Source organism: Onychostoma macrolepis, chromosome 04 (genome assembly GCF_012432095.1).
Source record: "Onychostoma macrolepis isolate SWU-2019 chromosome 04, ASM1243209v1, whole genome shotgun sequence".
Lineage (NCBI taxonomy): Eukaryota > Metazoa > Chordata > Actinopteri > Cypriniformes > Cyprinidae > Onychostoma > Onychostoma macrolepis.
In genome coordinates, this window is record NC_081158.1 from 9,869,162 (window position 1) to 9,941,250 (window position 72,089).

General features: G+C 36.7%; 4 protein-coding genes across 7 annotated transcripts in view; 2 read left to right on the top strand and 2 right to left on the bottom strand.

The window, feature by feature from the left end:
• Positions 1-4,494: 4,494 nt before the first annotated feature.
• LOC131538742 (zinc finger protein 501-like) lies at positions 4,495-14,241 on the bottom strand. The gene is made up of 2 exons (XM_058772817.1): positions 11,316-14,241; positions 4,495-6,834 (listed from the first exon to the last, which is right to left on the bottom strand). The coding sequence occupies exons 1-2, from the start codon at positions 11,497-11,499 to the stop codon at positions 5,738-5,740; spliced, it is 1,281 nt and encodes a 426-aa protein (XP_058628800.1). The 5' UTR covers positions 11,500-14,241; the 3' UTR covers positions 4,495-5,737.
• Positions 14,242-16,831: 2,590 nt separating this feature from the next.
• LOC131538726 (gastrula zinc finger protein XlCGF57.1-like) lies at positions 16,832-26,832 on the top strand. Of its 3 annotated transcripts, XR_009270653.1 has the most exons (5): positions 16,832-17,628; positions 21,514-24,872; positions 25,443-25,507; positions 25,815-25,918; positions 26,042-26,829. XR_009270653.1 is itself a non-coding variant. In XM_058772791.1 (2 exons), the coding sequence occupies exons 1-2, from the start codon at positions 17,070-17,072 to the stop codon at positions 22,569-22,571; spliced, it is 1,617 nt and encodes a 538-aa protein (XP_058628774.1). In that variant the 5' UTR covers positions 16,832-17,069; the 3' UTR covers positions 22,572-25,586. The 3 variants fall into 3 exon arrangements, 1 of the variants encoding a protein (XP_058628774.1); XR_009270652.1 differs by having other exon boundaries at positions 21,514-25,507; positions 26,042-26,832; XM_058772791.1 differs by lacking the exons at positions 25,815-25,918; positions 26,042-26,829 and having other exon boundaries at positions 21,514-25,586.
• A 17,132-nt stretch (positions 26,833-43,964) lies between these two features.
• Positions 43,965-54,904, top strand: LOC131538724 (zinc finger protein ZFP2-like). The gene is made up of 2 exons (XM_058772790.1): positions 43,965-44,589; positions 53,038-54,904. Exons 1-2 carry the CDS (start codon positions 44,217-44,219, stop codon positions 54,339-54,341), a joined length of 1,677 nt encoding a protein of 558 aa, XP_058628773.1. The 5' UTR covers positions 43,965-44,216; the 3' UTR covers positions 54,342-54,904.
• A 14,512-nt stretch (positions 54,905-69,416) lies between these two features.
• Positions 69,417-72,089, bottom strand: part of LOC131538812 (membrane-spanning 4-domains subfamily A member 4A-like) — a 15,474-nt gene continuing 12,801 nt past the window's right edge. For both annotated transcript variants that reach the window (XM_058772949.1, XM_058772950.1), the window contains exons 7-8: positions 71,022-71,102; positions 69,417-70,827 (exon numbers count right to left, since the gene is read on the bottom strand). In XM_058772949.1, coding sequence (XP_058628932.1) covers positions 70,753-70,827; positions 71,022-71,102 — 156 coding nt within the window. In that variant the 3' untranslated portion in view covers positions 69,417-70,752. The remainder of the gene's footprint in view (positions 70,828-71,021; positions 71,103-72,089) is intronic.

Consider the following 72,089-nt stretch of genomic DNA (forward strand, 5'->3'; position numbering starts at 1 on the left):
AATAGAAACAGGGAGAGTCATGAAAATGAACAAAATCTCAAAAAGTCACGAAAATGAATAAAAGCAGGGAAAGTCATGAAGATGAACAAAATCTCAAAAAGTCACGAAAATGAATAGAAACAGGGAGAGTCATGAAAATGAACAAAATCTCAAAAAGTCACGAAAATGAATAAAAGCAGGGAAAGTCATGAAAATGAACAAAATCTCAAAAAGTCATAGACATGAACAAAATCTCAAAAAGCCGCGAAAATGAATAAAAACAGGGAGAGCCATGAAAATGAACAAAATCTCAAAAAGTCATAGACATGAACAAAATCTCAAAAAGCCACGAAAATGAATAAAAACAGGGAGAGCCATGAAAATGAACAAAATCTCAAAAAGTCATAGACATGAACAAAATCTCAAAAAGCCACGAAAATGAATAAAAACAGGGAGAGCCATGAAAATGAACAAAATCTCAAAAAGTCATAGACATGAACAAAATCTCAAAAAGCCACGAAAATGAATAAAAACAGGGAAAGTCATGAAAATGAACAAAATCTCAAGCGCTCTGGGTCCGGTCTAAATGCCGAGCTCGGACCCCTCTCCCCGGACAGCACGCCAAATACGCATAACTTTTACTCTGTTTATTATATGCAAGTGTGAACTCGTGAAACAGGGAGAGTCATGAAAATGAACAAAATCTCAAGACATGAACAAAATCTCAAAAAGCCACGAAAATGAATAAAAACAGGGAGAGCCATGAAAATGAACAAAATCTCAAAAAGTCACGAAAATGAATAAAAGCAGGGAAAGTCATGAAAATGAACAAAATCTCAAAAAGTCATGAACATGAGCAAAATCTCAAAAAGCCACGAAAATGAATAGAAACAGGGAGAGTCATGAAAATGAACAAAATCTCAAAAAGTCACGAAAATGAATAAAAGCAGGGAAAGTCATGAAGATGAACAAAATCTCAAAAAGTCACGAAAATGAATAAAAGCAGGGAAAGTCATGAAAATGAACAAAATCTCAAAAAGTCATGAACATGAGCAAAATCTCAAAAAGTCACGAAAATGAATAGAAACAGGGAGAGCCATGAAAATGAACAAAATCTCAAAAAGCCACGAAAATGAATAGAAACAGGGAGAGCCATGAAAATGAACAAAATCTCAAAAAGTCATAGACATGAACAAAATCTCAAAAAGCCGCGAAAATGAATAAAAACAGGGAGAGCCATGAAAATGAACAAAATCTCAAAAAGTCATAGACATGAACAAAATCTCAAAAAGCCACGAAAATGAATAAAAACAGGGAAAGTCATGAAAATGAACAAAATCTCAAGCGCTCTGGGTCCGGTCTAAATGCCGAGCTCGGAGCCCTCTCCCCGGACAGCACGCCAAATACGCATAACTTTTACTCTGTTTATTATATGCAAGTGTGAACTCGTGAAACAGGGAGAGTCATGAAAATGAACAAAATCTCAAGACATGAACAAAATCTCAAAAAGCCACGAAAATGAATAAAAACAGGAGAGCTATGAAAATGAACAAAATCTCAAAAAGTCATAGACATGAACAAAATCTCAAAAAGCCACGAAAATGAATAAAAACAGGGAAAGTCATGAAAATTAACAAAATCTCAAAAAGCCACGAAAATGAATAAAAACAGGAGAGCCATGAAAATGAACAAAATCTCAAAAAGTCAAAGACATGAACAAAATCTCAAAAAGCCACGAAAATGAATAAAATCTCAAAAAGTCACGAAAATGAATAAAAGCAGGAAAGTCATGAAAATGAACAAAATCTCAAAAAGTCACGAACATGAGCAAAATCTCAAAAAGTCACGAAAATGTATAGAAACAGGGAGAGTCATGAAAATGAACAAAATCTCAAAAAGTCATCAAAATGCCGCTGAGTTTAGATTCGCTTTCGCTTTGCTTTCACCGGGAGCGCGGTTCCGGCATAAGGCAGCTCGCCGCACATCCACCACAGTACGACGCATCGCTGCGGAAATTAACGATGTGGTGAAGGCTGTTTCCCGCAACTATACTTCCCAGATAGCACACGTACGTCTGCAAGATGTCTGTTTAAGATCTCTTGATCTGGAAAGCATCTGCTGTCTATAAACGTCTGACAGACGTCTGTAAGATGTCAGTTTTACATACATTCTAAATCATAAACATCTTAAAGACATCTAATAGACATCTATTTGACATCTAAAAGGAGACGTCCTATAGACGTATTGCAGATGAGCAAACAACCTAAAAAATACGTCTTGCAGATGTAAATGCAGACGTCAAATAGACATCTCCTAGATGTACGTGTGCTATCAGGGTTTGACACAGATCCGTGGTTTGATCCACGTGCGTTCAAACGTAGAGCTGCCAGGATGACGTTCCTCTGCGGGTGGAGTAATAACTTCTGCTTTAGGTTTGCATTGACACTGAAAAGCCGTTTACTGAGACACAGCTCCCAGAGAGCAAGCAACCACTGAAACAATGTGAAGTCGCCGTGTCAACGCTAACTGCATTGAATTAATGTGACAAAGTCATGCTGGTTCCATATCACTTTGGCACCCGCGATTAATGCTGCAACAAAGTTGAGATTTCAACAGAAAATCATGAAAATGTAATTGAATCAACATTACGAAGTGATGATGATGATTAATCACCATTTCCAAGTTTGGGGGGGGGGGGACCCTTTTAAAATGAAAAAGACATATTTTCAACAGTAGAGTCAGTTTAATTCTCTCTGTTTGAATCCAGTTGCAGAAAATGCTAAAAGCAGTAAAGGGCCTGTTAAAGCTGTGAAGTACACGTATCCTTTTCTCCGCCAGAGTCCAGTGAAGAGCCCGCTAAAGCTGTGAGGTATACTCACTACTTCCCTCTTTGGATCCTGTTGAAGAGAACGTTGAAGCCACTATAGTAATCGTTTTAAAGAGATGTTTTAAAGTGAATAAAGATATTTTTTTATATTTACCTTTGTTGTCCCGCCTGCTGTGTCCTGTGGTGCAGCTCCTCACGGTGGTGTGCAAGTTAGGGGAGACGGCTGGTCATTTTTGTGTCCACCCTGACCTGTGACACGAGCACCGATCAGAATAACAAGTTTTCCTCATTATGTTGCAATAATTAATTCTCTCATTGAATCTTGGCTTAAAATATAATTTATTTCTGTAATGCAAAGTTGCTTTTTCATCACTCTTGTTTTCAGTGTTACATGATCCTTCAGAAATAATTTTAATATGGTGATTTATTGTCAGTGTTTGGGAACATTTGTGTTGCTTAATATTTTTTTGGAACCTGTGATTGTCACGGTGCACACAGCAGGGATGAATGAGGAGACGAGGATAACTCAAAATACAGTCTTTAATGAATCCAAAACAGGCAAGGCAAGGCAGACACACAGGAACACCGGGAATAACGAGTAGACCAGACGAAAACTAACTGAACAGGCAGGAACGAAATACACGACAATCACGGATAATAACACACACCTGAACTGAATAACAGACAATCACACTCAACAAGGACAGGAAGCAAACCAAATAAGGAAACAAGAGGCGGAACACATGACACACACGACAGAGGACTGAGAGTGATCCTTTTAACTATAAATTTTAAGGGTAGCTTGAATGTAAAACATTGTCATGAATTCATTGTATTCCCATTTGTAAAATTAATTGTTGTAGTCTAACCTGATCTCATGAAAGTGCGTGTAGCACGATTTTCTCTTTCTATTTCATGTAATGTTTATAAGCAGAAATTGACTTTGGCATGCAAAAGACTGATACATTCATTGTTGAGGGCATGGCTGGACAGTCGACAGAAATACAGGACACACGGGCCTAATTTACTGCTGAAATGTTTGCGGGGGAAATCTCAGGTCAGTCTGAGCGCTCATGGTACGCACAGTGCGTACAGCCGTACACCTGCAGGCGCCACTGATCTTGCAAATGCATTTCCTAAATACATCTTACATGGAAGAATAACTCAATCATTTTAAAAACAACAGTGAAGAACAAATTAAAAATAAATCTCTTTAAAATTGTTGAACAAGAACAGTCTAAAAGTAAGCAAGCGTCTAAAAGTAAGCAAACTAAAAGTGATACATATGCATTATAAGACAATTGAACATAATATGAAGCTCATAAGAAAACACAATTATATCATTTATATCATGAAACAAACTGATATAGAAGAATAAAACTTTTTAACATTGTTCTTTGGGGAGGAACTCTATCTTTGAGTTGATTGAATCTCACAGTTGAATCTGCTGGTTTTGAAGATGAAGATGAACTTCATTCACTGTGAAAACTTTAGATAACGTTTCTTTGTCAAGTTTCAAATTTATTCCAGGAATACATGGCCTCTCGGCCCATAGTTCCACAAAATCATAATGACATGGCAGATAATCTTTTCTTCATTCCATGATATATATATATATATATATACACACACACACACACATACATATATACACACACACACACATATACATACAATGCCAATCTCCATGCATACCCCGAATCACAAACACTTGACACATCAATACAAACATCACCAATGTTTCTTTGTCATGTCACTTGTAATGTCTGGTTAGAACAGATTTATCCAGATGATATTTTACAGCTTGATGCATTATTGTGTCGTATTTGATGAGGAGACAGCATCAGATCTGAAAATGCTGGATCTGAAGATGAAGGGCTCATCCACACGAAGCCAGTTTTCCCTATCCAATCTTTTATTTTCTTGCTCTTCCGTAAACACAGCGTTGTCTCAAGAAATAGAACACACAAAACCACTGAAACCGACTCAAAATGATGTTGCATTCATAACAGACCAGTATGTGGTGCTGTAATTCTGCCACAGAGATAAAAACAGAGAAGATGACTTGGAGCATGCGCATAAACCTTGAACGCTGTATACAAACCAAACACAACAAAAAGAAAAGCTAATAAAATTAATAAAGCTAATAGGCTCAGTAGTGTGGTGGCTTCCGCCATTGCTGTGACAAATCACTCTCAAAGTCTTGGGGTTTTGATGCCAGAAGAGAGACTTTATTATCAGAGACAATAAGGCCGAGAGACCCTGCAGGGAATCTCCCGAGTTTGTGTCTGCAAACTCTTTTATACAGTTTTTCCTTTAAGGCGTGCTCCATACATTTCCTACATCATAGTCATTATTTACCTTCTTTTAGCTGCTTCTTTATCTGCTTCCTGGAACAGACAATAGGCCTCATTTTATGTTACGTGAAAGGAAACCATACGTCTACACATTCCATTCTTCTGCAGGCCTCGCCACACACAGAAAGATACATTATTATAATAGTAGAATAACTTGATAAATAACTGGTCATATTCACTTTGATTATACTTGATTAATTCATATTCTGATTAATAAAACTATCCTACAGTATCTTCTGCAGAAAGAACAAGCATGTAGACCGCCTTTGTTGTTGCTTTTACGTGACGTAGCGTTGGTGTCTGACTGGGGTAAAGACATGGGGTGATGACATCATCGTTTCACAAAATATACAGATTGGCTGTACACACCAATCACAAAGGTGTCGTTTTCAGATTTATCCACTCTGAGACCCGGTTTAAAAAAATAGCGGTTTCAGGCTGCCAAAACGCCAGATCCGTCTGGACGAAACGCCAATACGATACAATTTTTTTTAACATAAACAGCTAAATGTGTCTCTGTGTGTACGGGGCCTCACTGTGATTGTTTTTTGTATGACTGTGTAGTGCAGAAGATTTAATTAAAACGCTTCCCACGTGCAGTGCAATGATACGGTTTCTCTCCACTGTGAATCTTCTCGTGTCTTTTCAAATTTGATGAATGACTGAATCTCTTGTCACAGTGTGAACACTTATACGGTTTCTCTCCAGTGTGGATCCTCTCATGTGTTTTCAGATGTGATGAATGATTGAATCTCTTGCCACAGTGTGAACAATGATAAGGTTTCTCTCCAATATGGATCCTCTTATGTGTTTTCAGGTCTCCTGACCTATTGAATATCTTGTCACAGCGTGAACACTTATGAGGTTTCTCTCCAGTGTGGATCCTATTGTGTCTTTTCAGATGTACTAACTGACTGAATCTCTTGTCACAGTGTGAACACTTATAAGGTTTCACTCCAGTGTGGATCCTCTCATGTCTTTTTAGGTCTCCTGAATCACCAAATCTCTTATTGCATTGTGGACACTTATAAGGTTTCTCTCCAGTGTGGATCCTCTCATGTATTTTCAGATGTGTTGACCGACTAAACCTCTTGTCACAGCGTGAACACTTATAAGGTTTTTCTCCAGTGTGGATCCTCTCATGCAGTTTTGTACACGTCACTGAAGTAAAAGTCTTTTCACACTCGAAGCACATGTACTCTTCCACAGCAGTGTGCATTTTCTGACCTACTTTCAAATTTTGTAAATGCACAAAACTCTTACCACACAAATGACATGAATGTGGCTTCTCCTTTGCATGAACTTTCAAGTGTTTCTTCAGAACTGAAGCCCATAAAAACATTTTACCGCATTGATCACATGCATGCTGCTTCTCTTCAGTGTGGATGTTCATGTGATACTTAAGGTGTGCTGATTGTGTGAAACTCTTCCCGCACTGCTCACAAGTGAATGGTTTCTCTCCAGTATGAATTCTCATGTGACGCCCAAGACTTGTTTTGCATGTGAAGCTCTTTCCACACTGAGTGCAAGTGAAAGATTTCTTGGCTCTTCTTTTCTTTAAATCTTTCAGTTTGGTTTGATGGCAACTTAAAGGTTTTTCTTCAGTTTTGACATGATTTTTCTCCTCAACTTCACTTGATTCTTGATTCTTCTCTTTTTCTTCAATCAATTCTGAAATAAAAGTAAAAATGGTGAAATGTGAACATAAAAGTGAACTCTGAAACAGTACAGGGGTCCAGTCTAACATTTAAGAGCAGCACCACTAAGTTCTACGGATGGTGGTGCCAGAAGCAGGTTTGGTAGCGCTGGGGGGCTGGTGTGTGGGGTATCAAATATAAAGATAATTTAATCATAAAATTACTAAGGCTTCGCGTTAATAAGTGCAGTTACTAATAATATTACAGTCTTGGTAATACACATTTGACAGAAAAGCACTGAGCTTGAGTTGGGAAGCATACAAAATATACTTTTAGTAACATGCAAAATCTAATTTTCATATAGAAAATTAATATATTCTCCTCTTACTTAATGTACCATTATTCTTCTATAGATCTTTATATCTTATATAAAACTGACCAACAACTTCAGTGATTTTAATTGATGTGCAATTCAGATGCAAAGTGAAGAAAAGTGATTTGAAAGTTCTTATTACATACACAAAAATAGTGCAAAACTTTGACAGAATTAGATTTCTTGATGATCTGATGTTTTATAATAGTTATTTTATCATTTCAAAATATAAAGCAAGTAAAAATGAATGACTAATAAGCAAATAAGTGCTCCTGTGCTGCCATCTACTGGTTATTGTGGTAATTTGATGTATTTTTAAAGTGCTTTTTAACCACAAAACTATATTTTGATATGCATTGTGTTTTGTCCAATTGGCTAATTTCTAGAGTTTTAAAGTGCTGGAAACAGCTGTGTGGAATACTTGAAAGTCATTAAAAAGTTCTTGAATTTCTCTCTCAAAAGGCTGTACAAACCCTGAAATTGTGTGAAATTGATGTAATAACATTGGACTATTTCTGCCACAACACCATGGTTACAGTTAGCGTTACTGCTTCGGGGTTTCTGTGTCAGTGCTGTTTGATCTGTTCATAACAGAATTCTGTGAAGAATTTGAATGCTTCTCACTAGCAGCTACTCGCAGCAACCTTCTTCTGTCTGTGGCTAGTTCAAATGCTTCTCACTGGATCTTAAAGCGCTGTGCAGTAACCATATCGCGAGATCAAGATTGGTTCCCACGTAACCTGTTCTGATCTCGTTTGCTGACCAGTTTGCTTTCGCTGCTCTCTATTATCGGTAAGTCCCCCTTGCTCATTCGGACAAACAAACAGAGTTGCTAACTGCCTTAATGTCTCAGTGTGAAAACCTTGTCCCAAGATGTTTTTTATAAATTTTGGACACAGAGGGACCATCATTTAACTGTGGGATTTAAATATGCCATGGAGGGATTTATAAAAGATTTTAAAATAAATATGTAAAAATACAGATCACAATGCAAACGGGAGAAGCCTCATGTTACGGTCGTCATGATCGCAATGACAACATGCCGGATTAACACTGTTCATGTATCGCAATTAATTTACATTTAACCAGTTTAATATGGAGAGGCACTGAAATGCAACGATAGACCTTCTAAGTGTTTTTGACCTACACTGTACATGATGTAAGAATAGTTAGGTTAGTATGTTAGCATAGACTCACTAACTTTAACGTTTTAGCTCTAGTTTTAGCCAGAGATACCTTGCTGAAGCTCAAGATGGCATTAATGTACTGCTTGAACAGATGAAAATGGTAACTTAATGAGAGTATGACAACCAGAAAATGAACGCTTTTCGTTTGGGGATTGGGGCTGAATAAATTTAATTGCAAATACTCTAAGGATACCTGGAATCTGTGTTACAAGTGCCCTGGGCACATAGTTTTTCCATTTTTGTAGCATAAACACCATCAAACCGATGAAAGCTTCAGATCTTCCAATGTTTCTCTTAGGGCTGGGAAAACAAATCAATGCATCGCGAATCGAGAAATGATTCAGCATCAATTCTGAGATTTTCCGAATGCATCGCGATTCCTCTGGAATCGATTCTGAGCTTAGTTTTGAAACGCTGAAACCTAAACATGTCCGAGTTCCGGTCCCCTTGCAACTGATACTGAACTGCCATTGGCTCATCTGCGTTTGAGGGGAGGGGCTTAGCAATAGGTCAATTATTGGTCCGAGCTGCGAAATTGTCCATGCTGCGCAGAGTAGTGCGGTTTAAGTAAATCTCCATCACATGCTTTCAGATGGAGCAGCATTTACTACACAGAGACGTAGTTCACTGACACTGATATTATGAAATCGCGCTGCGATAATAAAGTTGTTTGCGTAGCTTCTCAGTGAACTACGGCTCTGTATCTGAAAGCATGTGAAATTCCACATTTAATTAGGGCTGCCACTAACGACTATTTTTATTTAGATTAATCTATCGACTAATTTATCGATTAATCTAAACTATTAATTTCCCACACACAAAAAAATAATCAACAGAAATGTGATTTCAAGTTAAAAGAAGTTCACTCCCATCTTCTGGCATTTTGTCCTATTCTACTGCCCACGTCGCATCTCTGTCAACACAAAAACGCGTTCTGTGTGAATGGCGCCCGCACTGAGGATCTATAATAGAGAACGACGCCTATGAGCGCGTCGCGTCACACGTCAGCGGTTAATCACGTGCGATGACATGCGATTGGATCATTCATTTCTCTTTACTATGTTATCATTGGCATATTGCCAAAGTGTCTAATTCTACAGCCTGGTAATATTTCTATTCAAAATCGCAATTCCTCGATTTATAAAAAATAAAATCGTGGCAAAACATTAAATTCGAATTAATCGATAAAATCAGAAAAATCACCCAGCCCTATGTTGTTGTAGCCGTGTGTTTATTAGTCACGTTGAATCAATGAAAGCAGTAAAATCTTCTGTTTATTACAACGATAGGGATTTCCTGAATTTCTTCTGTGGGGCGTATTTGGAGTTTTTCGGATGGAGCTTTACTACAGATCACAGAACCGTGCTTCAATGACAAGATGCGCACATAAATATCGCAGCTTTTGCCTAATATCGATTGTGATTTATCGCAATTTATCGTGCAGCCCTAATGGAGATTTAATGGACTTGTAAATATTAAAATGCATTTCTATAGCTCCGATTGATTTTAAAATGTAATTTTGTCAGCCCCTGAAATGGGTCATATTGACATTCCTGAGCGTCTTAAGTTACGCTCTTTCAGAGACATTTGCATTTACTGCTTGGACGGAGCAAGAACACCTTCTAAAATGCATGTGCAGATTCAGTCAAGTGATAAAGTTTATCCTCTTGTGTTGAACTTAATTTATAAAGCAAAGTATTTGCTAAAATAACCATAACATTAACAGCAACGCTGAAATACAAGCGCCCGGTTCTGTCAGTCAGATGCGCATGAAAGTTGCATGTGTTACTATAACAAACACTGCGTGTTTTCTTTCAGAATCATCATTGGCTGGTAGAAATAATAATAATAAAAAAAATAGGTTATATAAAAATTTTAGCTTAAAAATTAAGATTAGGTATATGTGAAAATAAAGCCCTAGGAGAACTGTTGTGATCAACATTCAGCAGTGTTTCTTTACTGAATGAATCCACGTTTTTAAACTAACCAATTCAGCCAATGATTCAGTGAGCCATTTAAAAAGCCAGTCACTAACTTCGTTTCTGAATGAATCAGCCCTTTGAACGAATCGATTAAATAAAAGACTGAATGTCTTAAGACAGTGATTTGCCACCACCAAGTGGCACTTTTCGTTTTATATTTAGAGCATCGTTTAATTTTTTTAATCATTTCATATTTCAGTATTTATCTGTATTGTTGTGTTGAATTAAAATTTCTTTCTAAAGGTACTTTTTTGTAATGTCTATTCAGTGATATTCTAATTTAACACAAATATGACAACTTTAAATTACCTGTAACACACCATGTGCCGATTATTTAAAGATAAAGTTATTAAGTAATGTCATTAATTTGAGGTTAATTTGATGAATAACTTTATGTAATTAATTAATTAAAAAAATAAATCGCTTGCTAGCCCTATTTAAAAAATGTAAATACACAATTAACCCCCTTCCCCCTCCTACTTAATTTTTCTCGTTATTTACTCACTCACTCACATGTTGTCCCAAACCTGTATTAATATCATTCTTGTGCTGAACACAAAAGAAGATATTTTAAAAATGTGGGTAACCAAACAGTAGCTGGTCCACATTTGTTAGTAGGAAAAAATACTATGGAAGTCTGTTCAACTGTTTGATTACACACATTCTTCAAAATAACATTTATCATAACATCATAATATTGTTTTCTGTGAATGAGTGAGCAGAATGATTTTCACATCATTTTTGTGGCATTAACTCTAGTCTACCACATCCAGTTCTCAAAGGTCTTGTGAACAAATGCTCTGTGTGTGTATCATGGCCTTATTTCAGTAACTTTCAAAAACACAAACATATAGGGTACATTCATGCTGCTCATGTATTATTGTTGCACAGTTTGTGCTGAATACAGTGTAATCACACTTAAGACATTTTTTTTTTTTTTTTTTTTAAATATGAATGAAAAATAAACACCAACCTCCTGGTTCCTCCTGTTTTATTCTGCAGGGTTCTGGTTCCTCCTGTTTTATTCTGCAGGGTTCTGGTTCCTCGTGTTTTATTCTGCAGGGTTCTGGTTCCTCGTGTTTTATTCTCAAGATTTCTGGTTCCTCGAGTTTTATTCTACAGGTTTCTGGTTCACTCTCCTCTTTAACAAACACCATCTTCACAGCTGATACTCCTCCAGATATTCCCTGCTTGCTTCAAAACTTACGATTGTGAGGATGAGAATATTACAGGTATTTACTGAGCTGATTAAAAAAATGTATTTTTATATTTACAGAAACAACATTTCTAACAGATTGTACTAAAACAGCATCACAAAACAACAGAGAGCGCGTGAAACTGAACTTCTTCCTCTGAGGTTTAATGGTGTTTGGCAAACAATCGTGTGTGTTTTAGCGCCACCCGCTGGACTGGAGTGAAGCGGCGCGAGGAGAGAGATAATACGGGAATATACTTAGTGCGTGTATAAGGTGATCTGTTTTTTGTTTTCTTTACAAAAACCCGATCTGCACAAATAAACGATAAGTAATTCAAATTAGTCTCACATGGTATTTGATCAGCATCAACAGTCTTCATGAGTGAGGATTAGAGGAGAGAAATTAGGGAATTATTAGTCAAATATTTAATTGAAAATCACACAACGTTGCAGCATGTAAATATGGAAATTAAGATAAATAAAAACACGTGACAATGACAGTTTTAAGCTTTAGCATGAAAAACAACATCCTTGGGTTATGTGCCTGTTTAAATATCTGTGACTACATAACTGACTGTGTTTACAAGGATATTTTGATATAGGATATCTTTGTGTATTTGTCCTTTCAAATTCAAAAAGACACCCACATATCAATTGTTTTCTGGCCCAGCTCTGGTCCACACAACCACTTTTCTCTCGGCCCACATACTGCAACAAATGACAGCCCTGGAGTGGCCCTAATCTGAATTATAAACAGGGGCTATACATGGGTCATAACTGGGCCAAGTCTGAGCAGTTAATAACTTATAACTGGCCCTGAAGTGGACCAGAACAGGTTTTATTATTGGTACAAATTCTCAGCCATAAGCAAACCACATCAACACCAGCTGTTAACCAGAAACCCCAAAACTGAGCCCCAGCCTAATCTTCTTCAAATCATGTGTATAAATCAGTCCTGAGAAAATTAAATTCTGAAAATGACTTTATTTAACAGTCATACACAAATTAATACACAATTGTTTAAATTAGAACAAAACTATTAGCATTTGAACACTTTCTAACATTGAGATTAAACAAAGTAATTCACTCAAAGTGTAAAACAAACTTGTTAAATTAAATGTATCCGACGGCTTCATGAATGAAGAATAAACACCAACCTGTTTGTTCTTCAGTATCTTCAGTGCGTTTGATTCTGCAGGGTTCTGGATCTCTCATCTTCTCTCTGTCCTCTTTAATAAACTCAGTCTTTGCAGATTTCAGCTCTTCCTGATGATCGTCTTCACTGTAAACTGATGGAAATATTCCAGCATTTATTGGTGAATTGCTGAATGTGTGATTGTTGTGGGAGGAGCTTCACTGAACATGAATTTCTATGTGGAAGAACCAGATTTGCTAAAAACAACTACAGGTAAATAACTACACTGGAGAACACAATATCTAAATATAGTTTGATTTTCCAATAACTACAGAGCAATAAAGTAATGAACATGTTATAGTTTTATATGTGCAGAAACTGACAGTGATCATAAAATCTTACGAACATACAAAAACACAAAATCACTCAGGTCTTAATGAACTTCACTCAAATTTCTCAATGAGTCCCAAGACCTTGAACTTAGAACAGCAGGCAAGCATGTGAGAAAGTTCAAAGTTTTAAGTCAGAAAACACACAAACAGCGTTGTACTCAGGCAGACACGATCTCGTATACTGTTGTATGTTACACTTTAAGTGCTGTTTGAAATTTTCTTCTAGAATGAGCATTTTTATTAGACTCCTATGTGCAGGTTCAGTAATTTCACTGTAATGGAAATGAATACGTTTTTTTTTTTTTGCCATTAAAGTGAAATAACTGAAGCTATACATAGGAGCTTGATAAAAATGATGTTGCAAATGTGGCAAATTAGCATTAAGCACCCAGTTTGCGCTTGTATGTAATTAAAATTAACTTAGCTTACATTTACAAAATGAGCCTGCAATAGCAGAAATAAGCCTTTTTTAAAGAAAGTGAAGTCCATGTTTATTAAAACTGTCAATGGTATGAAAATATTAAATGAAATTAGAAAAAAAAATAAGAGATTGTGGTTCAGTTTAGTTACTTTTGTTATTATATCCATGTATTTTATTCTAATGTGACAAATAATAATGGGTTTTTCTTTGATTTTTTAGTGTGGGTTTGGTGAAGTTTACTAAAACAAACATTTTCATGTGTCCTCCAAACTGACCCACAACCTCATCAGTTTGTACTTGAGAAATTCATTCATTCATCAGCTCCACACGACACGCCAGGTTTTGAGCGTTGTATCTCCAGGAGCGGAGTTTGAGAGCCCTGCAGAGATGACTGCACTTCGGCTCACTTCTCAGACAGACAACGTTACTCAATGCATAGCATAATTACACTTCAATTATTGAATTTACTGACTTTTCTATTGTTAACTGTTGTACTCATTTATGTACTGTGTAATGCCATACTGTTAAATAAAATGCAAAAGCCTGTAAGTACGTCTGATGTTTTTCTTTAAAATAAGCATTTCTTTCTGGCTACTATGTATAGGTTTCTATGTAAGTACAAGTCCTTCTGAATGGGTTGAGGCCGGGGATTTAGCGCATTTGAAGTGGAAGTACTTGATGAACATCTACTATGTGTGGAGAGCATTCACTCATTATCGTTATCTCATTTTTGACTAAGATGGCTTTTAGAGGCTTTGCATTGGAACTCTTCAGTTATAATTGTATGTAGTTATTGTGGATCACTGATTGTAATTATTTAACTGCATACAGTTTTATTTGTGAATAATCATTGTTAAATTACATAGAACCAGTGGTTAAAATATGTTCACTATTTAGAAGCAAAACTATATACAACCAAACATAATTTGTTTCACGTAATCACAGGAGGTTCTAGCTTTAATTGCGCCCCTGGGCGAGAGCACCCAATAACAAATCTGGCCAGCAACTGCATGGTTAATACAGATGACAGCAAGGCCACTGAGACGTTCTTGTGACATGGTGGACCTCTGGCAAGATCTGATGAGCTTCAGCTTTGAGAAGCTCCTCTCTGCTTCAGCTACAGTCACTGGGAGAGTCGGACAAATTCTGAGAGCAGTCCACAGATTTGGATATTGACAGGACTCCAAACTTCTTTCCCACTCTTTCCAATGTGTACAATCTTTCCTGAAGGGGAGAGGTAAACATCAACAGCATCAACACTGAAAAATGTGACCTCCAGCTTCTTCAGGGCATGACTTAAAGATTCATCAAACGATTTGCATGAAAAGTGCATCTTTGTGGACCTCAGCCCTTTAAAAGACTCTCACATGAGGAGCTGACAGAACAATGTGAGGCACTGCACTATAAAGGACTCTCAGACTTGGATGGCAAAGAGCTTGCACAGGAACTAAAGGACTTGCCTGACTTGCCATCGAGGACCATAACCCTGCTTAAGCTGCTGATGTTTATTCATGAAAGGGAACTCTCAGAAATATGAGAAGAATGACTGCAGCATCCGCATGCATCAGTTTACTCACATGTATCTGGCTCAAGACGTCACACCGCACCACTGAACAGATGCTGAAACGTCCACATGTTTTTTGTTGTTGTTTTCAGAGCTCTTTGAGGAAATTTCTATTAGATGGAGAATACAGTTTTTCTGCGAATTCTAATGGCTAGAGTTTGTTAAATGTATGTTCTACTTTAAAAAGAGTTTGCAGCGGAATGTATTCTTTTTGAATACACCAACTAAGTTCTAGGGATTTTTTTTTTCAAGGTCTTTGGTGGCAACTTCTTCCATCACCCTCATTCCTTGGTACTTCATTTGACCCTCTGTAAACTACCCTGCTGAAAAAACCAATAGAACCCTGCCCAAAACACAATAGAAAATGTAATGGTTTTAATGGTTATAATGGAATTGTATTGGTTTTAATGGAAACTATAATGGTGTCTACTGGTATGTGATGGATTCTATTGGTGGGATGTTAAATCCATTGGAAAAATGCCCAAAACACACTACAAAAAGGAATTTTGTAATGGTTTGACTGGAAAAAAACTAATGGTTTATAATGGTATTTTAATGGAAACCATTAGAATTTCTGTGATGGTTTCTATTGGGCTTCTGTTGTTTTTTTTTAGCAGGGTAGTAGTGTCTGAATTCTGTCCGTCAGAACTGAAGGGTAATGGTTCATCCTCAGCAGCAGGATTTGGAGAGGATGCTTCTACAGGTATTTCTAATGAGAGCATATGGCATTAGCTTACACATGTTATTCAGCATTTATAGTGGTGGAACATCCCGCATACCCAGTAATAATACTAATAATAATAAAAAAATCATCAATGTTACTTATGGAAACTGGAGCGGTGAATTTATTTATGTTTCCCTTTTGCAAAGTTTATATTAATTACAAACACACCTGATGAATCCTGCTGGGGAGGAGTGAGAGACATGGAAGAAAATGTGTTTTCCTCGTCCTCAGGCTCAGATAAATGTGTGGCTGAGGAACTGGTTTTTCCACCCTCAGTGCTGGAGGGGGCTCCAAAATATTTCAGAAGTGCCCCTGAATAGAAACTTTACGCTGAGCCTATGAGCCACGTGAGACATTTTAAGTTAATATAGATAAATATTAATAAAATTTCACACTTGGAATAATATCGCTGGTGCTCTTTATTACTGACACGATTGTTGTCAGTTTCTGCACATACTTAAAAGTGTAACATGTTAATGATCTTACTTAATTGCTTACTTAAATATGATAATAATGTAATTATCATAAAATCAGACTATATTGAGATTCACATAGACATTATGCTGCTGTAGTTATTTAGTAGTTGATAAAGACGAGTCTTATTATGTTTTGTGTTTGTTTTTGTATTGCTGATGTTTTATCCATTGTGAGAAAATATAACAATATAACAGTATTGTCTTTCAACAGAGCAGTTTTATAGGGTTTTATCATATCCTGACTCAAATAATGTGTTTCTAATAGCAAACACTCAAAATAAAGTGAGATGATGTTATGGCAACGTTGCAAAAGAGATAACCTAAAATAACCATTAGGCAACCTTGTGATTTTCATTGAAATATTTGACTTCGCTCATTTTAATCTACCAATCCTCTCACTCATGAAGACTGTTGGTGTTGATCAAATACCATGCGAGTCTATAATTTATTTATCATTTATTTTTGCAGATCGGCTTTTTCAAAGGAATACAAAACAGATCACGCAAGTAATTTCTCCCGTATTATCTCCCTCCTCGCGCCGCTTCACTCCAGTCCAGCGGGTGGCGCTAAAACACACACGATTGTTTGCCAAACACCATTAAACCTCAGAGGAAGATTAGTTTCACCGCGCTTTCTGTTTTGTTGTGATGCTGGTTTAATACAAGCTGTTAGAAATGTAGTTTATTTAAATAGAAAAGTACAGTTTCTGAATCAGGTCAATGAGAATCTCTGTAATATTCTCATCCTCACAATCGTGACTAAGTGTTGAAGCAAGCAGGAATATCTGGAGGAGTATCATCTGAGATCTGCTGCTGTGAAGATGGTGTTTGTTAAAGAGGAGAGTGAGGAGAACATGATTGAACCAGAAACCTGGAGAATAAAACACGAGGAACCAGAAACATGGGGAGTAAAACACGAGGAACCAGAAACATGGAGAATAAAACACGAGGAACCAGAAACCTGGAGAATAAAACACGAGGAACCAGAAACCTGGAGAAAAAAACACGAGGAACCAGAAACCTGGAGAATAAAACACGAGGAACCAGAAACCTGGAGAAAAAAACACGAGGAACCAGAAACCTGGAGAATAAAACACGAGGAACCAGAAACCTGTGGAATAAAACACGAGGAACCAGAAACCTGTGGAATAAAACACGAGGAACCAGAAACCTGTGGAATAAAACACGAGGAACCAGAAACCTGGAGAATAAAACACGAGGAACCAGAAACCTGTGGAATAAAACACGAGGAACCAGAAACCTGTGGAATAAAACACGAGGAACCAGAAACCTGTGGAATAAAACACGAGGAACCAGAAACCTGTGGAATAAAACACGAGGAACCAGAAACCTGTGGAATAAAACACGAGGAACATGGAGGTTGGTGTTTAATTTTCATTCATCTTTGAATACTGTCTCAAATCAATGTTTCATAGTTCTTATAGAAATGTGACTGAACCAACACTGAGAAGATCAAATTATTTGACTTCGTTTTCACTGTTTTGGAATTGTAAAACTGTTTAACTCAGAGCATGTGAGACTGAATATACAAATTAATTTTGTTTTTACATTATTTGGACTCAAGTCGCTTGGACTGTAGTTATTTTCAACCATGTGAATGTCTGCTTGTTCAGTAAGTTACATTTCACTGTGGACTCTTTGGTAAATCAGCCGACACGCCCATTCAAACAAAGTGTTCAAATCAGACGCTAAAATCATCATTTATTTCTATGTAAAAACATAGATGCAGGAAACAATAATAATAATAAATGCAGGTCATGACCCCTTTAAAAGTATTACTTTTGAAGTGCTGATACCTGCAGATTCCCTGTAGACAGTAACATCATGTGCATTTGAGCAATTCCATGCAAATGTCAACCTTGTCATGAAAAAATTCATTTTTTACCAAAATAACAAAACCCTTTTAAAATTGTCCTTTAAGGTCTGTATTTTATTGTATTGATGTGCTGTCATGGAAATTTTAAGGAAATTGCTTTGTTTATTCACCACAGATAGTAAAGTTAAATTTTCAAGCAACCATATTTCATGCTTTCAAAAGAGGGATTAAAGACTCCCTTTTTTATACTTTGTTAACAGTAAGTATTTTGCAGAAAGATGGGGGCATGCATGAGAAATAAATACACTCACTTTGTTATGACAGCACTGCCTTGTAAATTTATAAGCGATATATTTAGGAAGTCGTGTCGCTTCAGTGCTGTGTCACGTCCGTAACGATTTAAATATAAAGGTTATACTGTATAATAAATTTTAATACAAATAACGTCAAACTTTATATACAAAGCCAAAATAAGTCCATGCTAATTATGATGGACAATTCATCTCACTTGCTCTAAACAACCTTAATTATGCATTACGGACGTTTCATATTAAATCATGCAATTGACCAGCTCATATTTGTTCACCATGCTGTTGGTATTAAAATCACTGGCTCACATTAAATTTATCTCTGTTACTGTAGGCTATATCAGAACATTTCAGAAACCAATTCATTCTAGTGAATTGTATCAAATTATTAATTTAAATGTAAGTACATAGTAGTTAAGGCCACCTAATATAAAGTGGGACCCAATATTTAATAACATGTAAAAAGTAAAGACTACAATGAATTAATTTTACTTTATTTTGTTTTAAGTGAATTAACTTTATTAATTATTATTTTTTAAATGTCTTATTCACTGATTCATGCTCATAACAGCGATCAATATACTGTATGCTCACCTTTTTTGGACATCTGTTTTACAGAGCTCTTGTTCCTATGAAATCCTCAACGCTAGTCAGTTACAAATGTTGACCTATGTAAAAAAAAGTTCTTGTTGTTAATTATTTATCTTTCAAGTATTTCTTAAAGACGTTCACATTAAACAATAAATGAAAATACTGTACGTACTTCATGCTCACCTTTTTTTGGACATCTGTTTCACACAGATCGTTTTGCTGCGTCTTAATCTTCTTAACATCCAAATGCCAGCCATTAAACTTGGTAAAACATAACTACTAATTAATTATTCTTTTGAGACGATAAATAACATGCAGATTATTCTAAAGCATTGGCTTACATTGCAATTATTTTGACAAACATAATGCAGCTATTTAGAATCATGATTGCGCATTTAGCAACGCAAACTGGGAATAAACATTGCCACGATTGTATTTTGCATACCATTCTTCACACAGACACAGGCCTACACAGTACACACTAACAAGCGGACAATAGGCTACTTCAATTCACCGAAGCTTGTTCTGAGTGGAAACCGCGGCATACTCCGGAACTTGATAAACATTACTATAGCTGATTATATATATTAGCAATTCTATGTTATTTGCGGTCTAAAGTAAACACCACATTAGCAAACAATCATGTCCGAATTCAGTTTTGAACATGTCCGCACTGATTACATTTTAACACCACACTCGCACGAACACAAGCTAATCTAAAACAAGGTGATTTCAGTTTAAATGTTATTAATTGTGCAACCTTACCATACAGATGTCTCAGAGGGAAATGTTTGTTGGTTTAAATACCTAACAGAGACCCACAAATAGATCTCGGTTAAAGTTTTTAAAGCATTTTATCTGATTTGCCAGAGTCAGACAAGTGACAAGTTCAGATCTGTCACATCTGTATAAATGGTTTTTCCTCATAAATGCAAATGTGAAAAACAAAATAAAATAAATAATTTATGTTCCATGGAGAGACAACCCTTATCCTTTTGGCTGGTATTATTTATTTTGGCTTGTGCATTTGAATTCGCAGAATTTCTACAAAGTATGTCGACTCCCAAAAAATCTAGTCCTTTTTTGCCACGTCCATAACGCATGCATTTGCCGATTTAAAATATAAAACATGTGCATAGACTTTTTTTTTTTTCTGATGCCTAAACTCTATGGTTAGGGGTTTAGAAAAAATATAAACCGATGTTTCAATATATTGTTAACATTTACATTCTCTGAGAATTTATGTTTCAAGTTTTTAACCGCAAATGTGATGTCTATAATGCTGGAATTGCTCATTTGTATTATGCTCAACCTATAGATGTGTAGTGTTTCTTTACAAAGTGACATCGCCATCTACTGGCTTGTCAGCATAATGCAGTGTTTTAGTCGTTTTCATGGATCTGTGTGAACAGGGACTGTTTTGACAATGGTTTCGTCTATACTGCCCAACAAAGGCAAAAGACCTTGTGTGAAACTAGGGCTGCATGATAAATCGAAATGAAATTGGAATCGCGATTAGGCAGAAGCGTCATGCGTATCTTTCAGTGAAGCACAGTTCTGTGATCAGTAGTAAATCTTCATCCGAAGGCCAGAGGGCGCTCTCGTGCAGAAATTCCAAATACACCCCACAGAAGAAACCTAGGAAATCTCTATAGCGGTTGCTGAATAAACAGAAGATTTAATTGCTTTCATTGACTCAACGTGACTAATAAACACACGACTATGGCAATATATGGTTTATCTGAGTTCTTATTATTATAATTTTCATTATAATAAAGTATATTTATAATGCAATGCCTTTATCACTGCTTAGAATACTATGAAATATGTTGTGTGCCTTATTCTGTGAAAGAAGCCACATCATCTCACAGAAGGATTTATTTCAAACATTTGGCTGACGTTATGAAGTGTAAAACATGTTATTAAATGTGGTATTTTCACTTGCTTTCAGATGGAGCAGCATTTACTACACTGACAAGCTACGCAAACAGCTGTCATTATCGCAAACGATTTCTTCGATTTCATAATCGTACGATTATATCGTCTGCGGTTTTTGTTAATGTAGCTTTGTCAGAGAACTTCAGCTCTTTGTATTAAAAGCTGCTCCATCTGAAAGCAGGTGATAGAGATTTACTACTAATCACAGAACCGGCTTTACTGACAAGACGCGCATGACTATCGCATTTTCGATCGTGCAGCCCTAATATGCATGTTAGATAATGGTGTAGTTGATCAAACATTTGATAGTTATCCTTATAGAAACATGGGATTTGTGATTTATTTTGCTTTAAAAATAATATGATGTTTTAAAAATAATAAATTTAAGATCAATGTATCTCATTCATGGAAAGTTTCAGGGATGTATAATTTATTTATTTTTAAAAATGCATCAAAATGAAAAACTAAGAAACCCTGATGAATTCTGATGAACCCTGGCCGGAATCTTCATTAATAATGCTGACAGTTATAAAGATTCAAGCAGATTTAGATTTAGTTTACTGAAATAACCCATTCTTTCTTTTATTTCAGAGATGATTGAAGAAAACGAGGAGAATGAAGAATTGAGTGAAGTTGGGGAGAAAAATCAAGTCAAAACTGAAGAAAAACCCTCGAGTTGCTCTCAAACCAAACAGAAAGGCTTAAAGAAAAGAAAAGTCAAGAAATCTTTCACCTGCACTCAGTGTGGAATGAGTTTGACAAGCAAATATAATTTTGACGTTCACATGAGAGTTCACACTGGAGAGAAACCATTCACTTGTGATCAGTGCGGGAAGAGTTTCACACAATCATCAAACCTTAAGGACCACATGAACATCCACACTGGAGAAAAACCAAACAAGTGTTTACACTGTGACAAGAGATTCAGTCGTCCAAGAGACCTGAAAACACATGAGAGGATCCACACTGGAGAGAAACCGTACACATGTGATCAGTGCGGGAAGAGTTTCACACGATCATCACACTTCAAAGAGCACATGAACATCCACACTAGAGAGAAACTGTTTGGATGTGATCAGTGCGGGAAGAGTTTCACACTAAAAGGACACCTTACGGCACATATGAGAGTTCATTCTGAAGAGAAACCGTTCACATGTAATCAATGTGGGAAGAGTTTCACACAATCATCACATCTTAACAGACACATGATGATCCACACTAGAGAGAAACTGTACACATGTGATCAATGCGGCAAAATGTTTTTGAGGGCTTCAGTCCTAAAGCAGCACATGAATGTTCATACAAAGGAGAAGCCACATTCATGTGATTTGTGTGGAAAGAGTTTTTTATGTCTACAAAGTTTGAAAGAACATCAGAAAATGCATACTTCTGTGAGAGAGTACATGTGCTTTGAGTGTGAGAAGACTTTTACTTCAGCGAGCAGTTTAAAACTGCACGAGAGGATCCACACTGGAGAGAAACCTTACAAGTGTTCACACTGTGACAAGAGATTCAGTGATTCAGCAAATCGGAAAAGACACGAGAGGATCCACACTGGAGAGAAACCATATGACTGCACTACATGTGGGAAGTGTTTCAATAATTCATCTGCTCTACGCAGACATACAAAAAACTATCACAATAAGTAGATCATCTTCAGGTCCAGCACTTTCAGAGCTGATGCTGGGTCCTCACGAAATGTGACACAATAATGCATCAAGCAATAAAATATCATCTGGATAAATCTGTTCTGACCAGTCATTACATGCGACATGACAAAGAAACATCATCTAAAGTTTTCAGAGAGACTAAAGTTCATCTTCATCTTCAAAACCAGCAGATTCAGCTGTGAGATTCAGATCAACTCAAAGATGGAGTTTCTCAACAAACACCTGAACCTGGTATTAAATGAGCTCTGGGGCTAAATTACGAAAGGCTATCGATAAGCTCTAATGTTAACTGTTCTGCTTTTGGTGCTGGGTGAATATAGCAAATACACTTACACTTTATTATTGCTACAAAAATATTATTAAACCGACTGTTTCTATATGTGATAATATCAAGACATTCGTCACTGATGCATTTTCGTTATTTTGCAATCCAGAAGCGAGATCTCTCTTGTACTTTAGGTCTGATTAATCTAATTTTATTTTTTATTAAGTTTGACTTTCAAGGATTATGAAAACAAGATGTTTGAGGTAAAGTGATATATTACAGAAAATCTGATTCGTCTTGAGGACTTTATGGCTGCTGTGTGCGACGCGTGTGTCCATGTGACCGTTTACACCACTTACCTATAACAGAACTGGATTGCTGATGATGTTATAGAAGTGAAGCCACTTTGCCGCCATATTGCTATTCCGTAGTATTCTCATATATTCTATTGAATTTAGAGTAAATCGTACGATTTTTATGAGAAAACCACCTAATGAGTCAGCTTTTTTATATCTGAAGTATCCCTGTATGTTCTTACAACACAAACGTGCTTCGTGTAAAAGGTTTTAAGATTTGTTTCATGTTGAGAATTTCCCCTGCCTATCAAAAAAAAAGAAAAAGTATCATAAAATTTTGTAATTTTTAAATTCCTTGTTATATCATTGATTATTTTTTGATTATTTTAATTCCTTTTGTATGTAAAGCACGTTGAATTACCATTGTGTATGAAATGTGCTATATAAATAAACTTTGCCTTACATTAATAATTAATTCAACATAATATGCATAACATTTAACTCCTATGGAAACTGTAATGCTAATAAAATGCCATAGAATCAGAACATATAGAAATACACACATCGTAACATCATTAAGAGAAATAACGCTGACTCCATACGGTGCAGACTTCAAGACGAGAAGCTTTATTTCCAAGATGATGCATGGTAAGCTTTGAATTTAAATACAATATAGAGCAACATAGTAACAGATGCTTGTATTGTAAAATTAGTTGTATATTCTATAGAGAGACTTAGAAGGACTGTATTTAAGTTGTATTGCTGGGTCTTATTTTGTGTGGTGATCACTCCCAGGTGTCGGTCAGGACACAGGAACCAGACCAATTGCTGAATTGAGGGTATTTAATGAACAGTTGAAGTAGGCATAAAACAATCTTTCAGTTGGCTTTATAATATATGTGTGTGTGTGGTTCTGAAATTTAACAAATATAAGTAACAGCATTATGAAATTATGTGATTGTTCATTTATCTGTGCGGCCTTTTTTACAGCGCTTGTCTATAATTTAAAATAATAGCTTACATTTACAAATAGCAGAAATAAGCCTTTTTAATGAAAGTAAAGTGAAAATGCACAATAGCACACAGAGTTTGCTGTTTTTATCAGTTGACATAACATTTGGCCTTGAAAAGACCGTATACATAAATGATAAACTGAAGCAGGAGGCCTTGTGATAACCTGTCCATTTGTTTATCCAATCAATTCTTTGAGTCTTTGATCTAAAATCAGTGAATATGCATAACGAGTATGAGTTTTTTTTAAAGTTTTTTTTTCTTACATTTTATTAAATGTCAAAATTTAAATATATTTGCAAACACGTTTATTTAATATTAAATGTGATCTATTCAGTGATCAACTGGAATTTCACAACCAAACATGTCTGTTGCAGCAACAATAGCACAGTTAGCTGAGGTTAAACACATTTTATTCACGGCTGTAAAACATTTTCTGTGGAGTTTTCCATGAAAATCTCTCAGGCTGCATCCGAAACCGCCTACTTCTCTACTATACAGTAGGGGGAAAGCATAGGCAAGCAAAGAAGTATGTCCGAAACCTCAGTATTCATAAAAGAGTAGTCGAGAAGTTCCCGGATGTCCTACTGCTTTAGCCCAGATTCTTGAGTGCTCATCGATGGATACTTTTCAATCCCAGAAGCCCACGGGAGATCAATACGTCATCATCGAATGTGATGAAGAACAGCGACGAGGCTGTTTACAAATGTGAGTATTACAAACCAAAAGCACGGTTTCCTGTGTTAAAATCACATTTGTTGAGCTACTGTAGAGTAAACTGTTGATTTGCTTAAGGTGTAAAGACCCTAGACAGTAATGTTACAGTATATTTGTGATTTTGCTGTAAAAACATGTCTCATGTATAGCGAACAGCAGAGCTCCAGTAAACACACACACGTCTCCAGAGTGCTTTACATAAACCATATACATCTTAAAGACGATTACTAAATGTCTATTTAATATGAGACAGGAAAATGTACTAAAAGAATTACAGATGAGCGCATCACAACATGAACACACATCTGAGAGTGATGTATGTGTTATTATGTAGAATACACTGATGTCAACACTGCTTTAGATGAATGTAATGTAAATATACAAGTCTACGTGGAGTAACTAAACATAACTTATCTGTTTTATTTGTCCATTAGTATTGTAGATAAACTGAGGAACATTTGTGTTGAATAAAAGTGAGTTAACGCATCAGTAACTGCCTCAACATGTAGATGCAGTATTGATCAGATAAATCACAGAGCTGACTCTCGTCTGATGTTACAGAAACACACGAGTGTTTATCCGCTGAAGACTGACTGACGGAGGAATGCTGCCATCAAAGCCTCTCAGTGAGTACACTATAGAAATGAATAAAACATCTTTTAAATCTTAAGGTGTAGTTTATTTTGGGTTGGGGGGAACGCGCGCACACACACACACACACACACAAGGATTGAACAGCATTGATGCAAGTCTATAATGACTGAATATATATATGTTTGAAGAAATAAACTAAGAAATAAGCAGCTTTATTGAGCATTTGTGTCAAGGCACAAAAAAGCATTTACATTTAAATTTTTACATTTTTTTTACATTTACGATTATGCATTTGGCAGACACTTTTATCTGAAGTGACTTACAATGCTCTTATTACAGGGACCCCAATCCCCCCGCAGCAGCTCGGAGTAAAGACACCGGTGGTGACGACTGCGGAGATCAAACCAGCAACCTTCTGCTGACCAGTTCATTACACCGCAAAAGTAATGAAGCTATATAAAAAAATTAGCATGTAATTGTAAACATATGAAATTTAAATTTGTCAAGAAATGGAATGCTGGCAACATGAGATGTGAAATGTTTTGCTCTGTGTAAATGTGTTACAGGTAGTTGTTCTCATAGAGAGCAGGCACACAGATGTTTGGAGCAGACACAGCAGCAGCCAGATTGTCCTGCACGCGTTCTTCTGCTCTTGTTCAAGATTGTACTCTCAGACAATGATAGCCTCGATGTCTCTTTCTCATCCATGATCAGATTCAGTCTGACTGCAGCAGTGAGGGAGGTGATGGACAGCAGAGACAGGTGAAGGTGGACGCGGTGGTCAGCTGCTTCATCAGAATAAAGCTGCAGAACTGGACCAGCTGTGTTGAGATGGCAGTAGGATGTGGCCTCACCGTCTGTAAATACATGATTGTTAGAACAATATGTTTGAATAAAACTTTGTTTCATGTGTTGTTGACTTGTGTTTATTTATTGTCATGGTTACTTTTATTTACATTTTACTCATTTGTTCATGTTTCCTGTTGTTGTCAGTAAATAAAATATAATTGTTTCATTAACACATGCATTAATTCATTACTTGTCTGAAAATTGAGATGTATTCACTTTGGCTGGATTTGTCTAGTGTGTGTAGTCATGCATAGCTATGGCATATGAAAAAGCAAATTACATTTTGCTTGTTTTCCTGAAAAAATATAATTATTGGTCATAAGTGTTGGGCTACCACTGCTTTCTGAGGTAATATTAATTTCTAAGTAGTAATACTCACATTTTTCGAGTGTAAAATCAACAGTCTTCTCCAGAGATGAGATCTTTTGAGCTGATCGACGTCTCGTTTGTGCAGATATTACAAACATGGAGGAAAACGTACTAGGTAGGGTTGTGGATTTATAGATGCTATGAGGTGTTTGTGCGCCTGTCGCTCTTATTTTCCTTTTATTATTATTACTAAAGAACATACAAGCTCAGGGAAATATGGTAGTATCTTTAACAATGAACAATCATAATGACCAAAAAAAAGAAAACATAACTATAATGGGTTTGCGTACATCATAGTATAATATTATACACAGGGAAAAAAAGATTGAATATATCTGAATAATCATAAAATTCATATAATGCATTAAAATTGCATTTGTTTTTGTTATTTATAAGCCTCAGGGATGAAACGAGAGAGATATTTAACCAGAAAAAGAGGACAACAAGGAGATTTAAGCCAGTTTTACGTGTTGGTGAACAATTGTGCACATGAAATTAAGAAATTAGTAACATATTCAAGAGATAACGATTTATAATTTATTTTTAAAAATATCTTTAAGGATTAAACTGTGGGTTAGGCTATATTAGTAGTTAAAAATATAAAAACTTAAATCAACCCCAAATTTATTGGTTATAGCCTACTACAATCATAAGGGCAGCTGTTTCTTCAACAAGACCAAAAATGAGCAAATTTCATCAACATCAAAATTTACAGATAGATGAATTAAACCTGTAGCTCATATCTTTTAAGTTTGTGTTTGCGTTTGTTATAACGTCATAAATCACATGATAACGTAAACATGGCGGACCGCATTCATACTCAACGAGATTTGGCTGTAGAGTACGTACTCTTTTAGCGCTTGTTAAGTAAGTACTTCTTGAAATTAAGTACCTACTCATTGAGTAGGCGGTTTCGGACGCAGCCTCAGTCTTTAAATCTTCTGTCAGTGTCTGAAGATGACAGACTGAAGGCTCGGAGAGCTCATCGTCTGATTGCAGCTTCAGCGGCTGGACTGTTGCTGACTGCAGACATGAAGAGGACACAGGAGAGTCTACGAGGCTGATACGACATTCAGCTACAGATATAACTGCAGTTACTTCTGTTATTTTAATCTGTTTTATTACATCCTCTTTGCAGGTCAAAACATAAGCAGCAATCATCAGTTCTCTATGGATAACAGTTTGGGTTTGTCTGATGATCTCGTCAGGGGTGCTGTAAGGGGGGGAAGGTTAGGACTACGTCTGCTCAGGTGTTTCTACACACGTCAGATTGAGGTCTCCATCGGATCAATGTCTCCATCAGCTGGTGTTTATCTTTGGACTGAAGAAGCTTATGGAGGATGTCAGCAGGGTCTTCACTCATTCCTGAAGACAACACCTTCCAGACGCAGAGATGGATGTAGGAATTCGGCTCTGGAGAGATGATCCAAGACGAAGGTGATGAAATTAATTCAGAACAACAGAATCACATCTGCTTCCTCTTGATCCCAGTGTCACCTACAGGTTTTTTTATTTATTTTTTTAGTTTTATAAATCAGTGCTTATTAACACAATGATGCAGTGATTGGTGAATGAACAAAGGTGTGTACAAGTCAATGTGTGATTATTTAGCATGAGACTAGGATTCATCGGCATTTTAATTGGGTGGCGTGACAGTAAGACAAATAAAAAAAAGAATTGTAAATAAGGTCAAGCACTAATATTCGGTGTTATTTAATGATATGTGACTTATGTTTACAAATTACTCTTATGAATTAAAGGGGTCATATGATGCTATTTTAAAGATCATTATTTGGTGTAATAGAATATGTTGACATGCTTTAATGTTCAAAAAACACATTATTTTTCTAATACTGTACATTACTGTAGTTCCTCTATGCCCCGCCTCTCTCAAAGGCGTCGTTTTCTACAAAGCCCTTCCTTCCGATAAGCACAGTCTGCTCTGATTGGCCAGCTGACACAGTGCATTGTGATTGGCCGAACATCACAAGCGCACGTTGGAAATGTAATGCCCCCTTACCATAATTGCGAGCTTCAGCTTTCAAAGTAAATATAAAGACAGTTAATAATGTCCTTAGTTTTACCATCAGTTCAAGCCCGAGAGGGGAACAGAGTCACGTGACAGATACAGTGATGATGCTCATATATATTTACACACAAGCCGCGGTTAAGACAGCTGACTCCACTGTGATGTGACCCTGTCTCTCTCTCTCACGCGCACACACACAACGCGTTACTTTGCGCAAAACTCCGTATTTGAACAGTCAATAGCAAATACTTAAACAAATAAAACATACTTACAGTAGCTGATTCAGAAGCACCAGATTGTCATATCAAAGTCAGAATTGACCCTTTGAGCCAGCCTTGTACTCTCCTAGGTTCACAAAACTGTCGTCCATAAAATGCGTTCCACAAATTCGAACATTTGACTTGTGCTGTTCTGTTAACCAATGATTTCTAATTGCATCTACTTTCGGAAGGCCAAATAAAGTGCTTTTGCTTACAAAAACAAGAAATCACATCAAATGACCCCTTTAAAATATTACAATTGTTTTGTAAGAGGTGTTGTTGTGTTTCCTGAGATCTCATTGCTTTTGCAAGCTTTTCACCAGCAGGTGTTTGTGATTTGTCATGCCCAAGAAATCTAAACAGACATGTGATTTTATGGCATCAATTACAGCTTTGATTCAGATACAGTAGTAAACGTCAACGGTCTGCTTTCATTTGACAGACGCCCCATTTTGATTTTTGACGACCGTGCAGATAATGATGATGCTCTACTTCATATCCGTTTAAAATAAAACTTCATTCTATATTGTTAAGCTGTAAACATGAAATTAGTTTTATCGAGTGTCATGTTTTTTTTTGTACTTGTGTACACTAGCTATTTAGATGGAGGCTATCAATGTAACGGATCATCTGTTAATGAAGTAATTGACAACAGAACAACAGTTGATCATTGTCACTCCTCCTCATTTGTTTCATGGTCAATTTCCCTGTTTTCCTCCATCATTCCTTCAGTAAAAATATGAAAAAGACATCAGGTCAAGTTGTCTTTCTTAATCCAGATGGCCAAGATATGGAACGAACTAAATATAGATGTACATTTCACAAACAAAATTCAATTTGCTAAGTGTGTAAATGAGTCTTAGATCAGGACTGTGTGAACTTTGTTTCCACTGACACCAACTAGGGAACAAATGCGATAATCATTTTGAGATTAAAGATCCAAAATGCATGTTTAAATGTTTCTTTGTGAACTTTGTAAAGCTGTTGAAAAGTTAAATACATCATAAGAGAGTCTCCTGCCAAACTGCAGCTGCTGCTGTTAATGAATCGTTATTCTGCCTCAGAAGTCTGCCTGAAACTCTGTGTGGATCCCATCAGCATTAAACTGTCACTCTCTGCTCATTTGTAAAAGTATTAAACTCTCTTGAAGTTCCTTTCAGATCCAAAATTTATGACAGTTATGATCTGTAAGCAAACAGCTGATGTGATAATACATGTGACTTGTTGCATCGCTCTTTTCTGCCGCTCTCCGTTTTTACTTTCACTTTTGCAGGAGACGTGCTGATTGGTTCCCTCTGCTGACAATCATCCGTGAGAGGCGGGCTGAAAATCAGATTTAAAACCAAATTTAGTGAAACAAACATTTATTTAACGCAATATTTGCTCTAAAATGCTCTTGAAAAAAAAAAGTATCTTTAAACAGAAATTGTTTTGACATCATTTTAACGTTCTTTGCATGATTAAATTTATTAAAATGTATTTAGAATGATCACAAAATTCAAGATATGGAGGGAGAAATGTATATTTATATAATTTCATATAGTTAATCAGTATCACGTGAAGACTGACGTTTTTTCCACCAAAAAGCAGCATGATTACAAATATGATATTCATCATACAATATGGCTTCATAGCTATATATCATGTATGTCTATTTATATAATTTTGGCTTGTCATGAGAGCTAACATGTTTGTTTGTTTTATTATTATTCAGATACCAAGGGCCTCTCAGACAAGGCAGGTGTAATAAAAGAAGCCGGTCAGAGGGACGGTTTGTGGAGTCCTGGATGGAGCCCTCGCGGAACCAAGGAACTGCGAGCCTACCTGGGAGAGAGAATCAAGATGACGTTAAAGAGAAGAAAATGAACGGAGCTGGTTGTGCAGCAGGAGGACGACAAATTGCAGCAATCTTTCCAAAACTAGTTGACTAAAGTTTGGACTTTGTATTGCCATGGACAGTTAAAAAAATCTAAACAAATGTTTCGTTGTTTGTTGATTTGGCAATAACTTTATTATTTTATTTATTCTTTTTTTTTTTTTTCATTGATTTATTTATTATTATTTTCTTTGTATGTACGATTACTTATATAATGTTTACAACATGTTAATTTGTTTTTTTCCCATTCATTTAGTAGTATTCTTTATTCTTATTATTTATTTTATTTTATTTTTTTCTGAAAATGCATATGTTTCGTCAACTTGTCAATTAGGTAACCCAAACTTTAAATATCATGCCATTTTTTGTTTGCTAAGCACTTTATAACTCTTTTATTAACGTATTTTATTTTATTTTTTTCTGTTTTGACATGTAAGAGTTGGTCATAACATTTATAACAGGTTAATTTGAGTATTTTATTAGGTGTTTTGGAGTTTGCGTTCAATAGTAATAGTATTGTTGTTGTTGTTGAACTGGATATTTTTTTAATAAACATTTGTTAAACAAGTGTTCTTTTGTCAGTAGTCATTACCTTGATTGTCCCTCTTCCTTTAGTTACCTTGGGATCAGTTTCTTATTCAGGTGTTTTATCCCATTACATGAAACTTCACGTGTGCAGAAAGCCTTCTGCATTTCTAAAGAACCCTGTTTTAGGAGAAGATTATGATCAGTGCTGGGTAGTAATTGATTACATGTAATGTAGATTATGTAATAAACTTCCAAAAATTAAGTACTTGTGAGTAGATTGTAAATGCTCACAATTAAAAAAAAAAACATTTAAATATCTCTAGCACATACTTTTCAGTTGGTTACGTGATTGAATATTATTGACACAATTGCAATAAGTTCATAACTGATGGAATCATAGCCTGGAAACTGGACCAATGCAAGGAGCTTGACAGCCAAATGTTTGTTAATTTATGCAGTTTTAACTGTACACCAGACCCCAAATTCCATTAATGTGATGCTTGGAGGAACACAACGCCAGTCCCAGGCTCTCCAGGAGAGGACAAGGTTTGCTTTGGGGCTAGACAGGGGGATAAAATACACTGGTTCAAATCTGCAGCCAAAGGAGGCCAGAGTGAGAAAGAGAGCATCTTTCGAGTTTGTTTGATTCTGTTTGTGCCCGACTGTGTCTCTTGAATGGATTTTTACAGTTTACAACACGTCAATTTCTTGTGTGTGCTGCCTGCCTTGAAGTCAGAATTATTGCCAAGTATGTTTAATAAATTGTCTTTTGTATTTGTGCTGCCTTTTACAGTTCACATTCGAAATAAAGCGTATACTTTGATGCCCTTACTACAGAGGAGGAGCTGTGCTTAAGGCAGGACACGATGAGTTTTTCCTCCAGCAGCTGAAGGCTTTAAGAGAATCTGTGGTTTCGTCTCAGACCAAGATGCAGGAGGATTTAAAAGCATCCAGGGAGGCCACAGACACTAACCTGAAGGAGGAAAAGCGCATGCTTTACCAGGAAATGAGAACAGTAACTGAACACCTCCATCAGCAGCATGTCTTTCTGTGCTCTGCCATCAAAGACACAGAGCGGCCTGGTGCAACAGCTGCTCTCATCCAACGTCTCCAACAGATGGAAAGAAAACGACATCAAGCCACTGTGATGTTTCACCCACATGTACCAGACATTGTTCCTGCAGACAACCCCTCCTTGTGTCAGGCCCTCCCCATGTCAAGCATACAGACACTGGTATACAATGATGATGGTGATAATGATGACAATGATAACTAGGACTGTAAGTACTAGTACGACAGGAACAGGGCCTGTATTTACAAAGCTTTACATAGCCCTAAAATGTACCTCAAAGAGTGTCATGAAAACACTGGCACATTGTAAGCAAGTCCTTTTTGTTGAAACACCTTCTGCATGCTTATTACTTCTCACCAGTCGGGGCAGTCATGGTCTAAAGGATAGAGAGTTGGATTTGTAACCCGAAGGTTGTCAAGTCTCAAGTCCAGCAGGGATTGTAGGTGGGGGGAGTGAAAGTCCAGCGCTCTCTCCACCTTCAATACCACGACTGAGGTGAGACCCTTGAGCGAGGCACTGAAGGCACCGCAGCATTGGCTATATACTTGACCACACGTCACTTCACTTTCACATCTGCCACAATAGTTTCAAGTCATGATTTACCGTTGCTGTTTAAATGAACTTTATACAGGCCAAAAGTGATGTCTAAAGAGGATATTTGCACAATATTTGCTTTTGACGACACTTAAGTTTTGACTTAAGTTAAACCACGGTCAAGGCACGTTTCTGTGCTTTAACCCTCAAAGACAGAGACAGCTGCCCGCGGCTAAAAATAACTATTGTTCTTAAATGTTTAATAATTTAAACCACTAATCCTATCTGAATGCTTTAAAAAGTGTTGTAAAGCGGAGATTCTCCGCTTTTCAGAGATATCTCATTTGTCTTATTTGGATATTCAGAGGCTTCGTAATGTGCGTGATTATATGTCATCACATTTTGACAACATTGATTGGTCAGAAGAAACCAATGCATTTCGTTCCTCTGAGCCAAACAGGAACGATTGTTGATGCTTAGTCCCACCCCCGTGCCCAGATTGGTTCAAACTGTCCCGCATTCAACCAATAAACAGGTTTTGGTCTTTTGAACCACCATTTACGATAATTCTTTGGAAATTTGAACAAATGCAAAGTGAAAGTAAAGTCTGTCGTGCGTGCATGAAAACAAACACAAAATAACACATTTGCATGAGAGAACTCTCTAATTAAAAAAAGCACAGAAAAACACACAACTGAGTACTTTGACATAAAACATACCAAAAGCAAGGATGAAACGGTGGCACATATCAGATAAAGCATTGGAATTTCTGTCTTCGCATCGCTAGGTGATATCCCGGTACATCCCAACGGATCGATCCATTTATATTATGTAAATACCGTATTGTCCCGAATATAAGACGATGTTTTTTTCTTGGAAATACATCTGAAAAAACGCGGTCGTCTTATATTCGGGGTCTAGACTTTGACATGTCAGTAATACACCCACAACAATAGGTGGCGCCAAAAACGCATAAAACGAGTGTGCCATGAAATATGTAATGTAATGTGTGTTGTAAAGTCGTGACTGTCATGTTAGCCTGATGGGACCAAACTTCCTCTGTAAGTGATTTTAAAACATAAGACTATACCCAGATTTGAAGACTACAATAAGATTTCACTTCTACTGTTAATAACATTTTGGTTGGCTACTATGAGATGGATAGCCTAAATGTTATATAATTCAGATGGGCTACCTGTTATTTCAATGATATATCAAAAAGTGTATATTTTTCAATGTCATTGTTGGTACATTTTACCAGTATTTACCATACTTTCAAAACAAAAATTAAAATAGGAAAAATATGCAATTTGAAAATAATTTAAGAAAAAAATGTGTTTTACAGAGAGAGAAAAACAAACAAACAAACAAGAAAACAAGATTTGGTTTTCAAAAAGCCTTTTTCCAAAAGGTACATCTGGAAAAAGGGGGGTCGTCTTATAATCAGGGTCGTCTTATATTCGGGACAATACGGTAATTCTTATATGGTTTTTTTCTGTTGCACTCTGTATATTTCTCACTCATTTTGTGTGTAGTTTGTGAATCATTTGCACTGTTTGTATTTTTGTTGCAGAAGACAATTTGTGCAATTGTTTTAACTATTAGCTGCTGCACAGTTTGTGTTTGTTGTTCATACTCAGATTGAAAATATATTTCTCTGAAAAAAGTCACTTTTTAATTAATTTTTAATTAGTATTAAGAAAAAATGGGTGATCAAACAGGTAATCTCCACCCTTCCCTCCAGATAGTATGTTAGAGCTGCACTGACAAGATCCTGTCGTTCTTCAAGGGTTGAAACCTTGCTTAAGGCACCGAGCATGTGGAGACTGTTTGAAGCCTCCAACAAGGCTGTGTGTGCCTCTGTAATGGTTTCTGCTCTTTGGATCTAAGTGTTAGTAAGAGAAGGAGGTTTTATTAGAAATAACCTTTTGTTGCTGGCAATGTGAAGTGTTATCCTTATGTCCAAAATAGCTACATAATGGCAGATGTATATAATAAATGATTGTGATGTATACACAAGTTTACATACATAAGTTTTTTTGTTTTATCATACCATCATGACAGTAACATCTGTTATAAATATCAGTCAGTGTTATTTGAAAAGACTGAAAGTACACGCTAATGTAGTCAACCAGTAACTTGTTGGCACAAGGGCCTGTATTGTTATTGTAGATGTTGTTACACAATACTGTCCTTTAGATGTGCAAATTAGAATTTTAACATGGCAGACTTTTTTTAATAAAATGTTTGATATGTTCATATTTACCAACTATCCATCTATATCTACTCAACAGGTCAACAGACCCTCTTTAATGTGTTAATTACATTACAGCAGTGGGGATTTCTTTAACACTGCAAGGGAAGCTCGGCTTCCCCTATAATGCCCAAAAATTTATGGTCAAATATGTACTATTGTGTTAACATTTTATTTACTAAAAATGCGTTAGAACTCGTTCTCTGGGGGTGAATGGACATACATAGGCCTAGAAAAAAATGCAAAAAATATGTTTTTTTTTTTTTTTAAATGGGTACATCCCCTGTATTGATACTGACTTCTTTAAATAACATTTTGGGATATAAGTTAATTACAATTTAAGTAAATTTTTCCTCCGATTCAATGACTTATTGAAAAATTAAGTACTTCCATTTGATTAATATATTCAAAAGAATTTGAAAAGAAATGCTTAGATACATAGGTGGAGAGTGTGTAAAGCTAGGCAAGGCTTAGCTTTCCCCGGTGATGGGGGATAGCAGTTACCCAGTGGTTGCCCCAGTGTGTAGAATTTGTACAAACTGGTTGCTGGGAGTACCCACAATACCTCCATTATGTAACACACTGAATAAAAGAGTTGATTGAAAGCCATCAATGTGTGGGTTCTCCTTTGCAAGTAAGACGCGAAATCAATCTCATCACAGCTAAGCCAATGGTGTGGATGGAGCAAGGCAGTCATTTTGCTACCTTTTGGGACCTGTGGAGGACTCTGTAGTCTTATTGCTGATCCTTGCCAGCATGGTCCATAGTTCTTGTTAATAGACTTTATTGTATTGCCATGTTTTCTTGGGAGAATGTCAGTGTTCCTTAAATGTTCCTGTGTAACAAAAATGTCTTTATTAAAGTCTGATAGATTGACCAGAAGACAGACAGACAGAGACAGAAAATATTACACTTTATTATTATAAATGAAGTTCCAAACGTAGGTTCGGGAGGAGCAATCATCATTACAAACCTATACCATGTCCACTATTTAAATTCAAGCTAACGTTTCCCATTCTTTTGCAGGATGCTGCTTTCCCCCTTTTCACTCTAAAATTGTAGAAAACAAAAACAATACACTGATATTCCTTAAAATATCGCAAAAGAGTGTTTCATGTTTAACTTTATGCCTTTTGGAGATCATTTCATCTTCCGCTTGCTTAACTGTTCACATTAACAGAAACTTTGACCAGGGGTGCCCAAACTTTTGCATGCCACTGTACAGATACACACCCAGGCATCAGATCAGTACTTGGTATTGGCCGATACCCTGAGCCCAGATATCGGTATCGGGAAGGGGAAAAGGGTATCGGAAACTATCTAGTTTCAGCCACTGGTGGGAATTGTGACTCACAGGCCCAGTAATCTTCTAAAGAGGGAAATTCAAAAACTCCCATGTACAGCAATATTGAAAAAATTCTTACATTTCAGCAACTGTGGTGTTGACGGATGTCCCGGTCTGTTGACCTGAGTGCTGGTTGTGTAGAAGATTTTTGATATTAATCAGAATTATTTAGACTTAATCAAGGTGAATTTTGCCAAAAATGTATCTATTGAATCTACCAATATGTTCTGAAGGCCTTTTTGTCAAAATGTGTACGTGGCAAAGCACATCTGGAAGAAATGAGGAGGGGGCTTTTCTCCCCTTTACCATAACAAAGTCAGGATGGTCTTCTCTCCTATGGGACAGATAGAATTATGTACACTAGTAAAATATAGGATGGTACACGTGGGGTTCAATGTATAGAGACCCCTCCCTTTTGTTAATTTTTTGAGTATATATACGAGAGACGACAAGTTCTCGAGAGGACTCCTTTGCAAACGAGTTTTCAGGTTTTATTCCATTAAAAAATAAAACCTACTCTGGAATCAAACTCTGGCACTGCGTCTTGTTCTTTGAATTGCGGCGGACGACACTTCAGTTGGTCAGTTATGTGCTCAATCATCTGGTCAGTGAAGAGCCTCTTCCAATAATTAAATGGTGTCTGAAAAAAATCTAGACTGTGTCTAAAGAGCCAAGTAATGCTTTTGTTATGAATAAAAAGACTTAGCCTAATATAACACACCCTTTCATTTTTATGTTTTTATCATGACAAATTAGTTATTTATGTACAGGGCACCAAAAGGCACCCTACAGTGATACTGACCCTGGTATTTTATAGGTTTATTTAAAGATGTAATGGTAAAATCAAAGTCCGGACCATTATGCTGAAATTTGATTTGGTGAACAATAATAATCTTCAATGCCCTTGCTGATGGAAGGAGGTTTTCACTCAAAATCTCACGATACATGGCCCCATTCATTCTTTCATTTACACGGATCAGTCGTCCTGGTCCCTTTGCAGAAAAACAGCCCCAAAGCATGATGTTTCCACCCCCATGCCTCACAGTAGGTATGGTGTTCTTTGGATGCAACTCAGCATTCTTTCTCCTCCAAACACGACAAGTTGAGTTTTTATCAAAAAGTTCTATTTTGGTTTCATCTGACCTTATGACATTCTCCCAATCCGAAATCGCATACTTCCCTACTATATAGTATGCGAAAAACAGTATGCGAGGCAAGTAGTATGTCCGAATTCATAGTATTCGAAAAACAGTAGGCGAGAAGTACCCGGATGAGTAGGCATACGATGGACACTTTACTATCCCATGAGGCCACGGGAGAGGAGGCGTCATATTCGGAAAAATGGCGGAAACCGGAGACGAGGCTCTTTTTAAGTGTAAGTACCTCAGGGAAAAACGTTGCTCATTGTGGTTAAATTGTACTTGTTTAAAATAATGAAAGTAAACGGCTGACTTATTAAAAGTTTAAACATTGTAAATCGATGAGATGACTTCGTGAATCGGCTGTAAAAATGTTTTTAATCATTACGGAGCACATAGAGCTAACGTCAATGCTGTAACTTAGACGTTCATTGTTTAGCAGTTTAATGAAATTTAGAAATCAGAAAATTCAACGGAATTACGATTTTTTTTACCCCTCTTTTTCTAGTGTTTATATTTAAGTTAGTATATATTTTGTTGACCACATAGCAAGCCACTGTTAATAAGTATGCCTCAGTTTGTCAGTGTAGCATTAATAGATTGATCATGATTAATGTTTACTGTTTTGACCTTACAGGGACTGAAGAACACACTCGACTGCTTATCCAGTGGAGAGTGGCTAATGAGGCCCTCTTCACTGGAGCGTAATGCTGCCATCAAAGGTTTTGAGTAAGTAAACAAATAATGTAAAATGTAATTTTATTCAGGTGCTGTTGACACTGAATGTAGTACATAATAACACTTTAAATAAAGGTCTTACCGAATTCTTTTTGTGCTTGATTTCGGTGCATTTATTGTGACAGAGCAGAAGCTTGAGTGCAAAATTTCTGCTCCTCAAGTGAAACGGAAATGGGAAAACCTAAAACAAAAATATAAAGTAAGATTTAAAAAAAAAAAAAAAAAAAATTTTTCACCCCAAAATTTTTATTCTTTCATGATTTGATCATGCTAATGTTTTTCCATGTTATTATAATTGACTGTCTTGGAATTTTGCTTTGAAATTTTTGTAGGATCTTAAATGTCCACAGACTGGTGTGAGCACTGAGGATGGTGAGGTTACAGCAGCATCTTGGAGGTGGTATTCCGTCTTGGATGAGGCAATAGGGGGCAGACCTTCCATCACGCCACCCAACCTTATTGCCTCATCCGGACCAGATGTTGCTGTAACCTCACCATTCTCGGTGAGGTCAACAACTGAAAGAGTAGGGAGGAAGAGGAAGGACATAGAGGAGCTGATCCACGAGATGGAGGAGAGGGAAGCAGAAAAAGAAATGGAAGCAGTAGAAAGGGAGGAGAGGAGATGGAGAGAGATGATGGAAAGGGAGGAACGAAGAGAAAGAGAGGGACGAGAGCAAGAGGAAAGACGTGAACGAGAGGCCAGGGAAAGAGAAGAAAGAAGAGAGAGAGAGAGGAAAGACGAGACAGGGAGACAAAGGAGAGAGAGATTTCTTCAGCTTTTGGAGCTCATGGCAAAAAAATAAAGAATATTAATATAAAACTACACTTTCTTTCCATTTATTTATGTTGAGATTGTCATTGTTTCATGCTGTTTTATCAAGTTTTGTTGCAATGTTAGTTTCCAGGGATTTGCAGTAGCTAGATTTTGTCAGTTGTAAAGTGCTTAATATGTGGCATTGAGTAACAACTATTTTAAAGCACTTATGTGTACACTGATTTTGTAGTAATTTCCAGCTGTTTTTTTAAAGCAAAATGCAGGAATATCTAAAAAATTAGAACAAGTACTGATGTAGAATAGTCTTAAATAGTCTTAATTAACCCTTCCACAATTTTAAGCCTTAAAAGGTCTTAAAACAGAGCAGAAAGTCTTAAATTCATCAAGGCAATAAACGTAAATGCACTGCCAAAAATTATTGTATTCCTGAGTTTTTGTCCCAATACAAATGCTGAATATAAATATTAAATCAAGATACATTTATTTGATTAAATGCTTAAAACAAGAACAATATCTGTCACTGGGGTATGAAAATTATTTTTCCATTGTATTTAAGTAGATTTTTCTGAGCCCACAGGCGGATATTTGTTCATGTTTTAATCATAAACTTCATTTTGTTCAATTTCACAGAAACAAGACTACTTGTATTACATTATTCATACCTTAAACTATTTCTTTGTAAAAATTTAAGTAATAGAGATCAGTACAAATCTATTTATCTTTTTGAAGTGTTTAGTTTATGTACATTTATGTCTGCTTCATATAAATTTACATTTAGAGAAAATATTGATGAGTTGTATTCCCTTCAGATTATTCGTAAAATTTTCTAAAAACAAATTCTTAAATTTACCTTCATAAAATCATCAGAAACCCGAAAAACTGCTTTTTCATCTCACGGGCTGCCAGTGGCAGTGAGCAGTAAGCAAGAGGGGTGCACACAGATGCTATGCACTTCCACCTCTCTCTACCTACTGCTAGTGCACTTTTTCGCATCGCAACACCCTGTGGGCTGTGCCCACCCACACACAACTAAGTATTTACATATTAACCAGCTAACAAGCTTAAACAATGTCAATCTGAGAACAAGAACTGATTTGCAGAGTCTTAACCTGTTATTGTCTCACAGGTAATCATGCTCATGAAGACCAGGACACACAGTTGTCTGGTGCGGACACAGCTGCAGCCAGATTGTCCTGCACATCCTCTCCTGCGCTGGCTTCTGTGTTTTGGGCTTCGGGTGGGTCATCGGCAGGATCCTCCACAACCTCTGGATCAACGATGTCCCCGTTCTGAAGGCAGAGGTTGTGGAGCACTGCACAGCACGCAACAACATCTGGCACAAAGACAGGGCTCACTTCCAGGGCCTTGAAGAAGATGGAGCGCCAGCGTGTCTTCAGCATCCCAAAGGCTCTCTCAACAATGTTACGTGCACGAGCATGCTTGGCGTTGAAGCGATCCTGTACAGGCTCTCTGTATGGTGTGATGAGGCAGATGGGCGCACTCAAACAGGGATACCCACCATCTCCAAGGATGCATTTTCCTGCAGGTGGATACAGGCGGCCAGTGTAAAGGGGGCTGTTCTTCAGCACCCTGGCATCATGCACAGACCCGGGATACCCGACAAAGATGTCGACGAACTTCCCCTTGTGGTCAGTGATGGACTGCAGCTGGAATGAGTGGAACAGCTTCCTGTTAAAGTAGCATGGGGCATAGCTTGCTGGTGGTTTGATCCAGATGTGGCATCCGTCCAGCTGGGCAACACCTGCCCCCACTTCCTCCAGGTCATCCGGGGTCGGTAAAGCGATCACTCTCCTCAAAATACCCATGACTGCCCTGCTGATTCTGTGCACGATGTCGTGCACCGTGGACTTTGGGATGTCAAAGGCCAGTGACACTACCCGATATGATGCTGCATGGGCCAGCCAGTACAGAAACACCAGCACCTCAATATCTTTCTCCCAGCCATGGTCAGAATCTGACTTCAAAGCAGCGATGAGAGACATGATGGACCGTCGTGAAAGCCGGAGGTTGGGACGAAGGTCAGATCCATCTTCGAAATATAATCGAAGGATTGGCACAGCAGCATTCAGGTGGCAGTAGGTTGTAGGGCTCATGTAAATGTGTATATAGTTGTTTTTTTTAGAATATGTATATATTATATCTATTTATAATATTTATTTAGGCTATGTATATATTGTTTGTATTCATTCTCTCTCTCTCTCTCTCTCTCTCTCATGTATGTATGTGTATTGTGTATGCATTCATTCAAGTTTATTCATTGATTCATGTGTCTTTTGTTTGTCCTGTGTATTTTTATGTTTTCATTCATAGCAATAAATTACTTTATTTCATTGCTCCAAATCAGCCTTTGTCACGGTGTTCATAGACGTGTCTTTTTATTCTGAGGTAAAATTTGCTAGCTAAATAGGTGATTATACTTGCGTTATTTGATAAGCTGTTGACGAAGGCGTGATCTGTGAGCAGCTGACCTATGCCTCCTCTGAGCTGTTGAACCAATCAACGTTAGAACGCCGATGAAAGCGGTAAGAATTACGAGCAACATTGCTGATGTTCGCGCAGTGAAGCGGGCTCTTTAAATTTCCGCGCTGTTGTGACGACGCATGACACGTGACAACATCAACATGGCGGATGTAGTACGTCCGAATTCCATTCATACTACCCTCATTCGTACTATATAGAACATACTTTTTTTTAATGGTCGAGTAGTACGTTCGAATTAGTATGCGATTTCGGATACTTAATGTATTATTATATCTTGTATTAACCATTTGCACACACAAGCATTATCTGACTCTGCTTCCCCCGACTGCAGACGCAGGTTTACAAGCCACTTTTTCCTGCATTTTTCAGTCAATTTCTTGACTTTTCCTCCCTTATGAACAACACATTTTCGTACATGATAAAATCTCCTTGTGTTTTCTCAATTTGACTGATTTGAGCATTCATAAACAAAGCAAAACTCAGGCATTTTGAGTTTCTGCTACTAATTCCTATGGAGAAAAATCTCTTCCTGCCCTCCAGGTGCATCATCAGAATCACGTGATTGTCTTGAATGACGTCTTTCATTTGAAGTTCAGCTACATAAAAATGCAATTATGATTCTCAGCCGCTAGATGGCAATTGTAGCCCTACTGAGCAACGAGGAACAAACTGGCAACGCAAGACCTACAAGTTATCACTGTTACCAGATCCCGTGATAATTATTTCTGCCGTTTTGAATTATGTTTTTACAAGAGAGATTCACCTGTTGGAGAGCAACGGCAAACAAACGTTAAAGGACATTCCTACTAAATGGTTTTCTGTAGTGTGTTTTGAGACATATTCCATTAGGATTCAGTGGTTTTTACAAGCCACCAAAAACCCACAGGGTCCGTTACAGTTTCCATTAAAACCAATACAAGTTCCATTATATCCAGTAAAACCATTACAAATTTTAAGATGGTGTCTATTGTTTTTTTGTTGTTGTTTTTTTTATTACTGTATTTATAGAATTTTTCCACAAGTTACAAAATATCAAGCATTTTAGAATACATTTTGACATATGTAGAGAGAGAAAGAAGATAAGCAGGGATCCAAGATAAATGGAACAATTATTGACCCCAAAAATATATATTATAAAAGAAAATAATAATAGTAATAACAACAAACTGAAAGTCTTATTACAAGAGCCGTCACACAGTAGAGAAATATGTAAAAATGAACTATCTTCCAGTATGGAGGGAGTGTACGTTTCCATATATCCAAGGAGAGAACCCCAAATTTGATAAAAGTTCTTGGAAGAACCCCTCAGCGAATATCTAATTCTTTCCAGTTTGATGAAATGAAAAACATCATGAATCCACAAGGAGTGAGTAGGTGGAGCAGATGACTTCCAATGCAGTAAAATCCGGCGTCTGGCCAGGAGGGACGTGTCTATTGTTTTTTTAAGCAGGGTTGTATAAGCGGCATAGAAGTGATCTGTCTGGATGCCTAATAATAATAATAATAACATATCTTGTTGTATCTATTGTTTAATAAAAAATAGTCTGAGCACATCAACATTCATATGTAAGATTAAATAGGATTAACTCTGTCCATTAATGTATGATTACAGTACCCAGATTTTACATTTCTTCAGCACCAAATAAAAATGACTTTAACAGAAAGTTATGGCTCTTGGGTCTCACAGCTTCTTGTAAAATTGGATGGGATATAAAGCAATATCCTCTTTAGTAATTCTCTTCACCACAGAATCTAATGTTAGACACTGCAAAATGCAATATCAATTTTAAGTTGAATCCTCAAAAGCAGCATTTCAGAAACATCTTCAAAATATCTTATTTTGTGGATATGAATTCACAGTCATTCAACTGTTTAAGATCCAGATATTTAGACAGACACATAACCCAAGGATGTTTTCATGCATAACCTGTTTAATATTTTGGATTTAGTTAATTTTTTCATAAGGCTACATATTATCACGTTTTCATTTATCTTAATTTCCATGTATTTCTTGTGATTTTCAATGAAATATTTGACTAATAAATTCGCTCGTTTTTCTCTAAACCTCAAGATTGTTGATGCTGATCAAATACCACGCGAGTAATTTTAATTATGCAGATCGGCTTTTTTAAAGGAAAACAAAACAGCGCACCTTATAGACGCAGTAAGTAATTATTCCCCGTATTATCTGCCTCCTCGCGCCGCTTCACTCCAGTCCAGCGGGTGGCGCTAAAACACTCGCGTTTGTTTGACAAACACCATTAAACCTCAGAGGAAGAAGTTCAGTTTCACCGCGCTCTGGTTTGTTTTGTTGTGTTGCTTTTTTAATACAATCTGTTAGAAATGTTGTTTCTGTGAATATACAGATACAGCTTTGGAACCTGTTCAATAAATACCTGTATTCTCATCCTCACAATCGTGAGTAAGTTTTGAAGCAAGCAGAAATATCTGGAGGAGTATCAGCTTTGAAAATGGTGTTTGTTAAAGAGGAGAGTGAGGAGAACATGATTGAACCAGAACCCTGCAGAATAAAACAGGAACCAGAACCCTGCAGAATAAAACAGGAACCAGAACCCTGCAGAATAAAACAGGAACCAGAACCCTGCAGAATAAAACAGGAACCAGAACCCTGCAGAATAAAAAAGGAGGAACCAGAACCCTGCAGAATAAACCACGAGGAACCAGAACCAGAACCCTGCAGAATAAACCACGAGGAACCAGAACCGTGCAGAATAAAACAGGAGGAACCAGAACCCTGCAGTATAAAACAGGAGGAACCAGAAACCTGGAGAATAAAACAGGAGGAACCAGAAACCTGGAGAATAAAACAGGAGGAACCAGGAGGTTGGTGTTTATTCTTCATTCATCTTTAATAACTGTTTGTGGTACATTAGGCTTACAAAGCTTTAACCCTCTGGGGTCTGACTTTATATATATTAAAAACATATTAATGGCTAAAGTCTGATTAAACTATAATCAGCACAAACTGTGCAACAATAATACATGAGTAGCATGTGTTTTTGAGAAAACAACATTTATGTGTGGTTAGTGAAAAAGTTTTTAAGTTACTGAAATAAGGCCATGATACACACACAGAGCATTTGTTCACAAGACCTTTGAGAACTGGATGTGGTAGACTAGAGTTAATGCCACAAAAATGATGTGAAAATCATTCTGCTCACTCATTCACAGAAAACAATATTATGATGTTATGATAAATGTTATTTTGAAGAATGTGTGTAACCAAACAGTTGAACAGACTTCCATAGTATTTTTTTCCTACAATCAAATGTGGACCAGCTACTGTTTGGTTACCCACATTCTTCAAAATATCTTCTTTTGTGTTCAGCACAAGATATTAAAGGGTTAGTTCACCCAAAAATGCAAATTAGCCCATGTTTTACTCGCCCTCAAAGCATCCTAGGTGTATATGAATTTCTTCTTTCAGAAAATTCCAATCAAAGTTATATTAAAAATTATCCTGGCTCTTCCAAGCTTTAGAATGGGAGTAGGTGGGTGTTTTTGTTCAACAGTCCAAAAGTAGTAGGGCTGTGACGGTGGCAGATTTTTACCACCGCGGTGGTAATGGACTAACTACCATTGGTGGCGTGGTGTTGTTATATAATTTCTATTAATTATATATATAATTTCTAAATAAAATGCATATATGAATGCAAATATATATATACAGCCGCTCCAAAGTTTGGGATCTGTAAGATTTTTAATGTTTTTTTTTTTAAAGAAGTTTCTTCTGCTCATCAAGGCTGTGTCTATTTGATCAAAAATACAGAAAAAAAGGTATTTTGTGAAATATTATTGCAATTTAAAATGTTTTCTATTTTAATATATTTTAAAATATAATTTATTTCTGTGATCAAAGCTAAATTTTCAGCATCGTTACTCCAGTCTTCAGTGTCACATGATCCTTCAGAAATCATTCTTATATGCTGATTTATTATGAGTGTTGAAACTGTTGTGCTACTTAAAAAAAAAAATTTTTGGGGACCTGTGATGTATTTTTTTTTTTTAGGATTTTCTGATTAATAAAAATTTAAATGAACAGTATTTATTTACAAAAGAAATTGTTACAATATACAATCCCAGATAGCATGCAGATGTGGGCCACTTAAGGCAATGATACAGCACTGCTGGCCTTCTTATGGCCCGTACAAAATGGATATAAGCCTGAAGTGGCCCACATGTAAAACAGCAAAAATTGCCCAAATGTATCAAATCACATGTGGGCCTCTGTAGGCAAATATGTGGTGTTCACAGCAATGTGTAATCAGAATGTGACCCTAAAGTGGCCCAAGTGGTAAATAGTAAATATGGCCCAAATAGTGCCAACCAAATGTGGCACAATTGACAAAAGCTGATCAGGGTGTAAACCAAATGTGGTCCACATATGTTTCAACAAATGTGGCCCAGTTATCCTCAAACATATTTGGGCCAGTTTTGGCAAAGATATGGCAGTGAGTACTGGCTAATGTGGCTGTGAGCCTAAAGTGGCCCGCACATGATGCCACAAATGTGGCCCAGTTATCCAAAACCGTATCTGGGCCAGTTTTGGCAAAGATATGGCATGGTAAACACTGGCTAATGTGGCTGTGAGCCTAAAGTGGCCCTTATATGATGCCGCAAATGTGGCCCAGTTATCCTCAAGCATATTTGGGCCAGTTTTGGCAACGATATGGCACAGTGAGCACTGGCTAATGTGGCTGTGAGCCTAAAGTGGCCCACATATGATGCCACAAATGTGGCCCAGTTATCCTAAAACATATTTGGGCCAGTTTTGGCACAGATATGGCACAGTGAGCTCTGGCTAATATGGCTGTGAGCCTAACTTGTCCCACATTTGACATGACAAATATGCCCCATATATTATAAAACAGATGAGGGCCACTTCTGGTTTGGTTGAAATGGAAGTTTGAAATTGTAAATATGGCTTAATAGAATTTGGCTACTTTTAGTAGGATGCAACACAGTTAGCTGATGCAGGATGATCTGGATATGAGTCTTAAGAAAGCTACATACCCACCCAGACAGCAACCAGTGTCGGGCCAGATCTTTTAATGGAAGTTTTTTATATGTGTGCAGCATAAAAACAGAAGTGCACTATAATGATAGCTCTAACTGTCAAGGTTTCTGTTAATTTGGACTTTGTTTTCCTTTTGCACCGTTTCCCTTGTTGTGTTGATTGTATTATTCTGTTCAGGTGTGCCTAGTTAATTATCCTTGTTTGGTCTGAGTACTCAAGTTCCTGTATGTTCACCTTGAGTTTGTTTGGTCTTACGTCTACATGCCTTAAATGTTACTGTGCTACATTGTGTTTGGATTTACCCTTGTTGGATTAAAGACAGGATATGTAATAGTGATGCAAAGTCCGATTCATTTCCACAAACCGGTTCTTTTCAGACAGATCGGCTCATTGAACCGGTTCAAAAAGCCGATTCATCAGTTCCTGACGTCATGAAGCAATAACATCTCTACGCATTTCTTTTCTAACAGCTCAGTGCCATGTTGTATTAACGAAAAATTCAAATAAGTCATTTGTGTCAACACATAATGAAACATTCAAAAAATAAAAGTTATTTGTGTGAAAGCATATTGCTGATTATTGACACATAATTCACTTTAGTTAATGGTGTTTGTGGTCACAGTTTCATTCGATCGCGGATCCTTTTTGTCAGATATGACTGACATGCAGTTTTACTGCAGGGCTATTGAGGCCACACACCCTACATGGACTGTGCTTTCCTTCATAACATGCACAGATCATTTCTTAAATCTTGTACACAAAATACCAAAAAGTCCATTTTGGTAATATTCATGTAAATTACATGAATATTACAAAAAAATATGTTTTAGACTTCCTTGTGCTGTGTGTAATATACTATGCAATTAAATTAGGCTATACCATTGTAATAACAAATACACTGACTGAACAAACACTTAGGTGAGATAATAATAAAACAAAAGTCTAAAAATGACCCTCCCCACACACAATCCCCTCTAGTCACCTAAAGGCCTTTCCACACTGAGCGCGATGCGGAAAAGCGAGGCGAATCGCCGACGAACGGTGCTTTCACACTGAGCGCGAAACGAATGATTGCCTTCTGCTAATTCACACCTGCACGCTAGGTGGTGCCGACCAGCAATGCATTTTTCCTCAGATATGGATTTAACATCGTCCGCTGCTCAATATACAGCATTAAATTGGTTCTACACCAGAAACACAAACTATCTATAATGCTTACAAGAATAGGCTACATCTTAAAATATAAATAGAAGTACAATTAGCATCAAGCTACACTTGAAAATGTATGTAATTATTAATGTATTTGCTTACCCACTTTAAACCTTCATCGAGTGCTTGTAATAACTTCCGATTGTGATCTATAGTTGATAGACAAGTTTTGATTCAATAATAAGCAGACACATGCACTCTTTGTATGTTTAATAATGCTACACTGCTAATATTTGTCATAAACATCCTTTATTGCTATAAAAATACCATGAGCTGCACAGAAAATATATCGTCATAATCATGACTATTTGCTTTCATATTTCATGTGTAAAAAAATGTTTCACTTAATTTTATTTTTTATTTTTTTAATACGGAAGATCTAGAGAGTGAACGTGATCTGACTCAACACTTGCGCACGTGGAAGAAAACGGACGGTGCTCTACAGATCACATAATTCAGTGGAGAATTAATAGAAATGTTATTCTGTATAAAAAAACTTGTGAGAAATCTGTGCTCAAATACCAACGATAACAAGAACTCAGCATCCACTCTCTTATCCTGGATACTCTTTTTCGTTGTTTGTTTACACTGGTTTTCGAAACATTCTCACCCTTTTGTGCAACAGCAGCTGCTCCGGTCACGTGATCCTAGCTCAAATCTTATTGGATGGCCCGTGTTTTCGTTTTTTGAAACGGAAAAGATTCGTTGGACAATTGCAAAAAAAAAAAAAAACATTTGCGTTTTCGGTGTGCGAATGTTCGCAGTCTGTGTGGAAGCATCCTAGAGGTCTGCTACTCGATGGGTCCCGAAATACTTTCGGGTTTTGTGTCGGGTTCGGGTTAATGTTTAATGAATAGCTTCGGGCTCGGGTTTGTAGCTAAACTAAAACTATATACAGTTGGCTACGCACATATTATTGCACACAGATAGAGATCGCGCAGCGAACACACAGCACGGAAACTTTTATTAGTAAAATAGCTTCGATAGGCTACTCGCAACGTTATTTCTCTGCAATGAGGGGGTAAAATCGCTGTTTTTGAAGTAACTAAGCCTTATTGCTTGTAGAGAGAGACGCGCAGACGCAGGTTCACGCACGCAACTTTCATCCCTCTCTCCCGCTAATTCAAATAAATGATTAATTAATTCAAATAAACGCGATCTTACTACACTACATCTCTGTGTCTGATTTAAAGCAGGCCGAATGCTAACGAGCCTTAACTGACGAAAATGACCATAATTTGCACGGTGGAAGAATTATCGTCTTGTCGTATACAACCATTCAAAAATTCGGCAGAATTTATGTGACCGCTGCACCTGATGTTCATAAACTTTCATAACTGGTAGGCCTAAGTGTTTTTTTCTTTTGCCTCGTGAAGTGGCCGAGCCTTGATGAATCTGTTTCTTGACATGTATTTGCTTACTGACCGTTGCATGCAATCGTGAAATACAGCATCCTTTTTTTTTTTTTTTAAATTGGCTATTCGTTGTGAAAAAAAAAAAAGATTTCGGGCTCTAAATTTAACTGTGCCGCTCGGGTCGGGTCAGGTCAGACGATGTCGGGCACGGGCCTGGTTCGGGCTTCAATTTAAAGCCCGTGCAGACCTCTAAAGCATCCATAGAAATCTATTGTTTTATTCCAGCGCTTCAAGTAGCCTACAATGCTAGCTGTGCACAAAGGCTGTTTCTATAAAGTGGGGCAATTCCAACTTTGCAAGGACAGTCTTGCGCTTCTGACTCACAGCCTGTAAGTATGTTTTCATATTTAAAGAATTTGCCACTGACTACTCAAATGCGAGTTTTGAGCAGTAGCGCTTGTTGTTTACTGTTTCTCTGATCACAAATGCAGACATGGTAATGTTTACGCGGCGTGATGCAACGCGTCACGTATAAAGACAGTATAAGTCATTATAATCAGTAATTATGTCCCCACTGGATGCAACAAATGCCTCGTTTATAATGGGTTTTATTGTTTTTGTCTCGTCGTGCCAGGACACGCCATTACAATACAGTAAGGGGCGTAACATTTCCGTCACACGCTTGAGGTATTCGGCCAATCACAACGCACTGGATAGCTGGCCAATCAGAGCACACCTCGCTTCTCAGAACAATGAGCTTTGTAAAAAATCGATGCGTTTCAGAAAGGTGGAGCATAGAGGAGCAACAATAATGTACAGTATGTGCAAAATAATGTGTATTTTTAACCTTAAACCACATTGCATTACACCAAATACACAAAATAATGTTCTTTTTAGCAACGTCATATGACCCCTTTAATGACAGAATTTTCATTTTCAGGTGAACTAACCCTTTAAGCTATAACCGATTGTATTTATGTGAGATACTCTACACACGATAGACATTTGGACTGCTTTGTGTGTATTTGAGCACTGAGAACTGATCGCGCGTTACATGAGAACTGAAGAACATCTGGTCACCCAATCCCTAACGCTTCGGGTGCTGAGGCCATTGTTTCAGATCGCTAGTTTGCATTTTGGTAGCCTATTCGTCCACTGCGGCTGCCATACTGAGACAAGCCCTGAAACAAACCCTGAAACGCCCCTTATCCGATTGCAATCTAATGACAGGGACACTTGCTTGTCGTGCCACACAGCAGCCACGATAGCACTGTAACTGATATGGGCTTATATTTTATTTATTTAAACATGTTATATCAGGAAATATTTCGATTCTCAAATATGTGTAAGTAAATGCGCTTTCCACCTTTTATAGATTATTTGACCAATTTATTAACTACACATAAAAACCTATCTTTTTGCCAGATAGATACCAGATATGGCTGTCATGTCATAAAATATTTTTAATATCTTAATTTAACAATATTGTAAGTTACTAATTATAACACTTTCATTTTACAGAGAGTAAAGAATGTTTATATTATCAAACAACATTTTCATTCAGTCTAGCCAGAGTTCAGGCACTCTCAAAAACTCCCATTAAAATCACTGAAGCTGTTTACAGTGAAATGAATATCTTACTTGCACTTTGTTTCTGATGAGAGAATTTGCCTGATAATTCAGTCAGCGAGCAAGTGAATAAAATATCGCATTTCAACGATGACTCATCTGAATGACTCTGATTTGTCATTGCATTCATAAGCTCAACAGAATCGTGTGTGATTGGTTATAATGCAACGCTGTTCAAACGCATCTGTCTCTGGCTCAGCGCCAGCCAGCGAACGAAGATTTGAATTTAGCAGCTGATGCTGTGCCACACTGAATGTTCTAATCACATTGGTGTGATCGTATCAAATATAAAAAAATATTATTCGGCTATTTTTTTGTCTTTTGGAAGCTGCATTCAAAATCCACTAGGCTCAGAAATCTGAGGGGGCACGTGCACGACTCAGTTTTCCTCTGTTCCAGTCCTTGTTTATTTCACTCCATAACACAAAGGCATTGTAGGCGCTCACATCAATGATGTTGAAGAAAATGACAAGGGGCCAACGGACAGTCATGTGTCAGCAGCTATAGGTGGCTGTGACCTTGTCTAAATTATCAACATCTCCCTTTGTCTCATTGTGGTCCGGGACCATTTTTAGTTTTCTGTCTTCTCTGGTGCTCAGACCAGCATCTTTGCATAGTGCTCATTAGCAGGACATTTTTCCCTTCCTTGGGGCAGTAGGAGACGACAGTGGCTTTTTCAGTGAAGGCAAACTTTGAAGATGTTACCTTTCTGTTCTTCATCACAAAAAGCTCAAGAGGGAAGCGTAGGCTTATTTTTTTCTCACTGTCCCCAACATGGTAACCTTCCTTTTTTAGCAGTTCCTCGCTCAGGTCATACGATGTGAAAAAATGTAATGTTATGGCCATTTAGTCCCTCAGCCATGTGTAGTACCACCCTCATGCCCTGATTTTTTTTCAGGTGCTTCTCTGGGGAATTTACCAGTGTACATCTGCATGTTCCAGGCATAGCTGGACTGTGTATCTCATGCAGCCCATATTTTTATGCCATATTTGGCTGGTTTGCTTGGCATGTATTGTCTGAAGCGGCCAGAAAATGGAACCAGACATTCATCCACAGTGATGTGGGGGCCTGGATCGTAAAGAAAGTGCAATTTCTGGACCAATGTAAGCTTGCAAGTCAGTCACATCAAAGTCTTTCCAACTGTCCCCATACACCCGACTCCCCTGTAAGTTTGTCATTTGAAGTATATCCTTTTCAATCGATGGTATAAGGAAAAGCTGAAATGTTGATTTTTATATCTTGGAAATGGCTGACTGCATATGGGCCCTGGAACCATTTTGATGACATTAGCAGGCACTAAATCTACCCTGTCGTTCAAGTGGGAGTGGGACCATAATAGCTTTCCATTTTTGGAAGGTAATGTGTCTGCTGATGGTTGAGAGACAACAGGAGGGTCAACACTAGGAGTCTCGTTTCTCATATGAGGAGGATGCCTCATAATCAGGGTCTGCCTCATAATCAGGGTCCACCTCAAGATTATCGTCTGTCTGAGGCACATTCTCCTCTGTCACTTTCACTGTCAAAAAACAGATAAAATCTCATTGACCGAAAACCTTTGTTTAGAGGCCATTTTCAATTGAGAGAGAGTATAAGAAAGCTTTTATATGTTTGCTCTTCCCCTGTAAACTATGTGAATTATGTTTTCCCCTTCCCCATGGCATGGGAAATATCAAAGTTCTCGTGAGAATTAGGATTCCCCCTACCTCCATGTCATGTGAACTATCAGTGGTTCTTGCAATACTGCAGGTTTGGTTATGTTAGGATTTTTGAATATTATATTTAATGTATAAAATGATAGTGAATATTATAAAATTATAGCATGTTGTAGTGACCTCTTTCACAAGGATATCACAATATCTCAAAGACCCTGGGGTCAAATTGACCCCAAAGAACACAGATTCTAGAAAATGTGTAGAGGACAGTGAAAAAATAACATCATTTTAATTCTATGTTTACAATGTATTTACAGACGTTAAAGATTGAATGGGATCACTTTTATGTTCACATTTCTCAGCTTTTAACAAGTCACCAAAAATGAACTATTTTTACTTTTATTTCAGAGTTCATTGAAGAAAAAGAGGAGAATGAAGAATCAAGTGAAGTTGAGGAGAAAAATCATGTCAAAACTGGAGGAAAACCTTTGAGTTGCTCTCAAACCAAACAGAAAGATTTAAAGAAAAGAAGAGCTACGGAATCTTTCACCTGCACTCAGTGTGGAAAGAGTTTCACACACAAAACAAGTTTTGCGCGTCACATGAGAATTCATACGGGAGAGAAACCATTCACTTGTGATCAATGTGGAAAGAGTTTCACACACAAAACAAGTTTTGAGTGTCACATGAGAGTTCATACTGGAGAGAAACCATTCACTTGTGATCAATGTGGAAAGAGTTTCACACAATCAGCACACCTTAAGGTACACATGAACGTCCACACTAGAGAGAAGCAGCACGCATGTGATCAATGCGGTAAAATGTTTTTATGGGCTTCAGTTCTGAAGAAACACTTGAAAGTTCATGCAAAGAAGCCACATTCATGCCATTTGTGTGGTGAGAGTTTTTTGCGTTTACAAAATTTGAAAGTACATCAGAAAATACACACTGCTGTGGAAGAGTACATGTGCTTTGAGTGTGAAAAGACTTTTAGTTCAGTGACCTGTTTAAAATTGCATGAGAGGATACACACTGGAGAGAAACCTTATCAGTGTTCACACTGTGACAAGAGATTCATTCAGTCAACACATCTGAAAACACATGAGAGGATACACACTGGAGAGAAACCTTATAAGTGTTCACACTGTGACAAGAGATTCAATCATTCAGCACATCTGAAAACACATGAGAGGATCCACACTGGAGAGAAACCTTATCAGTGTTCACACTGTGGCAAGAGATTCAATCATTCAACACATCTGAAAACACATGAGAGGATCCACACTGGAGAGAAACCTTATAAGTGTTCACACTGTGACAAGAGATTCAAAAAGTCAGGAGACCTGAAAACACATGAGAGGATCCACACTGGAGAGAAACTTTATAAGTGTTCTCACTGTGACAAGAGATTCAATCAGTTACCAAATCTGAAAACACATGAGAGGATCCACACTGGAGAGAAACCTTATAAGTGTTCTCACTGTGACAAGAGATTCAATCAGTCAACAAATCTGAAAAAACATGAGAGGATCCACACTGGAGAGAAACTTTATAAGTGTTCTCACTGTGACAAGAGATTCAATCAATTACCAAATCTGAAAAAACATGAAAGGATCCACACTGGAGAGAAACTGTATCACGGCACTGCAGGTGGGAAGCGTTTAATTCAGTCATCTGGTATACACAGTCATACAAAAAAACAATCAGAGTAAGACCCCGTACACACGGAGATGCGTTTAGCTGTATATGTAAATATTTTGTATCATATCGGCATTTCGTCCAGATGGATCCAGCATTTTGGGAGCCTCAAACTGCTAGTTTTTGAAATCGCGTCCCAGAGTGGATAAATCTGAAAAAAACAACACCTTTGCATTTTGTGTGTACAGCCAGTCAACTTTTTTTTTTTTCTTGAAATTTTGTGACTTTTCCTCATTTAGGGTCATGAACATGCATGCAAAGTTTCAACACGCTCATGTGTTTTGACATGTCCAAAAAATATTTTTTGTTACGTTCGTACTGTTCCTGGGTCAATTTGACCCACCTATTGGGTCTACACCTACAGACCCAAAATGATACAATTTCTTGGTTTTATTTTGTTATTTTAGTTTTTCACTATCCTATGAAGCAAAAAAGTAGCTTTTCCCCACTCATTTCAATACAGAAAAAATATTTTGTCCGCCAAAGTGGTACTTATTTTTTTAATCTATCTGAAATACTATTAAACCCATGTTGTTTTTCTTGAAATTTTGTCACTTTTCCTCATTTAGGGTCATGAACATGCATACAGTTTCAACACACTGTGTTGTGAAATGTACATAGAGAAATTGTTATAAAACATGAATACTTTGGAGCACGGACTTAAGATTGGTATTTTTTAAAGATGAAACATCACAGGTTATTGTAGAAGTAAAAAACAGTTATAAAATAAAATTTATAAAAATGTATAGAAGTTTAAATGTATGAAAATGTAAAATATAAAAATATATATTTTTATATTTTTTTATAAAATATCAATTTTACAAAACATGTTTACCACCAAATCTTCAAGAAAATCAAAGCCAATCATCTGAGCAAGTTTTGTGCCAAATTTGAAGTTGATATCTCAAAAAATGAACTTTTAAGTACGATTTTGTGGATGCAGTACCAAACTTTTCCACTAGATGATATACAGGGACTCTTGATTTCCATTTATTTTTCGAGTGTTCTGAATCATATATTTCCATAATCTTCAAAATATTTATTCAAAAATAGTTTGGGCAGTAACTTTAATATTTGATTTGAATTCTATCTCTAAAACACATAAAAACATACGTATAGAATAATAGTGTGTTTCAGGGTTCCTGCGGGTCCTTAAAAAGTCTTAAAAGGTCTTAAATTGTCTTAATTATGATTTCAAGAGGTCTTAAATTTGGGTACAGACCAGAATCGAGATACAGCTTAATGTTACGATTAAACTTCAAAAGGCTATAAATAAAATATGAGCGCTGCACGGTTCAAAGTCCGGTGCTGCGCTGCTTTGTGTTCTGGCGTTGCCGCGGAAACCGTTCGAAAGTGCCTCCTGCTGGCAGAGAATGAATGTGCAATAAGGCTGTTGTTGTGAGTAGCCAGAGGCTGTAGTTTCAGAACTGGATTTCTAGGACCCTATAGTTTTTTTGTTTGTTTGTGTTTTAATTATTTTATTTATTTATTTTTTGCATGTATGTATTGTGTCAGGTCTTCCAGCCAGTTCTATCAAACCTTTACAATTAATCCAGAACGTGGCAGCAAGATTAATTTTTAATTCAAATTCTTTAAAAACTAAAAATTGACACTAGCTTTTCTAATCTTTTTGCATTCCGTTTACTTTTTATTTATTATACAATTAACAAAAGCAAAAAAGGCCTCTAACACTAGCTTGCTCTATTCTTTTTCTATTCTATGCTTTCTTTTTATTTATTATATAATTTAAAAAAATCTCTTGCTACATGTACTGAGTTAGGCGAAATGAGACTTGTTATAGCACTTGCATATCATTGGTCTTTTGTTGATTTCGATTGCTTCCATTGTCCTCATTTATAAGTCGCTTTGGATAAAAGCATCTGCTAAATGACTAAATATTAGTGGCTCATACTATTTTATAGCACTTGGTATTCAATTCTGTATATTATTATTTTTAAGGAATTATGTAGTTATTTAATTCTATACACTTAATTATTGTCCTAACCAACTCCTAACTCTAAACATTTAACCTAATTTATTTCAATATTCAATATATTCTGGTTTAAAATTCAGTTTTCTTGGAAAGAAGACTTGTGTCTGTGCGAGACTTCAGTTAATTAGCTGCAGCGCCTCACGTCTGATGTGCTGTTTGTTTGCATCTGTTTGTTTGATGTTTGAATCAGGTCTCCTCTGTTGGAATAGATGGTGCTGTCCCAAAAAATAGGGTCCTATGCAGTCCTAGAACTGCAGCCTCCAGTATTGCAGGAACATTGGGTTGTTTTTGTTCAGACCAATGCAAAAATCGACCCATGTTTTTACCCTGCAAACACACAGAGCTGTAAATGTGAACTGGTGGATCGATAAGGAGATAATTCATTATAAAAATCTAAACACTAAAATGTGTTTGTATGTTATTTAATTAATATGTGACCCTGGACCACAAAACCAGTCTTTAAGTGTCAATTTTTCAAAATTGAGATTTATACATCATCTGAAAGCTGAATAAATGAGCTTGTTATGATAGGACAACACTTGGCCGAGATACAACTATTTGAAAATCTGGAATCTGAGGGTGCAAAAAAAATCTAAATATTGAGAAAATCACCTTTAAAGTTGTCCAAATGAAGTTCTTAGCAATGCATATTACTAATCAAAAATTAACTTTTGATATATTTACAGTAGGAAATTTACAAAATATCTTCATGGAACATGATCTTTACTTAATGTCCTAATGATTTTTGGCATAAAAGAAAAATCATTTTGACCCATACAAAGTATTGTTGGCTATTGCTACAAATATACCCCAGCGACTTAAGACTGGTTTTGTGGTCCAGGGTCACATATAATAATTCATTGATAATTGTTTAAATTAATATAATTAATACTTTTGACTCATCCATTTTCTTAAAAAATGGTTTAAAGGCTGAAATGTTAAGTGTTTAATTTTATAAAACTTTTTGTTTCGTGAAAACTTCTATCTGAACTGTAAATCATGCTTTTTACATTCATTTTACAGTTTACCATAGACATTGCCCTACCCTGCTCATATGGTATTCATTTTATTTGTGCAGGTCTTAAAAAAGGTCTTAAAAAGTCTTAAATTTGAGCTTAAAAATCCTGCAGCAACCCTGGTGTTTGGCACCATATCACAAATGGAAAATATATCGCTATTTATCTATTACGCTGTCATTTCTTTGAAAAACAGTCACCAAATATGAAAACTAGAGTCCAAATTTAGAGTTCAAATGATATATAATTTGTAAATATAACTTCAGGTTTAGACCAAGATATTATCGTTAAAACATCTTGCAGGTCTGGGGGAGTGGCAGTCAAAAATAGTGGTTAAAAACATTTTTATAAATCATAAATTCAGATATTCATTCTTTGAAATGTGTGAAAAGTACTGATATTAAAAGTTTATTGATTGTACTTGATTGTATGTTTTTTTTATATGTCGTAATTTTTGTGGAATTACATTGAATCCAATACAGGTCAATTTGACCCGGACCATACAGGAAGTCACCTGTTTTTGAACAGTACATGAGGGTTAAATAAAGATAAAGTAAAACTGCAGAAGTTATTGATTTCCTCTTTTTGATTTTGTTCTGTGATTAACAGACATCCCAGCAGCTGGTTATTAGGTTATTTTGGCTGCTACTTTAAAAACCGCCGCTGCTGACCTTGATGCGGATCTGACACTGCTTTGAATGTGACTCATCATAAATAATAAATATTTGCATGCACAGTTTTAAGGCAGCTTTAATGGCCTTCTTTTATAACTTCATGACTTAACTGATGATATATCTACGACATTGCATACTTATAGTTTCATTTGGGTTTGAATGTGATATAGCGCTTTATTATAGCCTAATAGAGCGCGCGCTGGCACATTTGTGCGTGGTGCAATTGAAGAACACTCTCTACGAACACAGTTTAATGGCTGACAGGTCAGGAAGATTAGTTTTTGCTGACATATGGCCTGACAACATCCCATCTGACCGCAGTTCACTGATGTTCTACTGAAGCTCCTCGTCTCCGGTAACGTTTCCGCGCTTGTTTGATTCGCGCCTAGCGCTAAGGTGAAGTTGAAGCGCGCGTCTAAAAACTGTCCAGTTTAATGTGCTTGTAAAAACATTCTGCATCTGAATAAACGCAATTCTTTAGCAGTTTTCAGTGGGGTGGCCAAACCTAGCCCCGCCCCTGCGTTAATTGCGAAAAATATTTTTAACGTGTTAAACTGAAAAACTGAATCGCCTGTGTTAACGAGTTAATTTTGACACCACTAATAAATAAATATATATATATATATATATATATACACACTGTATGTATCTGTGTACGTACATACATACATACATACATACATACAGGGGTGTAACGGTACACGAGTATGACGGTTCGGTACATACCTCGATTTTAACGTCACGGTTCGGTTTGATTTCGGTACCACGGGGAAATTTATTTATTTTTTTTTTTTAAATGATTTACTGAACAAGTTGCTCTTTCTTTAAATACATTCAGTTATAGTTTAAGTTTTCTTAGTGATAAAAATCTACCTCAGCTTATGCTTAAAACTATAGGGAGCCCTTTTACGTTATAAGGTAACAATTAATTAATTTAAACATACATTAAATAATTAAGACTAACAGATTTAGTAAATTATAATGATTATATAGTGTAATAAATCGCGAAATGCTCCTCTCATTTAGTAGGAATGATCGCGTTCACTCTCGTGAGAAGGCTGCGTCCAAAACCGCCTACTCAATGAGTAGGTACTTAATTTCAATAAGTACTTACTTGACAAGCGCTAAAAGAGTATGTACTCTACAGCCAAATCTCGTCGAGTATGACGTTATAACGCACAACAACTTAAAATATATGAGCTACAGGTTTCTATCTGTAAATATTGTGATGTTGATGAAATTTTGCTCATTTTTGTCTTGTAGAAGAAACAGCTGCCCTTGTGATTGTAGTATAACCAATACATTTTGGGTTAAGTTTTTTATATTTTTAACTCTACTAATAAAACCCACAGTTTAATCCTTTTTTTTTTTTTTATTGCGAAAAAAACCAAAATCGTTTTTCTTGAATATGTTATTAATCTAATTTTATGTGCAAAATTGTTCATCCACACAAAACTTTTTTGTTGAATGTCTCTCACGTTTAATCCCTGAGGTTTACAGTATAAATAAAAACAATAAATGCAATTTTTAATGCATTATGATTATATGTATTTTATTATTCAGATATGTATTATTTTTTCCTGTGTATATAATCTCATATTATGATGTATGCAAACCCATTATAGTTGTTTTGTTTTTTTTGTCATTATTATTGTTCATTGTTAAAGATACTACCATCTTTCCCTGAGCTTGTATGTAATAAGTTCTGCAGTAATAATACTAAAAAGAAAATAAGAGTGACAGGTGCACAAACACCTCATAGCATCACTAAATCCACAACCCTACGTAGTACAGTTTTCCTCCATGTTTGTAATATCTGCACAAAGGAGACGTCAATCAGCTGCTCAAAGATCTCGTCTTTGGAGAAGACTGTTGATTTTACACTCAGAAAATGTAAGTATTACTACTTAGAAATTAAGTTTACCTCCAGAATGCATTGCTAGCCCACACCAAAAATTATGAACAATAATAAAGATAAATTCTGACCAATTAATTAAATTTTTTAGTAAAATAAGCAAAATGTATTTTGTTTTTTTCATATGCCATAGCTATGCATGAATACACATTAGACAAATTCAGCCAAGGTGATCTAGCATTTGGACCAATCGGACACACAAATTTTCATTAGATTTAACAAATCAATTATTCATTAGATTAACAAACTTTCTTTGTATTTAAAAAATGTATTTAGTCACCACTTGTAGTACACTTGAACCCATCTTTCATACACTAGTACACAAGTGTACTACAAGTGTACTACCACTTGTTGAACACTTGTAGTAAACTCAAGTGTACTACAAGTGGTAGCTAAATACATTTTTTAAATACAAAGATAGTATGTAAAAGTGGATTTTAGTTCATATTTATGGTGTCTCAAAATAGCACAGTTGAGTACACTTAGATGATCTTAAGTTGACCTTAATTAGTACTAAAGGATCATTTTTAGTATATTAAGTACAAAATTAGTGCGCGAAAATAGAGCACTTTAAGTACATTATGGAAGTGTACTTGTTTTTCACCCTCACTGCTGCAGTCGGACTGAATCTGATCATGGATGAGAAAGGGGTATTGAGGCTATCATTGCCTGAGTACACAGAGAGGATGAGGCTCCCCGGACCACACAATCTTCAACAAGAGCAGGAGAACATGTGTGGGACAATCTGGCTGCTGCTGTGTGCTCCAAACATTCGTGTGCCTACTCTCTATGAGAACAACTACCTGTAACACATTTACACAGAGTAAAACAATTTACATCTCATGTTGTCAGCATTCCATTTCTTGCCAAATGTCATTTCATGTGTTTACAATTACATGCTAGTTTCTGATATAGCTTCATTACTTCTGTGGTGTAGTGAACTGGTAAGCAGAAGGTGGCTGGATCAATCTCCACAGTCGTCACCATCAGTGTGTCCTTCAGCAGGGCTCTTTACTCCGAGCTGCTCTGAGCACTGTGAGCCACTTCGGATAAAAGTGTCTGCCAAATGCATAAATGTAAATGTAACTGCTTTTTTGTGCTTTGGGCACAAACGCTCAATAAAGCTGCTTATTTCTTAAAGTTTATTTCTTCAAGTTACTACTATAATATAAATGCCACTGTTTGAAGAATTTATCTTCCAGAATCTGGCAGTATGTTTTAGGAGCTCCTTTTTAATCAATCCTGCAAGACAGACTTTTCAGAATAGGAGATGGACTAAAAAACTAGCCAGATTCTGGAAGATAAATTCCTCAAACAGTGGTACAAGAGGATGTGATGCTGGTCCTTCAAGAGTCACTCACAACTTATCTGTCCATAAAGCCTATACAAAATCAGTCTTCATGTATTTCACAACACTTCAGCATGTTATTCTTATTAAGTGAGGGTTATTTTAAAGAATGTTTTTCTGAGAACCTGACACATTGCACTTCTGAAGACTCCAGGAAGGTTGCAGTTCTGGTGCTGGAGACTAAATGGTTCCTGATGGTTTCTCACCTAATTCTTTACCTTAATTCTTTTGAAGTTAATGTGTATTTTCTTCTCCACCTGTTTTCTCTGACCGTGCTGACCCAATGAGCATTTCGCTGCCCAATGGTCATGCCTTAACTTTGCTAATTCTATTATTGCATTAGTATTGCATGTTTCTCATGGGCATTTAATCATTTTTGACTTTTAGTCTGAGTTAAATCTCTTTTTTTGGCTCATTTTATCTGTAAAAGAAAACCTGCTTTGAGTTTTTGACTTCCAGCCTTCATGGACAATTATATATCACTTATAAATGATTAAATACAAAATCAATAGTAGTTATTAAGATTGATGTGGTTTGGAATTGGTAAAATGTTCTTGGGAAAAAAATATGACCAGAATATCAAGTTGCCTAATAATTCTGCATGCATTGTATATAGTAGGTGAGTAGGCATATTAGAACGCAAATTAAGTATACGTACGTATCTTGTGAGAATTAGTGCAATTTTCGCCTACTCTTTTATGAATACTGAGGATTCAAACATACTTATTCGCTCGCCTACTGCTTTTTGCCTACTATGTAGTATGGAAGTATGCCATTCGGACGCAGCCAGTGAAGGCATTCCCCTGTATAAAAACTCCAGAATGTAATTTTGGCCAATTCTTGCAACAATTGACTGATAAAAGATTATCTCCAATTTGTTTATTTTGTGGCAATAGTAAAACAAGCTCGTTCTGGGAGTATTTGAGGGATTTCATTGCAGAATTGAAAGTGGTCTTGAATAAAGATATTGTAAAGAATGGTACTCGGTTTAAAGTGACCATCTTCTCCCTTATTTGTGTCGCCCCTGAACGAGCATTTGTTAAACTTAAGTCCCACAGTGGCAATTTTGTGTATTTTCTAAAAATATATTTTCTGTGTATGGGCCAATGAAAAGACATATTCTGAAACATGCTCTACTACATATGGATATGGATTATGAAATGATGAGAAATTAAGAACACCATTTGATTAATTGTTTAGCCCCTTGACGTCACTAGTAAAAATGGTAACCCAGTTTCCAGTAGACTACATGCACATTTCCTGTCCTGAAGTGATGAGGAGGTGAATACAAATGTGTATGAAAGGGAAACGGCATATACTAGGGATTTCAGGCAGACTTGTTGCTCTCCGTTCTTTCACGCCCCAAGTGTTTGCCAGGAAGCCTCGTTCCTTAAAAGAGGTGGACAGATGAAAGGCCACAGAGTTCTGGCAGAAAAACAGAATGGTTTTACAATTACCCATGTGACTCCTCTGCAAATGGATGTCACAGAGTCTGCCTTGCAAGAAAATGCTGAAATGGTCTTTGTCCAGTATGAAACAAGTGTGTACTTTCTGAAAATAAGAATGGGTTTTTTTGCAATACCCCTCCTACACTGCAGGTAAGGTATTTGTTCACAGTGAACAAGGCAAAAGATAGCAAAAAGATTTAACTCTTTAATTTACAAATAACTATGAATAACAGATACACACTGAAAATGAACAAATCTTGAATGGAAAGGATAATATGGTATTTCAGTGTTAAATGTTCATTTCTTCTAACAGCAAAAATATGACAATTTATTCAACTCCTCATATACCTTTATTAAGAGTGAGCAGTTCAGTTAATAAATACCATGCAAAAACCAGTTTATTAGAAACTCGAGTCCACCAAAAATAAATAAATAAATAAAACAAAAATTATTTACCATGTTACATTAGTGTTATTTTAGTGAAGTGTTATCTAGAGTTTCAGAGTTCTAACGTACATGCTGAAAGCCTACAAATCCCTTACATCCATAATGATATTCCCTAAATTACAGCTGTTAGGTTGTTAAACATGTACATTACAAACAGATGTCAACTGGCCAGAACTGTACAGTTTTTCTCTGCAAAATCAGCAATGAAGGGAAACATGATGTGGATCTGAGATGTGGCCACAAACTCCTAAACTTTTTAGGAATGAGGTTTGGAGATGATGCAGTAGACTGAGACAACCAAAAGTCAATTCAGGTTGTTGTTTTTTTTAATTATGAAATTTGTTCATTTAACATGGGTTGAGGATCTTAATTTTGAGCACTCAAAGTTCACCAGACTGATGAAGACACACCTATAGGGACCGAGGTCCACCCAACATACTCTCACAAAACCTTGCAGGAACTTTAATACTTTAAAAAATGGAATGTTATTTAACCAAAATTTAAGATAACTATAAACAGTGCACATGTGCTATCATTTTTAATTAACATTATCATACCACTTGGAAAAATTACTTACTGATATGAGCTGCAGCATAAACAACCAGCGCTGAAACAAAAGGCCCTGCTGAAAAAAACCAATAGAACCCTGCCCAAAACACAACAGAAAATATAATGGTTTTAATGGTTATAATGGGAATTGTATTGGTTTTAATGGAAACTATAATGGTGTCTACTGGTATGTGATGGATTCTATTGGTGGGATGTTAAATCCATTGGAAAAATGCCCAACACACACTACAAAAAGGAATATTGAAATGGTTTTACTGGAAAAAGCTAATGGTTTATAATGGTATTTTAATGGAAACCATTAGAATTTCTGTGATGGTTTCTATTGGGCTTCTATTGTTTTTGTTTTTTTAGCAGGGGCAGACAGCTGAACAATGCAATGATCTGTTTACAGACAACAAGGCAGAAAAAAAATACAGACATAAAGAGATTTAACTTCAAATTTTGTGTTTGATTAGTTTTGTCTATGGCATGACAAATCTGAAAATTGCTCTTGTGAAAATGACAAAATATTTTAATGCCACATTGCAAGTGAATCATTATGAATATCACAATGTATTGTATATGCTGGTGAGAGGAATGTCTCTATGGAATGGCCATGAGAGAGAGAGATATGAACTTTATTTATGTTAATCCACAGACAGGGTGAAGTTCATGTTGGGCGTGGCTGTCAATAAATCCCCTTTCGGTGAACAGAAGTGAAAGTGTCCTGAGCCTTCTTACACACAACGCAGATGATGGTAGCAGCGGTCAGCAAAGGACCGGTGGGATGTCTGAGATGTCTGCCAGGCAGCCTGAGATCCGTGCAGCTACCGTTAGATCATCTGGTTGAAATGAGAGATAGAGCTGTGTGTCATCAGCATAGCAATGGTAGGAGAAGCCATGTGCCTGAATGATGGGACCTAGTGATGAAGAGGAGAGGTCCAAGAACTGATCCCTGAGGAACCCCAGTGACCTAAAAATGTAAATTCTCGTTTCTTAAGATTTTTTTGTATGTTCTGTACATTATTCTTTCTCTTTTCTGCATTTCACCTCTGCTGTAATTTATTTTTAATAAACCTGACATTGTATATTACATATTGTTGGCTCTGTGACAAATTGTTTATGTTCCTATATTCTTCCATGCTGATGGCCATGCAGCAGAGTTGGAGCGGACCTCTTGTCGAAGAACATCTCCAAGGCACTATGAACCATCTGACTAGTAAAACCTCAAACATTCAAAAGTTTATCAGATATTCAAAAATATGTCAAATATTTGATACAGAACAGTTTCGAGACACAAATGATACTAAAAAAGTGCTTTGAAATGAAAATAAATAATGGTAAGACAGAACTGAGTACTGTGATTGTGTCTCACTTCAAAGTGTAACAGTCTGTATAATAGTCATCATCTGCCATGCCAGATGGACGGTGAATTTGGGAATTATATGTAATTTTTTTTTTTGTCAGTTTGCCAATCTAACATTAAATGTAACTATAGATTTATAATGTTTTGTATTGTAAAGTTGTTAAGTTCCCAGCTTTTAATTTTATAATTTCCTGTAAGATAATTACATAAGTTCACAGTTCCGAGTCTAACTAGAAGTCAGTACTACCGAGGACGCAAGTCCAAAATTGCATACTTGGTATTGAGAAACGCGCGCAGACCTGCGTCACCAGACTATTTGCCTATTCTTCTCGGTACTTTAGACCGCGATGGAAACGCAGACATCAACAGGTCTGAGGGACAAGTTCCTGGGACAAATTGTTCCAGGTAATTTCGGTGGAAAAGCGGCTTTTGTTGTTTATGGAAACCTCACACATACCTGAAAGGTGCTTAAAACTTAAATTTAGTCTTTGGTGAACAGTTTTCAAGAGTGCAAATAAGATTTTAAGTCTGGCAGAAAGTTCTGCACACTTCACCACCAAGATCAAAATGAGCATTGTGAATGTAAAAGATTCATGTTACATTTGTAACAAATATTGTTAATGTTTGAAATGTATTTCAGGGTGGTTCGTGAAGACAGATAATCAAGAGATCAGAATCAGAATGAGCTTTTATTGCTAGGTATGTTTACACATACGAGGAATTTGTTTTTGTGACAGAAGCTTCCATGATGCAACAGAATGAAAGTGACAGAACAAAAACACAGATAATAAAAGAATAAAAATAGAACAAGTAAATAAGGAATAACAATATACAAAATGACAATTGTATGTACAGGTATATTACAATAGACAGTTTTGTATGTACAGGTATATTATGTGCAAATTTGAAATGTAGACTAAGTATGTGTGTTAGATAAATAAGTGTATAAATAATGTTGTGTGTTCCACAATTATTGTCAAGTGAGATGGATTGCCTGAAGGAAGAAACTGTTCCTGTGCTGGTCGTCCTGGTGCTCAGAGCTCTGTAGCGTCGACCAGACGGCAGCAGTTCAAAGAGGGAGTGTGCTGGATGTGAGGGGTCCAGAGTGATTTTGCCAGCCCTTTTGCTCACTCTGGATGAGTACAGTTCTTGGAGACTGGGGAGGGTTGTACCAATGATTCGCTCAGCAGTCCAGACTACAACCTCTGCTGGGCCTTTTTAACAATAGAGTCAATGTGAGTATCCCACTTCAGGTCCTGGGAGATGGTGGTGCCCAATAGGGATGCACGGTGTACCGGTACTGGAAAAATACCGGTATTATATTATGTTTCAAACGGTATCATAATTTATAATTTATCATAATATCATAATTTTGCTCAATTCGGTATTTCATACATTGCTGTTGCGATGTGCACCTGTAGGTGGCAGTGTTTCCCAAATTGCTGCGCAACCGGTAAATGTGACAACAGAACAACGCAATCGATCAAACACATGAAACTCTATCAAAGCACCCGAAATTAATAAGTAAAGAGAACAGTAGAAGTGAAATATGGTATACTTTGCATTCAAAACAGATGACAAAGGTGAACGAACTGACCTTACTGCACCTGTATGCAAGCGTTGCTATAAATCATGTGTTGCCACAGGAGGCAACACATCAAAATTTTTAAGTATTTGTCGCTTGCTCATCCTGATCTTTTCAGAGAATTAAGAGATCGACAGGTGAGTGCATCATTCATAAATTCAGATTTAATTTGAACTTTTATTTACTGATCAACGCACATACAGATGTGATGCTGTAAGCGCAAATGTGCATGTGTGACACGCTAGAACCAGTGAAGTTTTGGTCACGTAATATATATTGATTAAATTTGAATTAAGCTATATTAATTTTAGTATCAATTAGTGGTGGGCCTTTATCAGCGTTAACGTTCTGCGTTGACATGAGACTCTTATCGGGCAATTAAAAAAAATATCGCCGTTAATCTATTCTCAAAGTTGGGTTGGGAGCTGGGTCTATACTACGCAAGCTATGATGACTTTCACCTTGATAGTTTAGCGCAGATGTATACCTAGCCGATTGCACTGTAGGGGGCGAGAACGAGTCTTCGAACCTGTGTGTATGCCTACTGTGAAATTACCACATCAAACGTGACGTGCTAACATGGATGCAGCTATGAAGCCGCCGGGTTTGCTTCAGGGAAAATTTATTTTTAAGAAGCTTCCCAAAGGAAATCTCGACAAGACTAAGGTTGTTTGCACCTTGTGCAATGCGGAATTAGTTTACTGTAGAAGTTCTTCCAGTCTCAAGTACCACCTAAACGCAAAGCATCCCTTAGCTAATGCGGAAGATGCCGGGCCAAGCACTGATGTAGCGCAGGGGAAGAGTCATCTTCAAACTACTATGTTTGAGTGCAACTGAGGTAAGCCCATCAGCACAGCTCTATCAGCCAAGCTAACTAATCTCCTCGCTCAGTGGATTGCCACCAGCTGCCGGCCCATCAGCGTGGTTGAAGATGATGGGCTCGAGCTTGTTCTCCAGGCGGCCACAGGTGACCCATCTTACAAACTACCTGCGAGGCGAACTATCATGAGGAGAATACATGACCAGCACGCCGCAGAGAAAGCCGCAAAAGATGAGACGATGGTAGAGGCGAGGTGTGTAGCACTGACTGGGGACCATTGGACATCTGTCAACAACGATAACTACCTCGGCGTTACTGTACACCTCATCGATGCCAGCTGGGAACTTCACTCCTTCGCTTTAGGTAGGCTACGTTATGTAATTTTAAATTACATAATTTAATTTAATTACTTAGCCTATTAATTACCACGACACCACGAATTACCACCACATTATGTTTGCTTCTTGATGATAGCTAGTTGTTTACTACTAGTAGTGAACTTATTCTGATCTACTTTGTCTGTCCGTTAGGTGTGATGAAAACAGAGGAGCGTCACTTTGCAGAAGCGTGTGCCAGGCAGTTTCTCGACGTCTCGACGTTCTCGAACAATCAGAGAGAGAGAGAAATAATAACGTGATTTTGAATATTACTTTGACTGTTAGAATAACAATTTACAATAAAGCAACATTTGTTGCATTAATTGCGTTACTTCGGTTGTATTTTTTTCCCTTCAAAGTCAGTCAAAATGTAACCTGTATTCCCGGTAGGTTTTTGTTACATTTTGTTTGCACTATGTTTTGAACTGAAAAGATAAGAAGATTTGAATATATTTTCATTTTATTACTTCAGTTATATATTTTTTTTCTCCAACATCAAAATGTAACCTATGTTCCCTGTAGGTTTTTTGTTACAGTTTGATACAAAGGTATTAAGATATGAATCAGTTTTTATTATTATTATTTTAATAGAATTGTTTTCAATCCATTTATCTTTTGAGGCTGGTTATTTGTCACCTATGGTATCGATTTAGTATTGATACTGAGGTATTACATTCTGGTATCGTACCGAAGCCAAAATTATGGTATCGAGCCATCACTAGTGCCCAGTGCTGTCCATGATGGAGAGTGGGGGGAGAGCAGGGGGGTTCCTCCTGAAGTCCACGATCGATCATCTCCAGTTACGAGCGTGTTGAGCTCCAGGTTGTTAACCCTTGTACGACCTTATGGACACAGTTGCCAAGTCCGCGTATTATAAGCGACTTCGGGCTTCTTTTTTTGTAAAGTCGCGGGAAAAAATCCCTGGTCGCGGGTTGCGGTTTTTTGGGCTTATTTAAAAATATATGGTTGCTTGTTAGGGAAATCTGACAAGCAACTTTGTTTCTTTATTTATGTTCGCCGTATTCTCCAGTGCATTGATTGATACTCTGTCTGCTCGCAGTTAATAGCCAACCAGTAAGTGCTGTAGCGTGATTTGCCAGATGATCCGCCCCTCATTGGAGAAAAATCACATTCAAAAAGAAGCGCGTGACGCTGTAATCCAAGCGATGATAGAAGCAGACGTAGAGGAGTGGGATGACTTTCTTTTAGCCTAATTTTTATAATGTTTTTGTAATGTATTAATTATTAATCACGGGCTGTAATAAAAAACAAGTAGTCATATCCTAATACTGAGTAAATACATTTGGTTCAAATAGCCTGGTATGGCAAGATGTCTTAAAATGTATTTCTTTTTTTAACATTTAAATTTAGACCACATTATTAGATTAACTTTTGACTTCATGAATTCACATAAATGACAGCTTAATGTTTTTTTTAAATCTTTTTTATAATCTTTTTAATAATATTATATAATATTTTCTTTTTTAATATAATATATATTATAATTTAGTATAATATTTTATATATTTCTCTAATATTATTTATGTCGCATTTTGTTTTTTTTATGTCATTTATTTGATAGTTATGTATACATTATTTTATTTTAAATGGAAGAAAAACCTGTTTTTGACCTCAAAATAAAGCACGTTCCCTCTGTACATGGCTGTGGGGACGAGCAGTTTGTGGTGCTTGGAATTCTTTATAATTAATTAAAAACAAATATTGCCACATTGATGGCTCAAAAAGGTGTAATTGTTCAAATATTGTTCCATTGTTTCATTTTAAAATATATTTAAAAAAAAATTGTAACCAAGTGTTTTTCAAGTGTAATATTTCTGTAAAGGCTAGAGACAGAAAAATTGTCATTTCCATAGAATGATCCCTATATATTTTATGCTATATATATGTGGCTATGTTACAGCTCCCCTTTGAAGCTCTTGTGCTTTTCTCCTTTTTCATCTCTCTGATCTTATTCTGCTCACAGGTGATTGGAGACGAGTTTTGTTCCCACTTTTGTTGCAGTTTGCTCATTTTTGTAAAACAGCTTCTGTTTTTGCTTTTCAGATAAAAGAGTGGTTTCAGTTTAATATGTTGCAGGCTCATTTATTGGTAATAAATAATTGATAATAAATAATATTGATGATAATAAATCATCCAAAAAAAATATTGGGCTTATTTTGGAAGCTGCGGTTGCTTATTTGTCTCACGAGAGGTGGCAACTGTGCTTATGGACAATTTTGTCCATTTTAGATTTTTTTTTATATATATATATATAATTTTGCCTGTGTTAATGCTAACTGCATAATGTTAGCATTGGTCTCTATTTACGATCTGAATGAGACAGACAGTGCATTCTTTACAAATATTTACTTGAGTAAGTAAACATTACTTGATACTGATTGCCCATTAGTGGTGGGTGGTGATTTTAATGCTGTAGAAAATTCTGCTTTGGATAAATCTCAATCTGATACATCTTCTAAATTATTGAATAAATTTATCACTGAGCTCAACTTAATGTCCGTTATAAAAAAGCAACCCAGCATGCTGGGTCAAACATATAACCCAACTTGTTGGGTTAAAACAACCCATCACTGAGTTCGTCACTTTTTGACCCAGCGCTAGGTTGCCAAAACCTAAATTGGGTTGTTTTTAACCCAGCAGTTTTAAGAGTGTAGTGCACTTTTGTAGTGTATTTTTATTTTTTTTCATATGCATCAGTATATAATATGCATAGTATATATGTAGCCATACGTGTTCCATGAATATATTGCAGTATGTTAAAAAAAAACATAAGCACTAGTTTCCCGTATATGGAAATGTATTATTTAATAAACTATATTATATTTTCTAAAACACTCCCATATATTTTTGTTTCATAAGCGAACATTTATTTGAATTCACTGTATTGTGGAGGAGCGTCTGCAGGCTGGTGATGAATGGAAGAGCTGTTGGCCACAGGTATCTACAAGAAAAAAAAACACTATATGATCAGCTTAATGATTACATTTTTATTGATAATATTATGTAACAAGTGTTGCACCCATTACCAAGTGCCTTACATATTTCCAGTACATGGACACTCAATACTAAATTCAAATACTTTTTTTTTTTTTTACTTAAAGTCCAACTAAAACTGGGTTTACAAGTTTCTCTTACCTCTGAGCTGTTAAGACCATGGAAATGAATGGGCCTGAAATCAGAGGGCTGTTGAGGTAGAACTTGAGGGACAAACTGCACCTTTTGGGGGGGGGGAATGTGTCTTTAATGTTTTGTGAGATGTCAGAAATGCATCAGTATTACAGGTTTACATTTGTGACCATACAGTAAAATAAGAATTTGAATTAAAGCAAATGAATCGTTAAACTCGTTTTGTGGTTCTAATATGCTGAGTATGAGGTGTGGAGTGGATTATTTTGAAATGAGCAGTTTTGTTGGATTTTTTATTTTTAGTTCTATCAGGAGGCGAAAATGTGTATCTATCAGAAAACACACAGGTTGAACTCAGGCCTGAGAACCCTGACCAAATATTTCACATGTGGCCTAGGAAATTTATCCACCCTGTTTTACGACATGCTGGAAGAAGATTAACATTTTGGAAAATCTGAATAGATATAAGATCTATTTAAAAAAAAAAAAATAAATAAATAAACATTTTCATGTCCAGTATAAACTGACACAACAGGGTGTACATGTTATGTTTTAGACTATTAAAGCCCGGCTCACACTGTGCGATTTTGGCCACGATTTGGTCGTCTGGGACAAATTGTGAAAATCCTAAAAGTTTCCTATGATCCTAGGCTAAAATCTGTAGTCTTTGATCGCTGGTTTGACATGTTCACCGAAAGCCAATTAATGGCTGTTGCGATCAAATTTCACCTCCGACGAAGTTCTGGCAGTGTCAGAAGATTTGGCAAACAGTCCTGCAGTGTGACTACCCCTGCGACGAATATCAAACTGTCTCCGTTTCTCAAGGCAAGCTATGAGCAGAATTAATGCTAGAGAATTATTCTATCAGCCATAAACTCCGGCGCTCCCGTCCTCCGCTCACGGAATTCATCTGATATGTTTCTTTTTATATAAACACTGGTTGCGCCACTGTTTTCATGAATACATACACTATTCTTCTTAAACACGCCGGTATTGCCGCCGTTCGTATACTTTTCATGCCAGCCAACATTTCGGTCCCGCGTGCAATGCAGTTCACAGTCACTGGACGTGTATGGG

What these genes read in the sequence shown, in the direction of transcription:
- LOC131538742 (XM_058772817.1), bottom strand. Translation starts at nt 11,499, where the DNA reads ATGGTGTTTGTTAAAGAGGAGAGTGAACCAGAAACCTGTAGAATAAAA. An exon ending in AAAACAGGAGGAACCAGGAG is followed by an intron (nt 6,835 to 11,315) that starts GTTGGTGTTTAT and finishes CTTTTATTTCAG; the next exon opens with AATTGATTGAAGAAAAAGAG.
- LOC131538724 (XM_058772790.1), top strand. Translation starts at nt 44,217, where the DNA reads ATGGTGTTTGTTAAAGAGGAGAGTGAGGAGAACATGATTGAACCAGAA. An exon ending in AAAACAGGAGGAACCAGGAG is followed by an intron (nt 44,590 to 53,037) that starts GTTGGTGTTTAT and finishes CTTTTATTTCAG; the next exon opens with AGTTCATTGAAGAAAAAGAG.
- LOC131538726 (XM_058772791.1), top strand. Translation starts at nt 17,070, where the DNA reads ATGGTGTTTGTTAAAGAGGAGAGTGAGGAGAACATGATTGAACCAGAA. An exon ending in AAAACACGAGGAACATGGAG is followed by an intron (nt 17,629 to 21,513) that starts GTTGGTGTTTAA and finishes CTTTTATTTCAG; the next exon opens with AGATGATTGAAGAAAACGAG.